The following is a 63,392-nucleotide window of genomic DNA, read 5'->3' as shown; positions in this document are numbered from 1 at the left end:
CAGGCTGTTTTTTGTGAAGCGCCATGAGACGATTTGTATTGTTATTGGCGCTATATAAATAAGACTGAATTGAAAATCATCCTCATCTGTTTCCTCCTTGAAAATGTCCAACACACCCTGTCACTCCTGTGCCTCTAGGTCTTGAGCACCAGGGTAGCAGGTCTTTAGGCGAGAGAAGTGGACAACTTTAAAGTCCTCACAGAGATTTCAACAACAACCTTGTATTTGGTAGGCATGATCTGCTGTACCACTCAATATGGCCCTTGCCATTTAGGCACTAGCTTGGCTACAAAGGACTTGGATTCCTTGGAGAGAAGATGAGCTCTGACCCAGACTCTGTCATGCTCTGAAAATTCCACTTCTCTGCGCTTTTCGTCATAGTTATGCAGGGGAGTCAGGCTGAAGCTCTCTGGGTTGCAATATGGCCTCCAGCGGACGTCTGATAAGTAGACGTAGGTAGACACCCCCGTGGACTCCTGCACTGCTGAATTAATGGCAAAACAGACCTCAGACAGGTATTTAATGGTTGTTGTTTATGCTGATTCCTGACATAAGGTGCAACCATGGTCTTTAAGTGTCAATTCACTCTCTCTGTGAGATTTGTCTGGGGATGGTATGCCGATGTCATTTTGTGTCTTACATTCCAGGTCCGAGACACAGTCTGGAAGGTGGTCGAGATGGATGCAGTCTGGTATGCCCCGTCGAGTGAAGATGTCTTTCACCAAGACACGAGTAATGGTCTCTGCGGTCGCTGTCCTCAGGGGAAATAATTCTACCCACCTTGAGTAAAAGTCCACAAATACAAGCAGGTAGACATTCTGGTTGGAGCTCCTGGGAAAGGGCCTCATTACATCCATGCCCAATATCTCCCAGGGATGGTGGACTAGAGTCTGCTGGAGTTCGCCTGCCAGCTTCCTGTTCTCAGCTTTGTATGTCTGACACACATGACAATTCTGACAATGTTCCCTGACGTCCAAGCTCAGCTTTGGCCAGTAGACCAAATGTTGTAGTCTTCTGTAGGCCTTGTGCTTTCCAAAGTCACCAGAGAGGGGATACTGGTGGAAATACTCCAAAAGTTGTTTCCGGAAGCTGGTAGGGAAGTGGCACTACACGATGAATAAGGTCCTCCATGATGTCAATGTAAGTATGGGAATTGATTGTCATTTTCCCTTTCTCCACCACCTTTTTGGTACCAAGCTTGACACTGAGGATCCTTCTGCTGTTCCCGACACATGGCTTCTGTAGAGATGGGGAGCTCCTTTAATGTACCTGAAAAAGCAGACACCATGGCCACGTATGCTGATGAGGAGGACGGATCAGTGGGGGCCCAAGAGAGAGCATCTGGCACGATGTTGTACTTTCCTTTCCTATATTCCACAGTGAAGGTGAATTCCTGAAGCTGGAGTGCCCATGTGATCAGCCGAGAACTGGGCTTGGTGGTCTTGAAAACCCACAACCCTAATGGATAAGGCATTGTGGGTTTGAGTCCCATCTGGGGTGCCATTTTTGTAACGGGCAGGTATATAGGGTAGGTGGGGTGCCAGTCAGAGTCACGTCTGACAAAAGTATAAATCTTCAGCAAAAGAAAACAGACCTTAATCCCGTACACAACAAGTTAAAAACTATTTACAACAAACCCAGCATAATTATTCACAACACAACTTTTCAGTTTGTTATATTTCTTTTCTTTTATAAACAAGCCACACATGAGGCCTGTTCCAGTGTTCCAGTCCATTTATTTCCCCATTCAGTTCATGTTTCAGCCACACTTTAGGTAAGGAAAATTCCCATCTGAGTTTTACCACGGACCCCACCCTCCCGTCAGTCGAAGTCTGATAAACAAGTCAGTTGGTTGTTAAGTGGTGGATTGTCTTATCAAGAGATGATTGTCCCGAGGTGGTGGATTTAATGCATGTCTCCAATGCAAAAGGTAAGAGCAATTTTGTGTTTGTCTACGTGAGCGTCCCTGCTTCCTCATCCATACGTTCACTTGGAATTTTCCAGCATGTTAATATGGGACGGATTTAGTTGTTCACAGGATTGGTGGCGTACTACTATTGGTTGTTGTGAATGTGTGCGAAACAGATTCATTTTAAACTGACTCAGAGTCAAAGGAGAAGCCATTAGCAGCTTTTTTTGGAGTTGGAATAAAACTTTCTGGCCCATGGTGGGATGAATTTACAGTGCAAACTGAATACATTAACTAATTTTTCCAATAAAAGTAACAGCTGATCCTCAGGTTCACACAGTTTTAATTTTAGAGTTGCAGACAGAACACAACACTGAGACCTGGAAGTGGACACAGGAAGACATTCACCATCATACCATACAGAGAAAAGAAATGCATCCTACTCAGCTGGAATCATCAGCCATCATTTATTTAGTTTAAACAACTTTTAAATGAGACCTTGAGACTGGAACAACATATGTAAACATTAAAAAATAAGGGAACATCTTTTGGAGGATATAGGGAGCACTTATGGACCTCTGACCCATCGTAGCCTGGTTACTCTTTGTTGGCTATGTTACTGAAATGTTAAAAATAATAATTGAATTAATGATAGCAATAGAAATTCAGCATGTCAACCAATCAGTTGAGGGAAAGCAGAGCAGGAATTATTTACGTGTTTTCTAAGACAATCGGAGGTGGTTATCACACAAACATCTGAATCCCTAACCCTCTAACCCTTAACTCTTAACCCTCTAACCCTTAACTCTTAAACCTTAACACTCTAACTCTTTACCCTTAACACTCTAAACCTCTAACCCTCTAACTCTTAACCCTCTAACCCCTTTAAACCTTAACCCTCTAACCCCCTTAACCCTTAACCCTCTAACACCCTTAACCCTTAACTCTTAACCCTTAACCCTCTAACTCTTAACCCTTAACCCTCTAACCCTTAACTATTAACCCTCTAACCCTTAACCCCTTAACCCTCTAACCCTCTAACCCTCTAACCCTTAACCCTCTAACCCCTTTAACCCTTAACCCTCTAACCCTTAAACCCTTAACCCTCTAACCCCCTTAACCCTTAACCCTCTAACCCTTAACCCCTTAACCCTCTAACCCTTAACCCCTTAACCCTCTAACCCTTAAACCCTTAACCCTCTAACCCTTAACCCTCTAACCCTTAACCCCTTAACCCTCTAACCCCCTTAACCCTTAACCCTCTAACCCTTAACCCCTTAACCCTCTAACCCTTAACTCTTAAACCTTAACCCTAGACCCCTTAACCCTCTAACCCTTAACCCCTTAACCCCTTAACCCTTAACTCTTAAACCTTAACCCCTTAACCCTCTAACCCTTAACCCCTTAACCCCCTAACCCTTAACACCTTAACCCCTTAACCCTTAACACTCTAACCCTTAACCCTCCAACCCTTAACCCCTTAACCCTCCAACCCTTAACACTCTACGCTCTCCAGAAGAAACAAGAAGCAGCAGGAAGACTTATCATCAGACAAAAACTGGGGATTCTGGGAAGCTGAATTTATTTTCTTCTAACAGACACTTTATATTTCACTTCCTGGTGAAACAGCGCCCCCCATACATGAAGTCTGGCTGTGCGGCCAAAGATGGTACTGCAGCTAGGGAGAAGAAGAAGTAGAAGGAGTAGGAAGGGGTAGAGGAAGAAGAAGAAGCCTCTTCCTTTCATGTGACTGTGAGGAGGAAGTAGAAGAACAAACTACTGCGAGAAGAAGAAGAAGAAGAAGAAGCTTTTCTGTGTTTGGTGGATGGAGACTCCACCACAGAAGAAGAACCAGATCATCTCTCATTGGTTTTGCTTTCCTCCATGCCCATTAGCTCCTCCCCCTCTGGGCGTGGTGTCATCCTGATGATGGCCGCCTTCTTCATGGGATTGGAGAGGGCTATTACATGGGAGAAGGGGGTGGGGCCGGAGAGGGGGAGGGAGGGGCCTGAGATAGGGAGGACAGAGACCATCACATGCTTCGTCATGTCAGTCATCCATTCATTAACCTCTCTTTCCTTCTCTCTTTTTAGCCTTTGTTCCCTCCCCCTTCCCTTCTTTTCATCCCCCTACTCTACCTCCTCTCCAGACTCCTGGTAGGCCTTCTTCAGCTTGGCGAAGGTTCCCTCCATCCCGGCTTGCTCTGTCACCTTCAGGGCAGCCTTGAACATTTCGGGGGTGTCAGGTCGGGGGGGAATGACCTCAGCTGCCCCTTTACCACCACGCTCGTCTGGCTTCTTGTCTTTGGTCAACATCGTCCTACAGACACAGAGAAGTGTCAAAGAGGGGATTAGATTATATATAATCTGATGGCTGAGTAGATTATATATAATCTAATGGACGTGTAGATTATATATAATATGATGGACGTGTAGATTATATGTAATCTGATGGACGTGTAGATTATATATAATCTGATGGCTGTGTAGATTATATATAATCTGATGGCTGTGTAGAATATATATAATCTGATGGCTGTGTAGATTATATATAATATGAGGGATTGTAGATCATATATCATCTGATGGACGTGTAGATTATATATAATCTGATGGACGTGTAGATTATATATAATCTGATGGCTGTGTAGATTATATATAATATGAGGGATTGTAGGTGTGTACTTGGCCTTCTTGCGGAGTAGTTTCTGGGACTCCGGGTAGTGAACCAGGATCTCTGCCAGGTCTTTCTTATCCAGGATGAAGAGGTTAGCGAAGCCGTGAGCCTTCACGTTGGCTGTACGCCGGTTTCCTCCGCCCCCCGCCAGCAGACTGACCAATCAGAGAGCAGCAACATTACGTTGAGGTTCAGGTTAAATGTAAATAAATATAACCATGGAGGTCTATGGTGGAGCCTCTAGTGTGCGTTAGGGGAACTACAGGATTTGCCTGACAGACACAGCAGAGGGTTCTCTGGCTCCACTTCACTATTGTAGATAATAATGTGTTCATCTGAACACATTATTATGTGTATGCTAAAGAAAACTAAATGAACACATTAATGTTCCACTGAACTGGCCTACATACACAACATGATGAACGGATGACAGGATGAAAGGTTTAGAGGATGAGAGGATGAGGGGATGAGAAGATGAGAAGATGAGAGAATGAGAGAATGAGAAGATGAGAGGATGAGAGAATGAGAAGATGGAAGGATGAGGAGATGAGAGGATGAAAGGATGGGAGGATGAATCTCTCGGACCTGATTTCTCCGAAGACAGAACCAGCTCTGATGGTGACAAACACCGTCTGCAGGTCTGGACCTCCCACTACCTGAACCTCACCCTGTTTGATGATGTACATCTCCCTCCCAATCTCCCCCTGGAACAGAGGTCATAGGGTCAGAGGTCAGAGGGTCAGAGGTCAGTAGGTCAGTAGGTCAAAGGTCATAGGTCATAGGGTCAGAGGTCAGAGAGTGGACAACAGTGAAACAACAGTAAAGAGCTAATGAATAAATGTATAAATATGAAGAGTGATACAGAGTTAATAATAGTACTGGGGTTAGTAGCGGGTGGAGGATCATTGAGACCCTCAGGTGAATCCTCACCTTTTTACAGACGAAGTCTCCAGGCAAGTATACGACAGACTTGAGTCTGGTCAACATGTCGAACACCATCTGCCTGTCACAGCCCTGTTTAGGGTTTAGGGTTTAGGGTTTAGGGTTTAGGGTTTAGGGTTTAGGGTTTAGGGTCATCCATTCACAAAAAACTTTTCATCCTTTCACAATAAACTGTCTGAGTCTGACCTGGAACAGAGCAACTTTACTGACGATAGCGTAGTTGACGTCCACAGCCATGTCCAACCTCATCTTATCAGGAAGCTGCACCAGGAGCTCCTGCTCATCTGCACAGAGACAGTACACAACCTGAACCACAACCTAAACCGCAACCTGGACCGCAACCTGGACCGCAACCTGGACCATAACCTGGACCACAACCTGAACCACAACCTGAACCACAACCTGTCGCTGGTCCTAGAAACCAAACTGCACAGACGTTCAGGTTCAGGCTTCAGATTCAGGGTTTATACAGTAGACTAGACTCCATGAGCTCTGGAGGGTTCATCTGTAGTAACTACCTGGTATAAATCCATGTTTCTTTGTGTGTGTGTGTGTGTGTGTGTGTGTGTGTGTATCTTAACATTCATGACTAAGATGTTTCATAAATGAACATGTTTCTACACTGATTGGTGAAAACACAGAATTGTTTCCTAATAAACCTCCAGCCTGGACAGGAGAGGATCTGGATTCTGTTTCCAGTTCAGAGCTCTGCTGGTTGAGAGGATTTTCCATGTACTGATCTTATGTCACACCCTAAACCTCTTATGGTTTGAAAATAAAAATACATGTTGTCAACTCAAGTGAAAATGAAGAATCTGGATCAAAAACATTAACTCTTGAATTTTTAATCCCTAAGAGACAAAAACCCACAGGAAGTAAATAAATAAAACTCAGTGATGCTTTGAATTCATGTAAGAAGAGCAGGACAGAGGAGCACAAGGGGGAGGACGTGGTAGACATGATGGACATGGAGGATGTGTCTTACCCAGCATGCCCTGGCTCTTCCAGGTGTAGTCGTACCAGGTCTTGATGCGGTTCTGGACTTCACTGGGGATGTTGTAGGAGTTCATGTATTTGACGGTGCTGTCCATACAGGCCCGGTAGTAGTTCTCCCCAGCAGTGGCAGCCCCCACCACGTCCCTCATCTAAGACCAGGACAAGGACAAAACCACACTCTCATATAAGACCGGGACAAGGTCAAAACCACAGGAAGGATCTGGGTCTAGTCTAGGTCCTGGTCTGGACTGACCTGGCCGATCATGATGGAGAAAGCAAAGACACCAACGAAGTAGTTGATGAGCTGGAAGCAGATCTCAAAGACCGTGGTTGGGTCTGGGAGACCCCCGATGGTGATGAGGGTCTTCACCGCAAAGTAGTAGCACCGGATATAACTAGATAAGGTAAAATAGAATAAAATAAAAAATAGATAAGTAAACTATTAATCTGATCTATTCCAGAGATGATGAGGATGTTAATAATAATAATAATAATAAAATCATCATCTCTGTCCCGTTGGACTGGTTTACTGATACTTATCTTTAACTTATAGACTCTTACAGTGATTTTTATATTTTATTACGCTGTGGTTTCTCCTCTGCGACATGTATTTTATTTAGTATCAGGATGTTTCTCTGAGATGACGGGGGCTCTTACGCATTGCCTTTTCCATTGTAGACCCACTTGGTGGATCCCAGACCTTCGTAGTCGGAGCCCCAGTAGAAGAGGCAGGCGTTGATGTGCAGAGAGTAGAGCAGGTAGGTGGAGGTCCGGATCACCCTGACTCACCACCAACACCACAACAACAGCAACAGGACAAACAGAATCACACTATAACGTGAGATGTCAGTCCAGCTTCTATCAAAAAACTGTTCAAAAAAGGCAACTAGACTTGTAGAGTTTAGAGAAGAAGTTTAATCTGAGCAGCTTCTCACCTCATGTTAATGAACATGATGAAATATTTAAAGACACACCTGTAGATGTAGGCTTTCTTCATCACAGCCTCCATCCTGTCGTTGAACTCAAAGAAGGCCATGTACTGAGAGAAAGAAACAAGCGTTTACTCTAAAACCTGGACCAGAGACACATGAAGGAAGCTCAGAACCCTCCTGACCTTCAGCAGACGAGGGAACCTCAGCAGAGAGTTCACTCCAGTGAAGTAGTAAAAGACATCCAGGGGAAACAGACTGATGATGTCCATCTGGGAAACCAACACAAAACCCTCTAATCAGAGAAACTCTGACAAAACACATTCTGATCTGTAACATGAGTTCACGCTGACTGGTCCTACCAGGAACTGGTGCTTACAAATGATTCCTATGATTCCTATTTGTATTGAATGTACACAAACTGGTATTGGAGGAATTCCTACGTTATCTGGGCTGCAGTCTGAATGGAAGTGGTTAAAGCTGTTGATTGATCGATGTTCTCACCTTGAACCTCTCGGTGGACATGTAATTCTCTCTCATGTCCTTTTTAGTACACTGGAAAAGACACGTTCACGTCAAAGATGAGTTAAACTCAAAAATCCAAATCCAGAAGAGTTTGGGTTCAGTGTTTCTTCTGCTCACCACAATGTCACCCCCGCGGACAAACTGCAGTCTGGGCTGGAAGACCAGTATGTCGGTGATGTAGATCAGGTCACAGCTGTAGTCAGCCAGCAGCCACAGGTGGATGTTTTCAGGGGTTTGGTAGGGGAAGGCCCAGCGGACCGGAATCAACCACACATTCCAGTTCCAGGCCGCCACCACAAAGAACAGCCAGATCACATAGATCAGGTCTGGGGAGGTCAACAGACATCGTTGTTAACTCTGTGTTCTCAAGTCAGAAAAACATGGACTAAAGTCTCTGATGATTCATGAAATGTTGACCTTTAACCCTTCATAGGGCACATATTGAAATACTTTGCAAATTCTATAGTTCAACCCTAGACTGTTATCATAGGACAGAAGAAGACTGTTTTACTTTTGTGAAATTTTGTCATATTTTCTAATTTTCCTGTGTTAAATCCAGATGAATGAATCTCCCACATATGGTTCTTGGTCCATGGAGGGTTAACCTAAAACTTGTCAGATGATTTATTTCTCTGATGAAAACCTGAGAGACCCATCAACATCAGATTCTTTTTTCCAAAAGAAATCATTCAAATTAGAGTGCGTTTTCGTTGCATAAAGACTCAAGAATAGTTTTAATGAATAGTTTGAATCTTGACTGAATCTCTGAAGGAGAGGAACAGAGAAATCGACTCAGATCTCATTAGAGCTCCTCATAGACATCAATGAGTTTATATGTGAGGCGGTTGATCAGCTGACCGGTGAAGGGGTCAATGCTGGAGGGGAAGCGGTACTCCAGGATCGCTCTCAGCCAGTCCGGCAACAGAGGAAGTTTGAAAGGTTTGGGGATTTTGACGGGATGACCCAGGAGTTCAAACTGGAACAATGTCTCCTCTTCTTCATCTTCTTCTGCTGGTTTGACTATGTCATCCTTCTTCTCCTCTCCTGGGGGCGGTGGTGGAGGAGGGGGAGGTGGAGCCTTGGTCGGGGCTGCAAAGATCAGAATTATTTTGATGGTTTTAATCTGATGACTGATTACTCGTTGGACAGTCTGATAACCATGTGAAACTGAAGTTAAAACTAGCAGATTAATGTGAACAGGTTCCTCCAGGTCCTGGTCCAGGTGAGTATTAGGTCAATATCTCTATCTCTAGTCATGTGATGATAAAAATCTAAAGTCTCCACCAGACATTCAGAGACCTGGAGGAAACGGCTTCTCAGCCAGATGAGTTTGTCTCAGCTGGTTCTTTAATTTTTGTTATGACCTGGTGAACTTAAACTGAAAGAGTAAAGTGATGAGGACAGAGACAGACGTACAGGCTGATGGACTTTCCTCCTCTGACTCATCCGGGTCCACCAGTCGGTCTTTTTGCCGTTCTGTCCGACCTTTGAAAAGCCTGACGAGCTCACTCAGACGATCCTGGATCACGACGCTGCCGACGCTGGCAGCCGACAGAGGACGCATCCTGCAGGATGACAGAGAGGTTAGGACAGAGAGGTTAGGACACAGAGGTTAGGACACAGAGTACGCGGAGAATATGGACGACGTTTGTGGCGTATCTTTGTGTCTCTCACTCATCGTCTGCCGTCAGCAGGTCTCCCTGGTTCGACCAGGTCTTCAGACCGACTCCTATCAGTTCCTCATCCTCCTCGTCTGCAGACACGTCTCCTGCAGCACTGAAGAAGAAAAGATGACACTGACATTCATGGATCTGAGATCAGGGAACATTTATTAAACATTGGAATAGATCAGCTCCAAATGCAGAATAAATAAACAATGTCTCTTATGTCTTATGTACCTGGTGTTAGGAATAGGGTTAGGGCATGGTACCTGGTATCTGGTTTTAGGACTAGGGTTAGGGCATGGTACCTGGTGTTAGGAATAGGGTTAGGGCATGGTACCTGGTATCTGGTTTTAGGACTAGGGTTAGGGCATGGTGCCTGGTACCTGGTGTTATTAGGGTTAGGGTTAGGGCATGGTGCCTGGTTTTAGGAATAGGGTTAGGGCATGGTGCCTGGTATTAGGAATAGGGTTAGGGCATCGTGCCTGGTTTTAGGAATAGGATTAGGGCATGGTACCTGGTATCTGGTTTTAGGACTAGGGTTAGGGCATGGTGCATGGTGCCTGGTTTTAGGATTAGGGTAAGGGCATGGTGCCTGGTGTCTGGTTCTAGGATTAGGGTTAGGGCATGGTTCCTGGTGCCTGGTTTTAGGAATAGGGTTAGGGCATGGTACCTGGTGTTAGGATTAGGGTTGGGGCATGGTGCCTGGTTTTAGGAATAGGGTTAGGGCATGGTACCTGGTATCTGGTTTTAGGACTAGGGTTAGGGCATGGTGCCTGGTGCCTGGTTTTAGGAATAGGGTAAGGGCATGGTGCCTGGTGCCTGGTTCTAGGATTAGGGTTAGGGCATGGTTCCTGGTGCCTGGTTTTAGGAATAGGGTTAGGGCATGGTGCCTGGTTTTAGGAATAGGGTTAGGGCATGGTGCCTGGTTTTAGGAATAGGGTTAGGGCATGGTACCTGGTATCTGGTTTTTAGGATACTGGGTTTAGGCAATTGGTGCCTGGTGCTGGTTTAGGAATAGGGTTAGGGCCATGGTTGTGCCTGGTACCTGGTTTTAGGATTAGGGTTAGGGTATGGTTCCTGGTGCCTGGTTTTAGGAATAGGGTTAGGGCATGGTACCTGGTTTTAGGATTAGGGTTAGGGCATGGTGCCTGGTACCTGGTTTTAGGATTAGGGTTAGGGCATTGTTCCTGGTGCCTGGTTTTAGGATGGTTTAGGGCATGCAGGTTACCATGGTTTAGGATTTAGGGGTTGGTTGGTTACATGGTGTCTGGTATTAGGAATAGGGTTAGGGCATGGTGCCTGGTACCTGGTCTTAGGAATAGGGTTAGGGCATGGTGCCTGGTATTAGGAATAGGGTTAGGGCATGGTGCCTGGTACCTGGTGTTAGGATTAGGGGTTAGGGCATGGTGCCTGGTGCCTGGTTTTAGGAATAGGGTTAGGGCATGGTGCCTGGTACCTGGTGTTAGGATTAGGGGTTAGGGCATAGTGCCTGGTACCTGGTCTTTGGGGCCAACTGAGACCTTGGTTCTGGGGTTGTAACAATCTGGGGGATGTTCAGGGCTGTTCTCTGCCCCATGTCCTGATCCACCTTCAGCAGCAGAGCTTCACACAAAAAGAGAAGTTTTGGAGGAGACTGAGTGTCTGTGATCTGCTGCATCTATACAGTTTGATGCTCATTAACCAAAACTAAGACGTCATCGGTTCCTTTGCCTAAACAGATCACCTGAAGATCAGCCAGTTGTCAGCTGGTGGTGAAGCAAAGCTGCAAAGCACAATGATGATGACAATGATGTGATGCTGAGGGGGATGTGGGGGATGGTAGTGGGACTTTTGCGCTTCAGAGGATTGATTGATCTACAGGAAGTGTCGGGGGGGGGGGGGGGGGGGGGGATTCTGGGGTTAATGGTGCTGAGGATGCTGGGAGTTTTTCTGAAAGATGTTTGAGCAAATGTCCAGAGCTCGCTGGGTCAGCTGGGCGAGGTCTGAAGGCGGCGCTGGCATGGACAGCATGGAAGCAGGGAGGTAATGGTCATGCATCAGGTTCCTGCAGTTCTCCAGACATGCAGCAGCGCCAGGGAATCGAAGCAGAAAGCTCTTTATTGGAGAACAAATATGGAGAACTGGGTGGAGAAACACTGATATGAGAACAAGGTCCAACCAGTAACAACTAAAACAGGACAAAGAAACAAACTCACTTCAAAAATAAGAAGAGGAATATAAAGGAAGCCAAAGATAAAATGTGAAGCAGCAAATCTGATTTTATTATTAAAGCCAAACGTTTTTCTGCTCTCACCTCCGCATCCACCTTCTTCTTCTGTAGCCGCTCTGGTCTGGGAAAAAAGAAGAAAGTAAAACTGAATTACAATACAACATTTGGAACAATGTCATTCAACTAATGGAGGAAACCTATTTGGATTATTTATCTGGGACTCATATCTGAAGAAGCCATCAAAACGAAAGTCACTTACCTCTTTAAAATATGGACAATTGCTACCAAAAAGGTCCAGATGATGGTTGTTAGACCAAACACTGACCCAAGAACTAATGAACAGAGCTTAAGTATGAGTGAGAGCAACTTGTCACTTTTTACTGTGAACCTTTGTGGGGATCTGCTCCCAGCATCATTTCATGTGTGTGCATATTGATTGAGTCTTCATTGCTACCAAAATGGCCTTGATAAGGAACTATATTACTATTACTACTGATGTTACTATCAAGGAAATATATACCAGGGAGAAATTGACTTTTCGCTTGAAGAGTTATAGGAGGGGATTTTGGACAAAAATGGCAGGAATGGACCACATTGAAGGTCAAATCTGACCCACAACGGACTTAAAATTAGAAGAAAAACGTGGAATACCTTCCCCAGTATGTGACTGTGACTTATTTTAACTTTGTGTTGTCATTGTTGTCGCTGTTTTCTGTAACTGTTACTTAAAAATGGCATAATATAAACACACTGGGAATTAACTGATGCTCTAGATTCAAAAGTTTGTAGGTCGACCAGAACAGTTTTTCTGGTGTTTGAGCTGAAGTGTTGATTCTAAGATGATGCACAGAGATTAACCAGACACTAGATTATGTAGATTAGGAATCAGACCATGATGAGCCCAGAGGAAGCTGCGTATCCTATAAAACCAGGAATTTGGAGCTCGATCAGACTTCCTGAGTGTTTTACCTGATCCCTGGAGGGCGAGGCCTCTGCATGTTGCTGAGTGACTGGACTCTCCAGGTCTCTCCTCTCTGACGCCAGCTCTACATCTGTAGAAGAAGGTTTTTCTTCATCTTCAGCCAGACAGACGTCGACCAGACACCTGGTGGAGGAGGAAAGGGGTCAGTCCACGACCAGGGGCAGGTACTGTGGGTCGGGGGAGGTGGGAGTAAATTCATGTTAAAAAGACCAAATAAATCATGAATATCTCAGGAACTACCAGGTGAATAGAATGGATTCCCATTGTCACTCAGTACCACTGTGACCGTTACGCCTGATTAATTAGTGACGAACTAAATGAGAAATTTAAAATGCACATTTATGGAACCTGCCTCCTCCCTCCTTGTGTCCTGTGACTGGGTTGTTCTCTGTTTCAGTTTGGTTTTATTTATACTTTTAAAAGGAAGAAACCAAAACCAGAACCTGGTCATATGGAGAAAACATCTGCTTCAGGCCGACCAGGTAGAAAACTCAAACACAGTTTCTCTAAATTTCAGGAACGACTAAACATGTTGTTTAAAATGATCATAAGACAGGACGTGTTCCAACAACTATACTCTGACCTGGGCTTTGAAATATGGCCTGAACAGTTTGTGAAATAATAAATCACCAGAAAATGTTTCTGAAGGTGAAACTTAAACCAGAAGCATAAAAACATATGAAGCAGCCAGACGACGACAAGCTTTGATTGTTGGTAGAAACTCATGTTGAGGGATTCCAACTAACAACAACTCAGGAACCAGTTTGGGTTTTATGGATGTTCTTATCAGATCAGTTGTTCTCTAGACATTTAGTTTATTCTGCCATGAACTAAATCCATGTCCCTGTAGAATCAAAACACCTCCAAACTGTTTTAATAGATATTGGCTAGAGAAAGAACCCTGTGTCTATCCGTGAAGTGATGGCGGCATCAGTCAGTCACTAGTGTGGTGTGGGTCTAAACAGAATCCATAGAGTCACTCAGGTCAAAGGCTGCAGCCAAACAACAACAAACACTGAACGCTGCAACAGAAATGGAACAGAAAAGTTTCCAGGAGACAAAGCTTCCAGAGAGGCTTAGGGAGTTTATGGCAGCGTTAGAGGACCAGAACATTTCTGGAAGTAGAGAACACAAGGTACCAGCTCCCCTCTTCACACTACATTAACTTAGGCTGGATCCAGTCAACTCTAGGAGAAGACAAGGACAGACTTTAGGAAGCTACAGGGGACCAACTCTAGGACATTTGAGACCAAACCAAAACATCTCCACCAGGCTTTAAAGACGACCTGTTAGGTACTTGGTTAGTAACCATCCAGGACTTTGTGCTAAAGAGCTGTGGAGAAGTCAAAGTTTAGATGAGTTGAAGGTACCAAGGCCAAGCTCTCACTGCACAGGATGTATGAAAGCAACATTTACGATGAGTTTGTGACAGAGCTCTATCCATCCGTCCTATTTAACTTTAACTTACACATCCGTTTTTTTCTTTTCCTCAACAGGGTTCTTGTTATTTTCCTCTGTTACTTTATTCTCCTCAGGATTGTCTGTGCTCTCCTCGCTGTCCTCCTGCAGGTTTAGCAACCTGAACATTAGCAGCAAACAACAAACAAGATGGAGAGTCCCCATCAGACAGATCAGCTCATCCAGTCAGAAAGTGTGCACCTTCATCACTTCCTCTTCCTGGTACATTTAGACCAAATGAAAGTGGAACAAAGGGGAGTGTTGCTCCACCATATTCTGTATCTGCATCCTTTCAGTTAGCACAGAGCTGCAGCAGCGTTAGCATCAGAGCTGAAGAAAGAAACTTACTCTGGTTCGTCCTCGTTCTCCTCCTCCAGGATGTTGGGCAGTCTGTTGACAACAAACAGCAAAGACTGGACTTGAACAGAGTTTAAGATTCAATGTCAACATGTGACTTCAGGAGATACAAAGTATTGGTCTTAAAACCTATATCCATCTTAGACTCAGGCTCCGTTCAGACCTGTTACTTAAGTGTCCAAGAGTTAAAGTCCAGGTGTGAACGCTGATCCGATCTCACATGATCTGGGACGGATCTGGCCTCGCTTCTTTGGTGTGAACACTCAATGAGTCCTGGATCACGTAAAAGACCACCTACTCCCGGTGTCTTAATTTCCTTTCTCAGCAGAGATGTTTGTTTCTCACCAGTGACCTGGTTCCTCTGAGGATGGAAGAAGCTTCTAGGGTTCAGGTCTAACCTGAGTCTTTGTCTCTACAATAAATTAGATCTTATCATGTGAGAGTCCTTTCATCTGGTTCCTAAATCTGGATCATGTCTCCAAGTCTCCAACCATGTGTCCCTGGTTCTGGTCCAGTGGTAGGTAGAGATCCATCAGAGACAGCAGCTGATACAATATTCTACTGACCACATGGTGGCGCTGCTGCTTAGTTACACACAGACTCAGATCAGATCTGGAGACAGATTTAATATTTAGTATTTTCAGCAGGTATAATGCGATTGGATCAAACAGAGAACTAGGTCCATATCCAGGTCTAAGTGGTATGATGGATCCAGGGTATTTCTGTTCAGTCATGTTTTTATTGAACTTACTGCTCGTTGGATTCTGGCAGAGTTTCTATGATGATTTTAGCCGAATGCTCCTCCTCCAGTAGTCGGACAGCCTCCTCTGCTGCCTTCCTGGCCATCTCCTCGGCCACACGGGCCTCTTCCAGGAGCTCCTGCTGCAGCCTGAGACAAGGAGGACGACACATAATTAGGGAACTGGTAAGGTTTGAGCTCAACTACTACCAACTCAATTTATCCATTCCTGATTAGTTCTCTGAATGAATGAATGAATGAATTGATTAATGAATGACCTTTATTGCCATTGTTGTCAAAATAATGAGCCTACACCCATCAGTGCTACATACAAACCCTAGAAAAAAATATGTAAAAAAGTAAAAAGTAGCTCTAAAAGTAAGTAAAACAAAGATGAACAAATACAGCAGACTCTCAACCAACATATGTTAATGTGGAATTGCGCATTGATATTTATAGAAATACACACCTGTACCTCACACACAGGAGGAAGAGGAGGAGGAGGACATTAAGGAAAAAAATAGTAGTAGTATCTCCTCCTCTTCCATGTCCTTTATGGACATTCTTCTATGTGTTGCATGTTGCATTGAACTGTGTTTATACTGATGGTGTGAATCTAAATCTGTTGTGTCACGACTATAAAGTCTAAATTTAGTGCTGTGGTTATTGTATGTGGATTAAACCTGTCCTGGAGTCTGTAAGTCCTTGTTCTAATGGCCCTGAGTCTGACCGGGTGTGAGGGCTCCTTCTAGATATCGTCTGGTCTTTTGAGGTGAATAAAAGTCGTCCTACTTGGTTTTATCATCTGCCACAACAAAAACATGTTGACCAATTTTTTGTTGTTAACAAACTGCATCCACGGTGAAGTGATGCTGGATCTGTGACTGTCTTTTGTCAGTAGCGACTTCTGAAAGTTTAACATCATCCTGATCGTTGATGTAACTAAAGATGAGTTTCACCCTAAAACACCATCACAACATGGTTTATGTTAATTAACTGGAAATTCTCTCCTCTCCACCTGCACAGATATTTAAATTCCTGTGGGACAAACAGATGAATGTTGGCGCGAGCTGCTAACCTTTCTTTCATGTGAGCTAGGACAGAGTCTTCAGCCTCCTTCTGGATGTTGTCCACCACTGGTGTCCGTTGATGTCCATCTTCTACCTGAAACCAGACACACAGAGGAGCCTCATTTTAATTTACCCACAACCCTTTAATGTCCTCTGGTTCTGTCATGGTTCCCCTTAGATTGCCACGTGGTTGCTTTGGTTCCTTTTTATTTTTCTAATTTATGTTGTACAGATGGCTCAAGATTTCCTTTTTACACTTTTATTTTTATGCTTATTTAACTTCTGTGATTCTTTACAAGAGAGTAAAGGTGACCAGGGTCAAATTCCTTGAATGTGCACACATACTTGGCTGATAAAGATGATTCTGATTCTGATCAAGTTGTTTATTTAAGACACTGCATGAACTCACCACTGAACTCATCCATCAACCCCTGGACTAGACCTGGACCAGACCTGGACCCAGAGTTTCTAGAAACACCACAGAGCTCACATGTTCTCCAAAGGTTCTAGTGAAACAGAACCAGGTCCACTCTCCATCTGGATATTAGGATCAAACCAAAGAACCCAAAGTTCCTCCACGTTGGGTTTTTACCTCGTAAAGTGAATCTGGCTCCAAAATGCTACTGATTCACTACAGGAGGCAACGTACACACAATTCAACCTTTGGACATTTTATTTCTCCTGGACGTCATCACATTCTACCATTGAGCTCATTATACGATCCAGAAGAAGATGGAGATCTCCTCCATCCGTCCTCTGGGAACCATGAAGCTGTGTTTGTTATTGGGTAATGATCAGGGTCCAGGGAGACTCACCTCATTCTCTTGGTTCTTGTCGCCGTCCTGTTCCATGTCCTCCACAACCAGATCCGTCTTCTTCTGTCCAAGCCTGACTGTACATCACATAATGGAAGAGGAGGGCTGACGATTATCTGAATCCATGTGTTTGAGTCGAGTGTAGATGAAGGTTTGAGGCTATTTTTTATTTATTTTTTTTAAAGCTGATGGGGAACTACCACCCATTTATCTCTGCAGACCTGCTGTTCTGTGCTACAATACAGGAAATCACTGAGTTTGACTCCATTAAAAACAAAGTAGAAGATTATTCCTGCTGCGTTCAGTAAGTTAGTAACTGTCGAGGAGCTCATTCATCAGACTTTCAAACAAATGACAAATATTATTAGTATGAAATAAAACTCTTGGAAATTCAACAAGATATTAGAAGAGAACTTTTCTTCTTTCGTCCAGAATCGGGAGTCGTTTTATCTACAGATTTACATGGATCAGTGAGACAGACACTCATTGGTTGGTTAGTTGACTGATTTGTTGAGTGACAGGTTGACAACTGTTCCAACAAAAACTCAACAGAAGGATTTTTTTTCCCAAAATAATGTTTTTATTTTCACAAATATTCTGCAAATTTCAAACTTTCTAGATATGTGTGAAGATGATGTGAGTTATCTGACGTTATGTTAGCAATAAAAAGCAGAGCTAGTAGAGGAGAACAGACAGAACAGGCGTCTGAGACATGTGTCATTTAGATCTGTCAGTTTGGGAGCTACTAATGTTACTGACGAAGGTAAACTGAAGCATTAGCGATGAGCGGCGGCGGCAGAAAAAGCCTCTGTCAGTGTCAGTGTGAGCAACTCTGTCCCGCTCCCCCTCTCCTTTTATTTTAAGGGGCTCTGGCCTCCTTTTCTGAAACAGAAGGAGAAGAGCAGCCCGGTTAGAGTCCGCCTCACCACTGACACCAACACCTGCCAATCAGCACCGAGACACAACAAGCTTTCAACCAGTCAACCAGTCAACTGATCAACCGATCAACCAATCAACCGGTCAACTGATCAACTGATCAACTGATCAAGCAGTCAACCAATCAACCAATCAACCAATCAAGCAGTCAACCGATCAAGCAGTCAACCAATCAACCAATCAACCAATCAACCAGTCAACCGATCAACCGATCAACCGATCAACCAATCAACGGATCAACCGATCAACCAATCAACCGATCAACCAATCAACCAGTCAACCAGTCAACCGATCAACCGATCAACCAATCAACCAATCAACCAATCAACCAGTCAACCAATCAACCAATCAACCGATCAAGCAGTCAACCAATCAACCAATCAACCAGTCAACTGATCAACCGATCAACCGATCAACCAGTCAACTGATCAACCGATCAACCGATCAACAAGTCAACTGATCAACCAATCAACCAATCAACCAGTCAACCAGTCAACCGATCAACCAATCAACCAATCAAGCAGTCAACCAGTTGACCAGTCGACCAGTCAACCAATCAACCAGTTCTGGGGCAGCAGAAACTTTTCATCTGCTGTTGGAATAAAAAATTACACTTCTGCTGAAACTAACTGAGCTGCAGTCAGTAACAGATTTACAAAACCCTGGTTGGGTTGGTCAGAGGAGAAAAGGCTGAACTTACTGGTCTGCACGTTGTCACTTCCTGCTTCCTGCATGAAGGAAACAGAGGAGAGATTCAGAGATGGTCAGGTGACCAGGAGTATCCACATGTTCACGAAGAGCGAAGGTGAAACAAGGACTGGATGCATTTCATGACGTTTCAGTCTGTAGTCTCTAACATTAATGGACCAGATCAGAGATCTGGATCAGGGAACCAGTGATTGGAGACTGGATCAGATTCCTCCAGGACAAGGTCTGGGTCCAGGACCAGCTCATTATTGGACTAAACTAAACCTAAATGCCCCACCAGTCATTTAGAGCTAAACACTTGGAGAAAACTTCTGCAAATACAACAAGTCAGATGTGTTAGACCTCCACTGATTTTTGAAGATTAGAAACTCACCGGCTTCGGTATCGGCTGAGGCAACATGCGACTGAGCTCACTGACGATCCAGCCCATCACACTAAACACAAAAACAAAATCTTTACATCATGTAAGTCTGAGTTTAAGAAGAAGAAGATGTTAAAACATGAGGCCACCTTTCAGAAAAACTATGAAGTTATTTCCAGAATAAGACACTCTTCAAATCATCAACAACCCCTCTGACTTTATTCTATGTGTTTGGTTCAGGACATCGCCCCCAGTGGTAGGAAGTTACATACTTTCAACATGATGTTAATAACAGTGTAACCCAAGGAAGGTTTATTAAATGTTAACATTCTCCTAATTTCCGTGTTGTTCTTTGCACTAAAACAAATGGAAAAAAGCCTGGAGTTGTCGTTACTTATAAATACTTAATTCAAACAAATAGTTTTAAAATTATTTGTATTGGAGAACAAGACAAACATCCAATCAAAAAGCTGCCTTCCTTCACGTTATCAGTCAATCTTGTGTGGATTGAGTGACGTTCAGGAGTCAGGGTGAAAAGTCTGGACTCTGTAGCCGAGGAGGCTCTGGGCCAAACACCACTTCACTAGTTTATCAGATTATTTTTACCTTAACTGGGTTGTGAAGGCAGCAAATTGGTTTTCAAAGCCTTTACAGTCACACACAGACACATCTGCGCATTCACTCACACAAACACACACATTCACACACTGGGAGCAACTGGAGGTTCAGTGTCTTGCTCAAGGACACTTCAGCTTATGGCACATTCCAGGGATCGAACCGCTAACCTTTTTACCCACTGAGCCACAGTCGCTCCTATTGTCTCCTACAAGCACCAGATCATCATCACATTCATGTTCTGCCCCTTCAAGTCAGAACAAATCTCCTCTACTCGCTGTATTTTGCAGCTATTTTTTTTATCACCATAAAATATTTCAAGCAAAACAACTGATGATACTTAACTTATAATACGTGACATAAATAAAGCTTGATTATCGTAATTTTTATTATTGTCTCATCTCATCTTCGCCACCACTTAATCCTCACTAGGGTCGTGGGGGTCGCTGGAGTCTATCCCAGCTGTTATTGGGTGAGAGGGGGGGTCCACCCTGGACAGGTCTCCAGTCTGTCTCAGGACTAACACACAGACAAACAACCATTCACACTCACACCCAGGGTCAATGTAGAGTCACCAATCAGCCTAAGGAGCAGGTCTCTGGAGGGGGGAGGAACCCAGAGAACCCAGAGAGAACCCACACAGACACAGGGAGAACATGCAAACTCCCCCCAGAAAGACCCGAGCTGGACTCGAACCTGGACCCTCTCACTTTATTATTATTATTATTAATAATAACAACAACGATAATAATAATAATAATAATAATAATAATAATAATAATTACAATTATATGAGGAAGAAGAACTCTGACCTGGGGGGGGCAGCAGTGTTATCCTCTCCGTCTGACTCTGTCTTCACCACGATGGGAGCATCAGCTGAAAGATTAAATGAAAACGTGTCTGATTACTCTGTTCAGCACTTGTTGCTTTTAAATGTGCTTCAGAAAAGATGGAAACAGCTGATGATCGGCTGTGTTCTCACCTGGAGCAGCAGCTTCCTGACACACCTGAGGAGAAACACAGAATGGTTAGACTGAGACCAGGTCACATGACCAGCAGGGACCTCAGGGATGCAACATTTACAGCAGGTGCATTGTGGGAAATGAAGGAAATAATATTCTGGAATTGGTTGACTTTAAGGGAAACATTCTCTACTAGAACCCTTGTCCACCCGAACCGTTTCCCGTACCTCTGTCGGTGGCTCAGCTTCAGACACTTTGTTCTTCGGATCTGGATGAGGAACGACTTTCTCCAACCCCTGAGAGATCCAAGCTATCATCCCTTTCCTATGGAACCATCACAAGGGTCAGTAGATGTGTTAATGAAGCAGCTCACTATTCGGCAGCCTGCCTGTATTGTTGTCAATGAAGCAGCTCACTATTCGGCAGCCTGCCTGTATTGTTGTCAATGAAGCAGCTCACTATTCGGCAGCCTGCCTGTATTGTTGTCAATGAAGCAGCTCACTATTCGGCACCCTGCCTGTATTGTTGTTAAAGAAGCAGCTCACTATTTGGCACCCTGCCTGTAGACTGGTTAATGAAGCAGCTCACTATTTGGCTGTACTCACTCATCTTCTGGTTTACTGTGGTGGAGAACACACCTCAGTAAATTATCCCTCTGGTTCTGATCAGGGTCAAACATCATCAATCAGAATGAGATGTATCCTGAACAGATTCAGATATTTACCTCAAAGCTGCAGGTTCCTCCTGGAAGGAAAGACAAGAAAACCTCTGGTCAGGAGCTGGTTCCAGGATCTGGTCTCAGTATGTGGTCTCAGGAAGTGGTTTTAGGATCTAGTCTCAGTAAGTAGTGTCAGTACCTTTGTGGTGGAGTTGGCTCTGTCCAGTCTGGGTGAGATGGGGGGCTGAGGGAAGGCGCCGCTGATCCAGGTGAGAACCCCGGACTGAGAGCAAGGAACTGGTCTGAAGAATATAACGATAGGCTAATATAGCGTCTAACAATCTTTAGGCTAACATAGCGGCTAATGTAGCAGCTTTACGCTAATAACTTTTAAACTCACCCATTTCCTGCTACTGCATGGACTCCCTGTTTGGATCTGTCTGGACCTGATGGATGGATGGATGGATGGATGGATGGATGGATGGATGGATGGATGGATAGATAGATAGATAGATAGATAGATAGATAGATAGATAGATAGATAGATAGATAGATAGATAGATAGATAGATAGATAGATAGATTTATTCCATGGGAAAGTATCAACAGAAACATTTAAGATGATGTTTAAAGTTTACCTTCATTTTTACTCTCCTCTTCAAACGTCACTTTCTTCTCCTGTCACAGGTTGGTACAGATATTTATTTATATTAATCCATGGACTAATACTAAAGAAATGAAACCCCACCTACGACCTCTTTGACTCCACCCACTATCTGTTTCTGACTTTCAAAGAAAACATTTTAACAAAAAAGGGGTGTGGCTTACAAGAATAGTGGGTGGGGGCACTTCAGGGGGTGGGGCAGGAACAGGAGGCGGGGTAACTTCAGGGGGTGGAGCAGGAACAGGTTCCCCATCCTTCTCTTCAGCTTTTTTGGGTGGAGGTTCAGGTGGCTGAGGAACAACTTTGACCACCCAGCTCATCAACATCCTCGATGCTTAGACACTGACTCTGTGACCTGGAACAGATAGTTTTTATAGTTTAAAGGACGTCATTCAGACCAATGAATGTCCAGCTGGATAACAACAACATAACTCCATGTTATTCATGTTAATAGACACTGTCTCACCTTCACGATTCAAGATAAAACATTCAAGATTCTTTTAAATCAGTTTCCCTGTATGTTTGCACATGTGAGAATAAACAGAATAAAAATCTAAATGAACAAAATGCAAAGGAAAATAAACACGATTAAAACAGATACAGACACTAGACTATCATCCGTATATATCCGTATGTATATACTGTATACTTCTTCCGTCTCTGTTTCCACTATATTTGTTCATAGACTATTTCTGTACATTTTTTTCTTTTATTTACTTTTTTATTTTATTTTATCTTTCTTTTTACTTGTGGATTTTTTTAAATGCTTTTTAAGTGTAACTAAGCAACTGTGATCAAGTAATTTCCTTGTCGATCATTAAACTTTAACTGAGTCTAAGTGTAAAACCAGATGGATCGGGTCCATGTTCATGACCCGGGTCTCTATAGGTAAGACTTTTATTCTCATTATTATATCTGATTAACTAGTGATAAACCTTTTTTATGCACCAGATTCTGTCTCATTCTGAGATATGTCATGTGGTTCATTGTTGATGTAGAATCATGTCAAAGAGCATGTGACCATTCCCAATAACTCGCATTACATGTACATACTACTGTTCATTCACTCTATATACTATATGCAGACGTATAGATGTATAAACTATTTTTATTCTGAAAGTCTTATTTAAGTTGTACAGTTTTTCTATTTTCTCCATACATTTTTATTTTATGCTTATTCAAGTGTTATTTTTATTTTCTTTGTGGAGCAAAGTGACCAGGGTCAGACTTGTATGTGCACACATACCTGGCCAATTAAGGTGATTCTGATTCTGGTTCTGATTCTGGTTCTGACGTCACACCCAGCATGGTGGAGTGGAGCAAGTTCGAGGGGCTGGAGGAAGTTTGAGGGCTAACCCTCCATGCGTCCAAGTGAACCTAACTTGGACCTTTAACCCTGAACCATATGAGGTAACGTGGTTCCTGGTTCCTCTCAGTGAGGTTTAGTGTCATGTGGTTTTCATTGAGCCAATCAGAGAAGACCAAGAAAACACTGTCAGGTTTAATCAGGGTCTAATGTGGTCTACAAGGTCCCCCTCTGCATACAAGGAACCAGATATGGGGAATTCATTCATCTGGATTTTCTAGTTAAAAAGTAACTAGTTAAAACGTCTTCTTTTGTCCTGCAATAAAACTCTTGGCTTGACATGTCGGATTTCCAAGTATTTCAATGAAAGCTAAAGTCTGATCTTATAGACACTGAAACACTTCACACTCCTTTAAATAACCAGCTGACGTCAGTTTTCAGAACATTGTGGGAGCACACGATAATGTCCCAGTAAAGTTGACACTATTGAAATAAGAAGGTGCTGTTTTCTGAAGCAGACACTTATAAATGTGCCTGGTAATACTGAGTTACATCTGTCCTGAGTCTACTACTGACCCTCTGCTCACTGTGCTCTGCTTAATGGAGTTTAGATCATGTCTGGCTCAGTGTCAGTCTCAATTAGAGATAACGGCTCATGACCCTAATCCCCCAGCAGGAGCTTTGGTAGATTCAGAGGATGCTGTGTCACTGGACATCCACCCGTCTCAACTGGTGTCCAGTTTGTCACTTTCACTGCCTTCTCAGGTAATTGGCCATAGAGTCAACCGTAGTGTTTGGTGGTTCAACCGGTCAGCGGGGGCGGGTGGGACAGCTTAATGGCTTAGTGGTTAAGGACCTCGCAGTTAGTTCAGTGGGAAATTAGTCAGTTAGCAAGTTGGACAGTGAATATTATTAAAGACCGACCCATGAAGACCTGCTGGTGGCTCATATTCTGCAGGTTAGGAAGCTGATCAGTTCAGGAAGGAAACCAGATACCCAGCTAGGAGAGGACTCAAACATGTAGTCAGCTCTTTGTCAGTCATTCAGTCGATCAGCTGGGCTGCAGATAACCGGCTGGTAAATCAGCTGTTACTGTGTAGAGCTAAGTCTTCCAGTCCATTAACTCCAGATTAAGATGTTTGTCTGGACTGAGTGTCAGTAACCTTGGTCTGGGTCCAATAGAATACAATAGAATAGAACAGAATAGAATACAGTGACATTCTGCTCCTCATAGTGCACAACAACATTCCTCATAAACAATAAAAAAACCTCCATGCACACACTCACATCCACTAACAACAGAAAAACGAGTCTATAGCATAAGTCAGTTATTCTGCAACCAGCAGCAGTAAAGAGCAACAAGATGATGAGATGCATGGATTCAGAAGATTATTTAACGTTAACTGCAGTGATGGATACTACACAGGCCTGATGTACTTGAAGCTGCCACACCTGGTTTGACTTTTCAGGACTTCCGGTGAAACCACGAGTCTGTAAATGGATCTAGGACATGGTTTGCAGATAACGATTCATCCTGTGTCCAAACATTTAAATTCCATTTGGTAAACCGTTTAACCCCCTCCACGCAAACAGAGGTGTCAGTTAGAAACTACCTGTAAATTACCTACACATTCAGTATTTGTTTTATATCAGCCTCAGTTAAACCATCTCCCCCGGTTCCTCTGAGCAGAGAGGAGGTCGTAAACGCACCGACAGCAGATGGAATCGGTCCAAAGAAGCTACATCCATGGATTATTGGTGCAACAAACATGTTATTATGACCTCAAAAACATCATCAATTCATGCTTTCATCCCAACTCTGCACATGACGAACGCTCTGACACCTTTAACCCTGAACCCTCTGAGACTTTTAACCCTGAACCCTCTGAGACTTTTAACCCTGAACCCTCTGAGACCTTTAACCCTGAAGCCTCTGACACTTTTAACCCTGAACCCTCTGAGACCTTTAACCCTGAACCCTCTGAGACCTTTAACCCTGAACCCTCTGACACCTTTAACCCTGAACCCTCTGAGACTTTTAACCCTGAACCCTCTGAGACTTTTAACCCTGAACCCTCTGAGACCTTTAACCCTGAAGCCTCTGACACTTTTAACCCTGAACCCTCTGAGACCTTTAACCCTGAACCCTCTGAGACCTTTAACCCTGAACCCTCTGAGACCTTTAACGTGGACCTTTAACCCGGAACCCTCTGAGACCTTTAACCCTGAACCCTCTGAGACCTTTAACGTGGACCTTTAACCCTGAACCCTCTGAGACCTTTAACCCTGAACCCTCTGACACTTTTAACCCTGAACCCTCTGAGACCTTTAACGTGGACCTTTAACCCTGAACCCTCTGAGACCTTTAACCCTGAACCCTCTGACACTTTTAACCCTGAACCCTCTGAGACCTTTAACCCTGAACCCTCTGAGACCTTTAACGTGGACCTTTAACCCTGAACGCTCTGAGACCTTTAACCCGGAACCCTCTGAGACCTTTAACCCTGAACCCTCTGAGACCTTTAACCCTGAACCCTTTTATCTTCTAATTTACTCTTTTTATCTTTGGGGTCAGTTTGACTCTAGCAATAAAATGATCACGATTAACAAATAAAAATCCCAAGCTAATGTGTCAGGTCCTTGTTGACCACGTAAATATCTCTTTAAATAAAACGACCCCCCACCTAACTTCACCCCACCCCACCACATCCCACATATGAGCAAAATGAGGACTGATATTTTATTCTTTGTTTCCTGGTGTATCAGACATGCAGCCATTAGTCTGACTTCATTTAAAAATGTTAAGTGTCCACACATTTAACACACTCACTGTCACAACATTTCACTAACACACATTTAACACACTCACTGTCACAACATTTCACTAACACACATTTAACACACTCACTGTGTTTTCATGACAAACAGAAGAAAATCCAGATCTCATCTAGTTTCACTGTTAAAAAGCAGGTGGAAACAAACTTGATGGATCTTCTTCTATGGTGATCGACCTGCTGTTAAGGAGGTGAATCCATGACACTCTGCTGATTTATTTTTTTAACAATGTTGGGGCACAACCCACCAGTTGAGAACCACTGATTAATAGATGCAGTAGACACAGACAAGACAAACTGTGCCTTGGTTTTTTTGTAATATTGTATTAATAAAGTGCATCAGTATCAGACCCTGTAGCTCAGACCAGAACACATTCATGAGTTAGACCTGAAAGTTATTAACTGTGTGTCTTTAAAGGGGCGTGTCCAGCTACGACGCACCTGAACACAGCTACAGAACGTCAGGGATCCTTCTGCAGATAAGGGTGGTGTAAGAGAGTAGGTGGTGTAGAGGTGGTGTAGGTGGTGTAGAGGTGGTGTAGGGGGTGTAGAGGTGGTTTAGGTGGTGTAAGAGAGTAGGGGGTGTAGAGGTGGTGTAGGTGGTGTAGAGGTGGTTTAGGTGGAGTAGAGGTGGTTTAGGGGGTGTAAGAGAGTAGGTGGTGTAGGGGGTGTAGAGGTGGTGTAGGTGGTGTAGAGGTGGTGTAGGGGGTGTAGTGGTGGTTTAGGTGGTGTAGAGGTGGTGTAGGGGGTGTAAGAGAGTAGGTGGTGTAGGGGTGATGTAGAGGGTGGTGTCTGTGTTCTGTCCTACCTGAGGTGTTCAGTCTCGATCCAGAAGCATCCCACGGAGCTTCAGTGAGGAGGTGGAGGAGGTGGAGGATGTGAAGGCTGTGAAGGCTGTGCTGGGATTACAGAGGAGCTCTAACAGGATTACTGAGGAAGTGAAGGGCGGAGCAGGACTCAGATTATTACAGAATATGGACGTAAGGGAAACCTCCACGCAGCAGGTGGAGCAACAACCACCACCAATGAGACAGAAAGATATGAAGAGAAATCCTGTAGCCAGGAGGGTCCAGATGGTTTTAAGGGTCCAACAATAAAAGACGCAGAGAAATACTCAGTTATTTTCATTTACATACATGTGAGAGTTCAGGTCAGGTTATCTGGGAAATAGTGGGAGGGGCCGTGTAAAGTCTGACCTCTTACTTGTGGTGTTACTGAGCTACTGAGACCAGGTTACTTCCCCGTGGATCATTAAAGTCTATTTAAGTCTAAGTCTTGTTCCCAGAGTCAGGGGACACACATGGACATGAGTTCACAGTCTCAGGGTCGGTTTCTATGCAGATAATGTTCTGGCTCCAGTTAGATTTAATAAAGTTGACTTTAATGATCCACAAGTAAAAAGAAAGATAAAATAAAATAACATTAAAATACAAAATACATCCTGGTCTCAACTTGTCCACAAGGTCTTTACAGTCACAACGGTATTCAGATTCAGAATAGATGTTAAATAGTAAGTATTACTTGAAGTTTTGTACTGAATAAACCCTCCAGCTGTTGTGACTAAAAACCTTTAAAGTCACAATGACTTGTGTTTTACCATCAAAGATCCAAACAGATCCAGTCCAGGTTTGTGGTGTCCAGGCGTCTCTGTGTCCATGTAGCTGCTGATTATTGACAGAAGACATGACTGAGGTCAGGCTGAGAACCATTTACAGGACTCTTCTAAATGTCCTTTACCTGTTATATGGTGATTGGTGATTTTTATCAGTTTATACCCTACAGGGTGTTTTACTGCCCCCTACGGGTCAAACTCTTCACTACGACCACACTATAGAGTCTTCTTTCTTTCCACCATGTTCCTGCCACTTTGACTTTACTTCCCAGTTTACGACGGCCAGACCAAGACCATAATAACAGTTAATTAAAAGTCTTTACATTAAAAGATAATTAAAAATTAGTGGTTTTAAAAATAATTATTTTGGTTGTGCTCTGCTTCTGGTGTTCAGCTTTAGTTTCTAATAACTGTGTTTTCACTGTGTAGAACTACTGAACTGACACTTGTCAGAATCGGCATCAGAAAAAAACTTTATTTATCCCAGAGCGGCAATTAGGATTAAAGATTAAAATTTAAGAGCAAGAGACAAATTACACAAAGGTTCAATTTTTCAATTTCAATTTATTTATCGTGTGTCAGTAACAACACAAATCGTCTCCAGCTTTAAAAAAAAAAAAAAAAAAAACAACAACCAGAAACCTCCAGAGCAGCCTGAAGGAAAAACAGTGAAAGGTGGTTGGGAAGAAGCAGCATGATGTGTGTAGTGTCCGGCTGCCAGTTACAGAGTGATGAGTCTGGGTAAATATGAAATCAATATTTATAAGGAGGAGAATAACGATGGGAGCGAAGGTCCAGACACAGGAACCTGAGACCAGATCCAGACGCTCAGATGATGGAACAGAGTCTGAGTTGAGTTTTTTAGGATTCGATGAGTCAGGACACTAGTCTGCTGCTTTGGGTCGGGTGGAGGACAGGAAGTCAAATAATCTTAGACACACTTTATGACAATTTGAAGTTTGTTCCTTTTTATATGACGTATGAATTGTATGTCTAGGATTGGACGACAACCTCAGAGGAAAACTTCTCAGTGACCAACAAGAACAAAACATCTGTAACATGGAAAACGCAAATAACGCATCACACTGAGACAGATCCACACTGCAAACACACAAGACAACGCCATATTCCAACATGTCGACTCTATAAACAGCTCCACAACTCACCGGATATTGACCAAGCATCAGACGACCATGAAGCAACAGGTTTCCATTTGAGAGGAGCTGTGATAGTGAAAGAGCTGCGGTACCAGTATGTACATGTAAGTCAGTCACTGGTTGTCTGTCATTATAACCTTTTTACCATTAAGCAGTGGTTCCCAAACCCCTTTACCTCTTTACCTGATGTCTGAATCCAAGTATCTGCTTAATTAGCGCCTCCCAAGCAGCTCTATATAATACTCTATCTAATCCCTAGGGGAACATGGACCCCAGGTTTGGAACCACTGCAGTAGTGGCCAGTAGTATATAGAACTTGTGGAGGAGAACATAGAACATTCCTATGTCATTATATATGACATAGGAATATATTTATATTTATATGTAATATTATTGGCCGCGGGGCCACGGTGGATAAACCAGGCCAGCGTGGGACAATATTACTATGTGTGCTGCCATTTCTGAGAAAGGTGTGGACACTCACATCCCCAGTCTTGGCCCATACAATACACAGAAGCTCCTCATCTTCTTGGACCGTCTTCATTCTGATTTGATCCCTGAGAATGAAAGAGGTCTCGTAGGGCCTCACCTACCAAAGTATGTAACTGTGTGGGACAATGTGAAGTTCCACCGTGGCCGCTCATCAGAGCCTGGTTCACTACTCAGCCAAGGATGGTCATGGTCCTACCACCTTACTCTCCTTTCCTCAGTCCTGTTGAGTTTTTCTCCACTTGGAGGTGGAGAGTGTTTGAGCATCAGGCTCAAAATCACAGGTCCTTGCTCAATCCAATGGTTTTACAATGGTCATGATATTACAGGAGATCAGTGCAGGGGATGGTTGTGACATGCACAACGTTTCTTCCCTCGTTGCATCACAAGGGAGAATAAACGCTGTGATATGGACGAGAATCTGTGGCCAGACAGACAGAAGTGTGAGGATGGACAGGAGAGGGAGCGTGATGGTCAGGAGGGTGAGGATGAGGGTGAGGATGATGGACAGGAGGGTGAGGATGAGGGTGAGGATGATGGACAGGAGAGGGAGGATGAGGGTGAGGAGGGTTTAGTTTTGAAGCATGAGTGAATGGTGTTTGTTCTCCAGCTGATGACGTCCCATCAAGCTACAGGTCTACAGGTCTAGACTGGTAGGGGGACGTCCCTGGCCCTGTTTAAACCTGGTTCTAGTTCAGTTTAAACCTGGTTCTGCGTGGGTTTGTTTGCTGGGAGTCTGAATCTAAGGCTGCTAACGTGGCCCCGGTGAGGATTAGATGCTAACGAGGTGAAGAACAGCGTCAGCCAAACAGAGGATTGGATCTCAGGATCTGATCCAGGTCTCAGAGGAGACGGTTTCTCTGCCTCCCCTGATAGATTCAAATCTATGTTTACATCCCTTCTCCCTCCAGCTGATGCTCAGACTTAATCTGAGTATTTTGTATTTAAATACAATGTTTTTTCTGTCCCATGTTCAGACCTGGATTGGTCCTGCCCTCCAGTGGCTGATCTGAGAACTGCAGCATCACAGCGTTTACTCCAGTTATTTTATAGTAATTTCCCTCTAATAAATCTGCTCTTTAGTCCGATACATTTTATAGTGTCAGCAACTATTTACCAGCTCTAGTCCTTTTAATAACCACCACCAGTCTGTACATACAGAAGGTCTTTATATTTATATTCTTCTCTATATGTTTCTCAGAGTGCTGTTAGTTTTGCATATTTGTATTATAATTCAAAATGTTCAATTTGTTATTGTTTCTTGTATATATTTTTGTCAAATTCTACTATGACAAGGACGTTTCCCGTACATATACATTCATACAACATATACATGTATATACATACAGCAGTGTTTTATGTCTTATGATTATTTTTTATAAAGAAAAATAAATAAACCAAGCATTTCAAGATGCACATAGTGTAGGTCTGTCATTCACTACCATGTATGTGCTACATTTAACTTCATCCAGCAGATGTCGCCACATTTAATGGAATCAAAATGTCTCAGTGTCACATCAGTGTCACCTGGACACGTCCTTTTATCTTACTTTAGCTTCAAGTACCCATCCATCTATTTATTTGTATTTTGCTGACACTACTGTGTAGTTTTTACACAGCATTATGTACATATATGTATATACAGTATATATATATATATATATATATACACACACACACACACACATATATGTACACATATGTGTATATATATATATATATATATATATATGTGTGTGTGTGTGTGTTTCCAAAGGTAGACTGATACTTAGCCTATTCCTATGACGTTAGCTCTGTTGTTATCCTGTTCCTATGACATTATGTGTGTACTACCTCCCCTCCTCCTCTCAGTGAATTCACTTCTTGCTGATTCTCAACTGAAACTTGGCGACCTTGTTGAGATCCATAAAACGCCTGGACTGTCCCGCTCCACCCCGACACACCTTCATTATCTCACACTGTCTGGAGAAATATTAGCAGAACTAGTTGAACAGTAATGAGTGGATCTGAGGCAACTGGGCAAAAAAAAAAAAACCTTAAACCAAACCCCATCGACAAAGTTTGATCATATAAACAGGGCATTTTTAAAAACATTGTACCCGACATAACAAAAGTATATTTGTGCAAAAACAAATGGGGGAAAGCCCCTAATACGGAAATATAAGATATTGCTCTGTTTAGATGGGACAGAAGTATCACGCAAATACTGGTCACTGTCAAAAATGTAAATTGTATGTATTTGTACCATCCTCGTGTGATACCCGGTTGATTTTTCTGCTGACTAGAGGGAATGAAAATATCATCTGGACATAAAACTCTTGCTGAGCTTCTGAACAGGAACTCAGGCACCTGGCATCTCAGCATATAGAATAAAATAACAAAGAAGAAAAATAAGAAGAGGAAAGAAAATACAAAACCACAGAACGCAGTAACTGAGCTCTTGTCCTGGTTAGAGATAAAGAAAAAGCCAAATGAAGAAATCAGTCATGTAGAAGTAGATATTCATCTTTAACTGAGAGGGTTCATGAAGGGAGCAATGTTAAAAGTGAGCGCTTCTCTGGTTTCATTTTTATAAACATTAAACATGCTGATATTTCCCAGGAGTCAAATTTCTGGGTCTTTATGGCGTCTGAAATAGTGGCTAAAAGTCGTCTCGATAAGGACGAGTCCATATGAAGCAACTTTCCTTCATTCACCTTCCTCCTCTGGACATGATCCACTGATCTTATCTAACCTGTGTGGGCTGAGGGAGGTTCTATGGTTCTGTGGATGTTTAGAGGAGACCAGTAAGTCTGGGATCTCTCCATCTTTGTAACTACAAACCAGCTCTGGCTCCACAGTCTGTCAGAAGAGTAATGTTGGAGTCAGCATCTAATCTGAAGGAACTTCCATTTTTTGTGTGTGTGAGAGATTGGATTTAGAAGATAACTGCTCAAACTCACTATTATATTTGCTCATTAATTGCTCATTTGCATCCAGTGGTTTATTGACCTGACTCATGTGTTGCAGCAATGTGTTAAACAAACTATAATGGAGTCGCACCAAGCGACCAATCAGACTCCAGCACCGCCTCCTCTGACCTTGATCTGAGGAATTCCTGCCCATGTGTTGGGGCTGATGTGTAAAAGTCGGGTCCAGGGAGTTTCAGAGAGCAGAGAGTGAGTCAGCTGGTATTTAAAGGCCACACCCCGTCCTGTTCTGGATCATAACGGAGACTCTGCTGCTGCTGATCTGCTGCCTCTCTGCTGCTCTGACGGTAAGAAAACATGAATCCAGACGGTTTGAGTCAGAGCTTCTGGTTCTTTAAACACGGCACGAATACTGGGCAGGTTCTGAAGTTAAACCCTAGAATGTTATCGTGGGACAGAAGCTCACGGTTTTACTTTTGTGATTTTTTGTCGGATGTTTACTGTTTACTGAGTTAAATCCTGATGAATGAATGTCGCATATCTGGTTCTGGTCTCATGTCTGGTTCTGGTCTCATATCTGGTTCCTGGTCTCATATCTGGGTTCTGGGCTCATATCTGGTTCCTGGTCCTTAAACTAATGTAAACATGCATTTGTCACATTAGAACATCATCAACATCATCACATTAGAAACATCAGGACACTTGTTCTTCTTCATGGTTCCTAATAAACCAGGTCAGAGGGGGGACCTTGTAGACCACATTAGACCTGATCAGACCTGAGGATGTTTCCTGGATCTTCTCTGATTGGCTCATTGAAAACCACATGACACTAAACCTCACTGAGAGGAACCAGGAACCACGTTAGCACATATGGTTCCTGGTCCACGGAGGGTTCAACATAAACACGATAGATTATTTTAACGTCTGCTGACTGGAACATATTTCATTACTTCTTGCTAAATGCTAAAATACAGACTATTGATTAAAAACCAGGCCTTTTATGAGTATTAATAAACCTGGAAGGACCTTCCCATGTAGAAGTAAATCGGTCTGATTGGACGTGAAGCTCTGAGACTCTGGGACTGTTTGTAGCTGCTGTTGCTCAGAGATGAAACCTTCACTTCCTGGAGTGTTTTGTAACAGGGTCAAAGTTGGACAGTTTTCCGGTAATGACTTAACAACACTGGAAAAGCTGGAGCTACACTCCACATTCCTGCGTCTCTGGCTCCTTATCTGCCGCCACTCCCTCAGGAACGTCCCGGTCAATAAATCAAACGCACCTCAGACTCTGGACACTATTGTTCATCTGTGTTTACAAAGTCTGAGGAGGAAACCAGTGTTTCCACTTCTGTTCTCTGCAGGGCATTCAAGACACGATCAGCCACAACATTATGACCACTGACAAGCACGCTAAGTGGGAACATCTCATCCTCAGAGTTGGTGTAAGAAGCAGGCGATGGACCAGACTTGGGTGTCGACTAAAGTCAAGTCACTGTATTTCTTTAGCACATTTAAAACAACAGAAGTTGATCCAAAGTGTTTTCCAGAAAGAGCAGATAAAAACATCTGACTCCACATGAGTAAAACCCAATGAAATGCCAAATAAAATAATAAAATACAAGTGCAATAAGAGAGTGGGTGAAATATAACAGGAGCACAATAAAAATCAGTTTAAAATGAGCCAGGATGGGAGTCCAGTCTGGGTCCTGACCCGGGATCAGTCTGATCCAGAACCACATAACTGGCTCAACAGAAACTCAAATAAATCAAAGTGAATGAAAGTGGGCTCCAGTACCTGTGGTCAGGGGCCTTGACTTACATCCTCCATGGTTATTATCATCTGGCTGCATGAACCAATCAGAGCTGCAGTTCAAACAAACAGGGAGAGGACAACACAAACAATACTTCCTTTTAACACATCCCATAATGAATTCATTCCAGTTCCTCAGAACAATAAGTTGATCAAACCATTTATAGCACAACAGAAACTAAGGAGACGCTTCAACAGGATCCTGTTTGACAAATCCTTCTTCTTTAAATGTGAGTGTTTAGCTTCATCCAAACTCAATAATGGAAATAAAAGTCAGTTCTTCTCTGTCCAACAAATCTCAGAAGAATTAAAGGAAAGAGTCTGAGGTGAAGGTGGAGCTCTGTAGCTCATCGTTCGTCGTCTTTCTTTTAAAGATGGATTAGTTTCCTATGAAACAAATGAAACAGTGTGAAGGTGTAACACCGATGCTTGAATGTTGCAGGTGAATCCATCATGGCGCTGGTGTCTGAGTTTCTGGGTCAGCTGACGCTGTCGTACGGAGGGGTGAGTGTTTCATGGTTCATGTCTGAGGTCATAACGTGTTTTCAACTCTAACCAGGAGACAAATACATTCATCCTTCATTTTAAAACATCAGCACAGTTCTCAGGCTGACTGAGAACAAACATTTAAACCCACATCCACAAAGAATCAAACTCACTTGAACTTGAACTTTGTGTGAAAGCTTCTTGTAGCTTAGTGAAGTTTTATTTCCCGTATCTGACCCGGATCCTTCCTGTTTTACTGCTGTAATAAAGCAGATAAAGGTTTGTTCTCCATCCGAAGTTCATCTCATCTATCAGACAGATGATTAACTGACGACTCCTCAAAGACTCAGCTCAATAAATCAGCTGAAACAACTGGACCTGCTGGGTTTGGCTCTGACTCATTTTAGAAACCTGGTCTCTACTGTGTCTCCACATGTGTCACCAGACAGAACTGGAGACCTGGTCTCAGTCTGTGTCAATCAGCAGCAGCGCCACCATGTGGTCAGTATAATACTGTATCAGCTGCTGCCTCTGATGGATCTCTACCTACCACTGGACCAGAACCAGGGACACATGGACGGAGACTTGGAGACATGATCCAGATTTAGGAACCAGATGAAAAGACTCATGATAAGTTCTTTATTTTAGAGACAAAGACTCAGATTAGACCTGAACCCTGGAAGCTTCTTCCATCCTCAGGTCTCCACTGTATAACTCTGAGGGCGTAGAACACATATTATTTATTTAATGTGCAATAATTCATGTTCACCTCATCTCATATACCAGCACACATTCCCTGTTTACTGGGGGACATGTTGTACACATTGTTATATATATGTTTCCTATATTTTTTACATTCTCTTACTTATTCTTCTTGCTCTTTGTTCTTAACACTGTTATTCTGGGTTGGAGCTGCTGTAAAGAAAAGTAATTTCCCCCTGGGATTACAGTGATTACAGATATTACTGAACAATGTTGGAATCAGTGGCTAATTCATTTTTGGTTTCTTGCTGCTGTTGAACTTTAAGAACGTGATGAACCGGAGGAAAAGGAGGAGGTAGAAGTAGGAAAGAGTTTCTGCTCAACCTTAGTGACAACACAGGATTGTTTCCACTAAAGGAGCTGAATAGGACGGAGCTACGTTTTAAATGTTCACCTTTGCTCTCCCAGCTTCGTTCATCTTTCTTTCTAACGTTACTTCTTTCAACAACTGGCTGTTTTGCTTCCTCAGAGTTTGTGTTCATCCTAAATGTCGAGCTCACGCATGGTTTTATTCCAGTCAGACAGAAAACAGCACATCAAGTGTTTAAATGGTGAGTTTCTTTCTCCATCCTCAGCAGGAGGAAGAGCCCAAGTTTCCCACGGTCGTGTCGGCTCGAGATTTTGACCCGTCCAAGGACGCTGCCAGAATTGAGACGGCCATCAAAACTAAAGGTGAGAATCCAGGACAGGAACCAGTCCAACCACGACACCATGACGCCAGGGAGACAGATAGTTACTGCTGCTGGAGTTTAACACACTCTGACTGTCTGGTTTGGACTAAACCACTTTCCAGAAGGGGATAAAAACTGCCCACACATTGCTAGTGTCCCATTACCACCTCCTGAGAACCTTAACCTGAACCCTAGTCCCGATACAGCAGCAGGGCCTGTAACACTGTCAGAGACATACTGACGCATAACGGGACTAGACCAAAGATACTGACATAGAACGGGACTAGACCAAAGATACTGACATAGAACGGGACTAGACCAAAGATACTGACGCATAACGGGACTAGACCAAAGATACTGACGCATAACGGGACTAGACCAAAGATACTGACGCATAACGGGACTAGACCAAAGATACTGACACAGAACGGGACTAGACCAAAAATACTGACACATAACGGGACTAGACCAAAGATACTGACGCATAACGGGACTAGACCAAAGATACTGACGCATAACGGGACTAGACCAAAGATACTGACGCATAACGGGACTAGACCAAAGATACTGACGCATAACGGGACTAGACCAAAGATACTGACGCATAACGGGACTAGACCAAAGATACTGACATAGAACGGGACTAGACCAAAGATACTGACATAGAACGGGACTAGACCAAAGATACTGACGCATAACGGGACTAGACCAAAGATACTGACATAGAACGGGACTAGACCAAAGATACTGACGCATAACGGGACTAGACCAAAGATACTGACACATAACGGGACTAGACCAAAGATACTGACACATAACGGGACTAGACCAAAGATACTGACACATAACGGGACTAGACCAAAGATACTGACATAGAACGGGACTAGACCAAAAATACTGACGCATAACGGGACTAGACCAAAGATACTGACATAGAACGGGACTAGACCAAAATACTGACGCATAACGGGACTAGACCAAAGATACTGACATAGAACGGGACTAGACCAAAGATACTGACGCATAACGGGACTAGACCAAAGATACTGACGCATAACGGGACTAGACCAAAGATACTGACGCATAACGGGACTAGACCAAAGATACTGACGCATAACGGGACTAGACCAAAAATACTGACATAGAACGGGACTAGACCAAAAATACTGACGCATAACGGGACTAGACCAAAGATACTGACGCATAACGGGACTAGACCAAAGATACTGACGCATAACGGGACTAGACCAAAGATACTGACATAGAACGGGACTAGACCAAAAATACTGACGCATAACGGGACTAGACCAAAGATACTGACATAGAACGGGACTAGACAAAAGATACTGACGCATAACGGGACTAGACCAAAGATACTGACATAGAACGGGACTAGACCAAAGATACTGACGCATAACGGGACTAGACCAAAGATACTGACACATAACGGGACTAGACCAAAGATACTGACGCATAACGGGACTAGACCAAAGATACTGACATAGAACGGGACTAGACCAAAAATACTGACGCATAACGGGACTAGACCAAAGATACTGACATAGAACGGGACTAGACCAAAGATACTGACATAGAACGGGACTAGACCAAAGATACTGACGCATAACGGGACTAGACCAAAGATACTGACACATAACGGGACTAGACCAAAGATACTGACGCATAACGGGACTAGACCAAAGATACTGACACATAACGGGACTAGACCAAAGATACTGACGCATAACGGGACTAGACCAAAGATACTGACGCATAACGGGACTAGACCAAAGATACTGACATAGAACGGGACTAGACCAAAAATACTGACGCATAACGGGACTAGACCAAAGATACTGACATAGAACGGGACTAGACCAAAAATACTGACGCATAACGGGACTAGACCAAAGATACTGACGCATAACGGGACTAGACCAAAGATACTGACGCATAACGGGACTAGACCAAAGATACTGACATAGAACGGGACTAGACCAAAAATACTGACGCATAACGGGACTAGACCAAAGATACTGACATAGAACGGGACTAGACCAAAGATACTGACGCATAACGGGACTAGACCAAAGATACTGACACATAACGGGACTAGACCAAAGATACTGACGCATAACGGGACTAGACCAAAGATACTGACATAGAACGGGACTAGACCAAAAATACTGACGCATAACGGGACTAGACCAAAGATACTGACATAGAACGGGACTAGACCAAAGATACTGACGCATAACGGGACAAGACCAAAGATACTGACGCATAACGGGACTAGACCAAAGATACTGACGCATAACGGGACTAGACCAAAGATACTGACATAGAACGGGACTAGACCAAAGATACTGACACATAACGGGACTAGACCAAAGATACTGACATAGAACGGGACTAGACCAAAAATACTGACGCATAACGGGACTAGACCAAAGATACTGACGCATAACGGGACTAGACCAAAGATACTGACGCATAACGGGACTAGACCAAAGATACTGACACATAACGGGACTAGACCAAAGATACTGACGCATAACGGGACTAGACCAAAGATACTGACGCATAGGGACTAGGGCGGCAGTAGCTCAGTTAGAACGGTCGTCCGATAACCATAAGGTTGGCTGTTCGATTCCCTATCCCACCTTGCATTGTGTGGCAGCCGTTCATGTGTAACAGGTGTGTGCGTGTGATTAGGGCACGAAGGAGGAGGAATCTTTGTTTCCTGCGACCATTTAATCCTGCAGAAGACATCAAAACATACATCAGCCTTCTGCCTTTCTTCACCTCTTCTCCCTCAACAACACAAACGGGACTGTGCGTGGGCAGAGTTTTAAAAACAACAGAAAAACGTTTATAACAAAACAGTGCCACCTGGTGGCGAGAAGAACACACAGCGTGGGGTGGAGTGACGATACAAAAATAACAAAATCCTAACCTAACAAAATAAATCACATACCTGCAGAATGAACCTCTGCACCTCTTCTCCTAAACATGCAAAACGTTCTAGTGTTTACACGAGTGGGACGCGACCTAATGCTGCATAAGCTACATAAAGACATGAAACAAATCGCGCCAAAACCATGAAACTAAAAACATGCATAAAACTTATATTAACGATCAAAACAACACAAAACTACCTGGTAACATAAAGTATGAAACAGAGAACATCATACACCGAAGATTTCAACATAAATGACTAGATAATCAAAGAAAATGATACAAAATAACCGCAGCATTTTCTCACATAACTTACCCTCAACGCCACAAACGGGCCCGTGAGGCGGAAGGGGAGGAGCTACGGGAGCCCAGGAGGTTCATTTCCACAGGGAAATTCATAAAATAATAGTAGATGAAAATAACCCATAGAGATAAAATTCATGAATACTCAAAATAATCATTAAATGATAAATAAAACTTACAGATACATATTGGAAATAATTATTAATAAAGTTCAATTTTAACTCTGTTACACATACAATCGTAAGCGCTTTGAGCATCTGGAAAAGCACAATATAAATCCAATGCATTATTATTATTATCATTAGAACACAGCTACTGACGCATAACGGGACTAGACCACAGCCGTGTGTTCAGTGTGAAATGAGTGAATCTTGTTTGTCGGTGCAGGTGTGGACGAACAGACCATCATCGACATCTTGACCAGACGCAGCTACAAGCAGCGCAGAGAAATCGCCTTCGAATACGAACGAATCAGCAAGAAGGTGAAAGATCATGATAATAAAGATTAAATACGAATTAATTGTCAAGCCTGATTTTAAGCTATTGACATTAAATCCACTTCAGTCCTAATCAAAAATACCCAATGTTTTCATTTCTGACCTTTAACCCTTTATATGCCAGTGACTGTGATGGCAGCGCTTATTTTTGTAAATAAGTTAAAAAATATATATATTTCCATTAATCTAAATGCAAACTGGCTTTTATATATACAAATACAAATCCAGAGTTACTTTACAGTTTGATGGTTGAAGAAAGGCTTCTAGGATCATCTGTATTCGTGTTTTTTGTTTCCCAGGATCTGATCAGTGCCCTGAAGGCGGCGCTGTCCGGCTCTCTGGAGGCCCTGATGTTGGGTCTGATGAAGAGCACAGCCCAGTACGACGCCTCGGAGCTCAGAGCCTCCATGAAGGTCTGTTTGTTCTCTCCTCCCTGTAGGTGGCGCCATGGCGTCGATTTAACTTTCATTTGTGGCGTTTTCACGTTCAGGGCCTGGGGACGGACGAGGAGACGCTCATCGAGATCGTCTGCTCCAGAAGCAACGAAGAACTGACGGAGATCAAGAAGGTCTACAAAGACAGTCAGTGTTTCAGGAATAAAACCTGACCCATAATGTCAGCAGAAGAAATAACAGAAGAATAAAACACTTAAAGCTGCAGTTAAATGTTAAATTTGCTCTATGGAGGCACCTGGTGCCAGCTGGAGGCCACTACAGAAACATTTATAGTTGCACATGCACTGAAAGATAAGACGAGGTTTTACTGAACTGAACTGATAAGTTTTATTTAGTGTATTACACAGAAACACATTAACAACATTAATATTAAAATCTAACACGTATAAGTTCCTGAGAATCAGTTTAATTATCTGTGATTTAAAGATGTCAACATTTAAACATTTGAACCAGTAAACGTGTGATATTTTCAGTTTATGATCTAATTATAGATTATTCTGGTATCATGTGACACCATGTCTTTACATTAATAATAAGTTAGATGTTTTAGTTCTGTTACAGCTTCTTAAAGTCAGATGATTTGAACACAAATCAAAGTTCCTCTTAAAGTCATCAAATATTAAAAAGCTAGCATCCTACTGTTAAACCCAACGCGACGGCTAGCGTGCTAGCCTTAGCATTAACATTAACATTGGCTTGGTGTCTGTGCAGTGTTTAAGAAGGACCTGGACAAAGAAGTAGCAGGAGACACGTCAGGAGACTTCGCCAAACTGCTGCTGGCCCTGGTCCAGGTACGACCAGGTCACCTTGCTCCACCGTGGACAATTCATTAACCAGCTGCCCATATTCTGCAGTTTATTATTATAATAATTATTATTATTATTATTATAATTATTATTATTATTATTATTATTATTATAGTTTGTCATCGATTGTTTGTCTCCAGACAAAGAGAGACGAGCCCTCCAACGTCATCGACTATGAGAAGATAGATGAGGATGCCAGAGTGAGTCAATCACCCATCTATCCATCCATCCATCCATCCATCCATCCATCCATCCATCCATCCATCTATCTATCTATCTATCTATCTATCTATCTATCTATCTATCTATCTATCTATCTATCTATTCATCCATCCATCCATCCATCCATCCATCCATTCATCCCTCCTTCTTCTTCTTCTCTGTAGTGTCTGTATGAAGCTGGAGTCCAGAGGAAAGGAACTGACGTGGCCACATGGATCACCATCTTTTCCCAGAGGAGCGTCCCCCACCTCCAGAGGGGTCAGTAATTACTAATTAATTCATGTCCTCCTCCATGTCCATGTCCTCTACACCCTACATGTTTCTGTCCCTACTAATCTATAGTAGGTGATTAGATCTGGACCCATGGAGGAGGAGGAGGAGGAGGAGGAGGAGGGTCTGATGTGATGACGTTAACCTGTGAATGTGTGAATGTTTGTGTCAGTGTTTGAGAGGTATAAGAGCTACAGCCCCTTCGACATGAAGGAGAGCATCAGGAAGGAGGTGAAGGGAGATCTGGAGAAGTCCTTCCTCACTCTGGGTATGTCCACCAGACACCAAGCTGTCGGGGGGGTCATTTAAAACCTCTTCTTCTGAGGACGGGGGTCCTTTAAAACCTCTTCTACTCTTCACAGTCGAGTGCTTTGAGAACAGACAGCTCTACTTCGCAAACAGACTCAACGACGCCATGAAGGTGGGTCCAGTCAAAACCAGAAACAAGTCTGTGGTCTGTCCTCTGATTGGCTGTCTGTGGTCTGTCTGTGGTCTGTCTGTGGTCTGTCTGTGGTCTGTCTGTGGTCTGTCTGTCCTCTGATTGGCTGTCTTCTGATTGGCTGTCTGTGGTCTGTCTGTGGTCTGTCTGTCCTCTGATTGGCTGTCTGTGGTCTGTCTGTGGTCTGTCTGTGGTCTGTCTGTCCTCTGATTGGCTGTCTGTGGTCTGTCTGTGGTCTGTCTGTCCTCTGATTGGCTGTCTGTGGTCTGTCTGTCCTCTGATTGGCTGTCTTCTGATTGGCTGTCTGTGGTCTGTCTGTGGTCTGTCTGTCCTCTGATTGGCTGTCTGTGGTCTGTCTGTGGTCTGATTGGCTGTCTGTGGTCTGTCTGTGGTCTGTCTGTGGTCTGTCTGTCCTCTGATTGGCTGTCTGTGGTCTTGTGTCTCAGACTAAAGGGGCCAAGGAGAAGGTGTTGACCAGAGTCATAGTTTCTCGCTGTGAAATCGACCTGATGAAGATCCGGACGGAGTTTAAGAGGCAGCACAGGAAGTCGCTGTATCAGACCATCGCTGTGAGTAACGTCGCACACTGAGCACCACACAACCAGCCTCCTATCAGACGTAGATTTTAACAGAAGACAGAACGCATGGTTCATTTAGTCCACGTACAGGACATGTCCTCATCGCAGAAGCGGGCTGTTTGTCCCTGTCCTCTGTCCCTATGATGGGTCTAGACCCATTAACAGTCCTAGGCCCGGGGTCCAGGAGTGAACGGGGACAGAAGTTCAGGCTGGAGAGTAAACAGATGTCAGATTTGTCCTCATCCACAGAGTTTCTATTTAAACCTCAGCGTCCTCTAAGACACAACACACCTGAAATTACAAAAAGAAAAAGAATTAATAAAGATATGAGAATTTTCTGTTAATAATCACGAATAATTCATCAATAGGACGTGAGGGCTAAAGCGACAGTGTTTATTCAGTCAGATCTACCTCTTTAGTTTCCTAATGTTGTGTTGATATGTTGTCGTGGTTGTGTAGGAGCACACTAAAGGAGACTACCAGAAGGCTCTGCTCAGTCTCTGTGGAGGAGACGACTGAATCCAGCTCAACTCCATTTCCCAGAAGGCCGCGGGGTTCCACCTGCCACCTGTTGCCATGACAACGCGCCTCCTCTACGTGCTATAATAAAGATAATAAAAAGGAAATTTGAAGTGTTTGTGTGTTTGAGTGATGACCAGCAGGGGGCAGCAGAGGCCTGATTTAGACCTGGACTCATTTACCAGAGATAGAGATGAGACGAGCTCTTATCGTCACTAGGAGTCTGTCCCAGATGTCATCGGACGAGGGGGGGTTAAATTATATTATATTATATTATATTATATTATATTATATTATATTATATTATAATGTTCCCAGGAAATAAACATAGAAGTTGTAAAGTGTCCTGGTTGATGAAGGGTCTCTCCAGGCTGAGACCCCCCAACCCCCCAGTCCATATCCCATCAGCCCCTCTGCTCTCATCCAGAAGACAAATCACCACGACGACCACTCCAGCATGAACCTCCTCCTCCTCCTCCTCCTCCTCCTCTGGTTTTTGTCTTGATTGACTCCACCAGTCACTAACAGGGGCCCCTGATCCGGTGGTTCTTGTTTGATGTCTTTGTGTCTTTGTTCGACCTGAGATAAATTCACCTCTGGACTTTAAGTCTATGAAACAGAACCAGAGACAAACCACCTGCTTTTAAGCAGAAATGCATTTTTATTTTAGAAAGTAAATTGAATGTTCTCTCTTTTCTATTTTCAGTTTTCCTTCATTGCTTTGACTTTATCCTTCTCCTTGTGGAGGCGCAGGAGGAGGAGGAGGAGGAGGAGGAGGAGGAGGAGGAGGCGCAGGAGGTGTTATGATTTGTGGATGTTAACAGCTCATTTAAAGGAAGAAGTCATTACTGAGAAGTTTCTTCCTGAGTGATGCAGAAAGCTGCAGGTCACTAATGTGATGAGAGGCAACAATTAAAAGCCTCCTGGCTAATTAAGCTCCACCTGCTCCTCCTCCACCTCCTCCTCCTCCTCCTCCTCCTCCTCCTCCTCCTCCTTCTTCACGGGGCCTCGGATGAAAGCACCTCCTCCGGCTAATCTACAGAGAAACTTAAAAACTACAAGATAATGAAAACCTGCACAACTCCACCCAGACCTGGAGCCCTTTATAGAACAGGATCCTAATACTACTACTACTAATACTGCTAATATTACTGCAAATACTGCTAATTTACTGCTAATACTACTACTAATACTGCTACTAATACTGCTAATATTACTGCTACTACTAATAATAATACTGCTAATATTACTGCTAATACTACTTCTACTAATACTACTACTAATACTGCTACTACTACTACTAATACTGCTAATATTACTGCAAATACTTCTAATATTACTGCTAATACTACTACTAATACTGCTACTAATACTGCTACTACTACTACTAATACTGCTAATATTACTGCAAATACTTCTAATATTACTGCTAATACTACTACTACTAATACTACTACTAATACTGCTACTACTACTACTAATACTGCTAATACTAATACTGCTACTAATACTGCTAATACTACTACTACTACTACTATTACTGCTAATACTAATACTGCTAATACTACTACTAATACTACTACTAATAATATTGCTAATATTACTGCTAATATTACTACTACTATTACTGCTAATATTACTTATAATAATACTGCTACATTACTAACATCACTGCTAATATTACATCAACCCCCAACCAGGTGCTGAAGGACATTTCCTTAAATGACTGGTGTGTGTGTGTGTTTGTGTGTGTGTGTGTGTTTGTGTGTGTGTGTGTGTGTGTGTATGTGTGTGTGTGTGTCTGTGTGTGTGTGTGTGTGTGTGTTGCCACATGTTCCAGGTGTTGTGTTAGTTCGCCCTGTGTTAACCTCAGTGTTGGATAAAAACCTTACGTGGCGTGTGTGTCGATGGGGTCGCGGCCCGTGACTCCTCTGAGACTGAGACTGAGACGTGAACGTGTGAACGTGTGAACGTGTGAACGTGGCCTGAGTGGGAGCAGCTGTTGCTGTGTGAGTGTGTGTCTGTGTGTTGGATCAGCATCTGCTCATTTCTCTGCTTGTGTTCACTCTGACTGAAGCTCTGTGTCTCCATCATCAGAGGCGTCTCAGCCGGATGCCGCTCCAGATACACATCAAACATTTATGCTAAGTGTCGCAAAACTTCCCACAAAAGACGAGAAGAGGAGGCGGAGGAGGAGGAGGAGGAGGAGGAGGAGGAGGCGGAGGAGGAGGCATGAGGAGCCCGTCAGGCTCCATTAGAGCAGACGGACGTCACCCTGCAGGAAAACCTGCGTCTGCACCATGAAAGCAACAAACATGAGCTCTGCAGGTGTATTTATATATTCCCCCAGAACTGGAGAACGAGGAGAACGAGGCGACTGGAACGCGTGCTGCCTCCTCCTCCTCCTCCTCCTCCTCCTCCTCCTGGCCTTTGATTCGTCTCGGTGTGAATAAGAGTTGAAAGTGTGTCGTTAGCGTGAGGCTGGAAGCGCCGCAGCCGAGCGATGATTCAACAAGTTCACCAGGAAATATCCTGGTTCCTTTCTTCTGCTTTCAACTTTATTCTGCAGTTTATCATTAACAAGCACAACACAACACAACACGACACGACACGACACGACACGACACGACACGACACAACACAACACAACACGACACACAACACAACACAACACAACACGACACAACACAACACGACACAACACGACAAAACACAACACAACACAACACACAACACAACACGACAAAACACAACACAACACAACACACAACACAACACAACACAACACAACACAACACACACGACACACAACACAATACAACACAACACACACACACACACACACACACACACACACACACGACACAACACAACACAACACGACACACAACACAACACAACACGACACAACACAACACAACACAACACGACACACAACACAACACGACAAAACACAACACAACACAACACACAACACAACACAACACAACACACAACACAACACAACACGACAAAACACAACACAACACAACACACAACACAACACAACACGACACGACACACAACACAATACAACACAACACACAACACACACACACACACACACACACAACACAACACACAACACACAACACAATACAACACACACACACACACACACACACACAACACAACACACACACAACACACAACACAACACAACACAACACAACACACAACACAACACATCTTCCTCCTCCTGATTGAAGAACAAATCATGGAGACTTGACACTTTTTAATTTTCCTGATGAATGTAAACGTTTCCAGAGAAAATGATGATGGCGACTCTTCATCACCTCAGAGTCTTCGTCACCTCAGAGTCTTCGTCACATCAGAGTCTTCTTCACCTTGGGACAGAGTCTTCATCACCTCAGAGTCTTCCTCACCTTAGGACAGAGTCTTCATCACCTCAGAGTCTTCCTCACCTTAGGACAGAGTCTTCATCACCTCAGTGTCTTCCTCACATTAGGACAGAGTCTTCATCATGGCGGGTCCGCGGGACACTGTTGTAGTTGGACGTAGTGTCCACAACAAAGCACATATTAGCATTAGTGCTGAGGGTGTTAGTGTTGAGCGCGGGGGGGGGGGGGGGGGGGGGGGGACATGTCCATCCGTCTTCCCGCGGGGGACAAATACAATTACAGCGGCGGTGCGGTGAGATGGAGGCAGAAAGTGGTGACCTCTGCGTCTGGGCTCCATCTAAACGCTGGGTGTCTCATTGAATTAGTCTCCCAGTGTGAAAGACAAAGCTAATGGAGCCGGGACGGAGCTGCTGCTGATTGGACCCGGTTTAATTAGAATAATAACAGAGAGACGGATAAATAACAGGATCAGTTAATAGCTGCGGCGGCTCTAAATGTGCCGAGGCCAGCGCTTCTTTCTGTTTGCTCACGGCCGCTGATTATTCATCGTGATAAATACGGAGACGGAGCCGCGCCGCCTCCGCGCTAATCTCACTTCCACAAATATTCATTTAGTCCTGACAGCACAGAACATGCGTTTTGTTTTTCACTGCTTTAATTGTTTTTTCCTCTGGAGGAAATTATTATTTGTCACTTTTAGGAAATGATCAGGAAATAAAGCGGCCGAGCCGTTGGAGCGTTTACTGTCTGGTTTTAAAATCAGAAATCTAACCTTCATTCATTTATCTGGAGGAATAAAGTCTTTAATTTAGCTTTAATGTCAGAAACTTATATCTGAATGAAATAAAAAGGTTCAGCAGCAGTTTAACGTGACTACAAACAATTCATCATTTAGTTACTGACTTTGAAGGTTTCATCTTTAAACTCTTTCACTGTCTCTTTGAATCTTTATTTTAATCAGCTGGACTAAATGAAAAGAAGGCGAAGATGATTATTAATTTATTTCACATACGGTTAAAGACAAAAGAAGCAAACGGAGAGAAAACAGAAACGATTCATAATCTTACCACGTTTATCTCAAACATGTAGTTTGAGAACAAAGCTGCTCTCATCCAGAAGAAGAGGAAACGTGCTCTCATCCCTCCATCTGATCCGAGTCTCAACCAATCACGGAGCCGAGAGCCGAGGATTGTGGGGAACGACTCCTCTCAGGTTCTGGCCCGTGGGATTAATCCGGACTCGGCTCCGCTCCTGCTCGTCCTCTTAATGATGTTGTTCCCGTTGACTGAGGAAGCCTCGATCTTGAATTGTTCCGCCTGGAGACGGCGTCTCCTGAATTAACCCCGTCCCCCGGCAGGGACGACCCGGAGGATTAAAGAAGCGCCGTCTCAGGGAAACAGAGACGCATCAGATAAAGTCAGAGCGAAGAGAAACAGGAGGAAATGAACCTGATCACAGACGCTACAGAGAAACTTTAGATCACAAAAAACAACAGGAAAAGTTTCTCCATCAAAGGGTCGAACAGCTGCACCAGCACAGCGGCTTTTACCCGGGACACATCCTCACCTTTAACCTCTGGACTCACCTGGTCTCACCTGGTCTCACCTGGTCCATCTGCTGGGCTTAATTAAAATGCGTCTCCACTGGAGATCTGGTCTCAGTCTGTGTGTGAATCAGCAGCAGCGCCACCATGTGGTCAGTAGAATAATGTATCAGCTGCTGCCTCTGATGGATCTCTACCTACCACTGGACCAGAACCAGGGACACATGGTTGGAGACTTGATCCAGGAACAAGATGGAAAAACTTAATTCCTGATTAATGAGTCAGTAGCTTTAGCATTAGCATAAAGTCAACGAGTTCCAATTAAAGTTCTAATTGGTTCTAACATGGTGCTAATTCAACCAGATCAACCAAACGTTGACACTTCCTCCACACTCACGACGCCCCGCCCACACTCACGACGCCCCGCCCACACTTCCTCCACACTCACGACGCCCCGCCCACACTCACGACGCCCCGCCCACACTTCCTCCACACTCATGATGCCCCGCCCACACTTCCTCCACACTCACGACGCCCCGCCCACACTCACGATGCCCCGCCCACACTTCCTCCAGAATTGTTTTTGTTTCGTTCTGCGTGTTCTACGTTCTGTTTTTTACTTCTTTAAGTCTCACGGTCTCTCTGGCCTCTTTAAGGAACCGGTGGCGTGTCACCTGGTGGTCTCCATTATGTCACGTCCTGTGTATATAGCGTCAAATAACAACCAAAACTTATACAAAACAATTGAACATGCAATTATATTAACTACCTAATGACAGAAACCATCGACTTACATAAGGGGGTGGAGTTTATGACCTCAGCCTCTAGCCACCAGGGGGAGCTCTGCTTAAGGTGGTCCATCTTTATAAACAGTCTAACCAGAACCAGAACTAGTTGCTTTAAGCTGGAGGTCTGTGGTGGTGGAGCCTCTACAGGACGTTGGAGGAACTGCACATGAGCGCAGCTTCACGTTCCAGGCCTGAAGGTTTATTCCTGTTGAATAAATATTTTTACTTTCACAGCTCTGTTTGTTAAAGGAGAAGAAGAAGACGCAGCTCGTGTTTCTCCAGTTCATTTTATTTCTGTTTTTGTTCTTTTGTTTAGAACCAGTTGTTGTCGAACACATTATCACCTGATAAATGTTTGAGGAGCTGGAACGTTCCTCAAATGGTTCCACCATGAAACCTCCTCCTCCTCCTCCTCTTCCTCCTCTTCCTCCTCCTGAACGTCTCAGATTAATTTTTGATCTGTCCTCTCAGTAGAAACATTCTCTGTAATTCAAAGCGATGGCTTCAAGAGTAAGAATAAAAAAGAATAATGTAGCTTCTTCTTCTTCTTCTTCGGTGGGAAGAAACTGTCAAGTGCTGCTCTTCCTCTTTCTTTTTTGATTAGTTCGGTTTCTTTTGTCCCTCTGTGGCTTTTTGTTCTTGACCCAGGAATCCTAGAGAGGCTCCTTGTTCTTCTTCTGTGGTGCTGAGCTGGAATAATAATGTTGCGCTGAGGAAGATGAATCGGTACAAGCTCGGGCCCCGGGGCCGTTTCCACCTCTCTCTTTGGGTCAATGCCGTTCCTCCAGAACTGGAGCTGCCAGCTGATTAATCCCAATTAGACCAGCTGTCACTTTCCTGCAGAGAGGAGGGAGGACGGAAATCAGACGTCACCTCCCTGAACATTTCACTGGAGAGCAGACGGAAAACACCAGGAAATAGACGTATAATGTAGACGCAGTACAGACGCAGCCCATAAAGACACAATTAATAGAGACGCAATTAATACAGACACGATTAATAAAGTAACAATTAATACAGACACAATTAATACAGACACAATTAATAAAGTCACAATTAATACAGACACAATTAATAAAGTCACAATTAATACAGACACAATTAATACAGACACAATTAATAGAGACGCAATTAATATAGACACAATTAATACAGTCACAATTAATAAAGTAACAATTAATATAGACACAATTAATACAGACACAATTAATAAAGTCACAATTAATAGAGACACAATTAATACAGACACGATTAATAAAGACACAATTAATAAAGTCACAAATAATACAGACACAATAAAGTTACAATTAATACAGAAACAATTAATTAAGACACAATTAATACAGAAACAATTAATAAAGACACAATTAATACAGACACAATTTATAATGACACAGACACAATTAATACAGACATAATTAATGAAGATACAATTGATACAGACACAATTAATAGAGATACAATTAATATAGACACGATAAATACAGATACAATTAATACAGACATAATTAATAAAGACACAATTAATACAGACATAATTAATGAAGATACAATTAATACAGACATAATTAATGAAGATACAATTGATACAGACACAATTAATAAAGTTATAATTAATGGAGACACAATAAAGAAGACATAATTAAAAGGAAATGTTGAACAAAGACTCAATACAGACATAATTCATGAAGATATAATTAACAATTTATGAAAATACAGTTAATACAGGCACAATTAAAAAAGTCATAACTGACAAAATACATAATTAATTAAAGAAAAGTAATTAAGTACACATTTTAAAAAGACATTAAATAAGGATACAATTAATAAAACACAACATGATAATAGAAATAATTAATAAAAGACACCATTAATTAAGACAACGATCAGCCAATCAGGAGGCAGCAGAGCACAATGAAGCAGATAGCTCCTTCTATCCTCCTAGCCTGTTAGCCTCCCAGCTAACAGTAGCTCCTCCTAGCCTGCCAGCTAACAGTAGCTCCCCCTAGCCCCATAGCTAACAGTAACTCTTCCTAGCCTCCCAGCTAACAGTAGACCCCCTACCCCCATAGCTAACAGTAGCTCCCCCTAGCCCCGTAGCTAACAGTAGCTCCTCCTAGCCTCCCAGCTAACAGTAGCTCCCCCAAGCCCCATAGCTAACAGTAGCTCCTACAGCCTACCAGCTAACAGTAGCTCCTATAGCCTACCAGCTAACAGTAGCTCCCCCTAGCCCCATAGCTAACAGTAGCTCCTATAGCCTACCAGCTAACAGTAGCTCCCCCTAGCCCCATAGCTAACAGTAACTCTTCCTAGCCTCCCAGCTAACAGTAGACCCCCTACCCCCATAGCTAACAGTAGCTCCCCCTAGCCCCGTAGCTAACAGTAGCTCCTCCTAGCCTCCCAGCTAACAGTAGCTCCCCCTAGCCCCATAGCTAACAGTAGCTCCTATAGCCTACCAGCTAACAGTAGCTCCTATAGCCTACCAGCTAACAGTAGCTCCCCCTAGCCCCATAGCTAACAGTAGCTCCTATAGCCTACCAGCTAACAGTAGCTCCTATAGACTACCAGCTAACAGTAGCTCTTCCTAGCCTCCTACTGTGAGGATCCTTTGTGACTGAAATGACTGACGGCTCAGAGGTTAGTGCTAAACTTCACCTCAGTCCTTGTTAGACTTCATCCTCTCGTCTTCGTTAGTACTTCATCCCCTCATTGGAGCTTCTACTGCTCGTTAGGACTTCAAGCCTTAGAATTAAAAATAATACAAAATGGATGAAAAAGTCTAAAAGATATAAAGATAAAACACATTACAGGTGAATGCAACGATGAAATGCGTGTCTTTAGATTTGGTTTGAAGGTTTCAACAGGGTTGGAACAGACCCTCAGACTGGTCCAGAGTCTAGACCACTTCACTCCCCACGTCTTTGGGTTGAAACCTTCAGAACCAGTGAGGAGATCTGAGTCTGAGGATCACATATATATAATATATATAAGGCACATATAAGTTGAGCATGTCAGATAGATAAAGTGGAGCAAGAACATTTAAGGCTTTAAAACCAACAAAATTATTTTAAAATGTTTTTTGTCAGAACAGGTGATGCTGCATCCGGCACAGACTGTAACATGGTTTTCTTGGATCCACCAGACAGAAGGTCGCTGAAATAGTCCAGTCAGCTGGAGATAAAGGCATCAATTTCATTTGCGCCTGACTTTACGGATGATCCTCTTGATAAAATGATACTTTAGGGTTAATTGGGATCAGGATCAATTTAAATATGGAGGCTGTTTGTATGTAAATGATTTTAGGTGGACAGACTATTTTTCTTTGTTGAAACACTTTTATCTTGGTTTAACTGTAAAAACTTCTGATTGTTCCACCATATTACGTCCAAGTGTCTTTAAACTTACTGGACACAGATGTTTAGGTGACTGTTAAACCTCAGCTTGACGTCTTCCTTTAGTCCTCTTTAAACCTGTCCTCTCTGGATGAAATGTGGACGTTGTTGTCCTCTCGTGTCCTCTGTCCCTCAGGTGGAAGTCTTCAGGTCTTCATAGCTCCAGTGGTTCAGGAACATGACAAGGTGGTGATTAATGAGTGTGAAGACGCTGACCTGAGGATGCTGGTGTTGTTATTAAAGTTTCTGAACGAGTGACAGAAAATGTGCAGAATGTGACAATTAAAGCAAACAATTAAAAGGAAACTCATGGCTGGAACTGAACTGTTAACAACGAATAAACGTCCACAAAGTGCCTCAGAAAGTAGCTTTAATTACGGCAGCCTCCATAAATACATCCCTAGAAACCTGAGGTAGCGCCGTGGCTGATTCATGAAGAGTCCGTCTGGATCTAATGAAGGAATTAGAGACATTTAATGTGGAGAGGAACATGTTGAGGTTCACTCAGGGGCCACGTGAGGAAGAGAAAGAGCTGCGATCAGGAGACGGAAGCATTAGGGAGGAACCAGCGGAGGTGAGTCCTACTCAGTTTGTGCCAGCATGGCGCCAATTAGCACAGAGCGGGCTAACATGTAGCGTCTGATTAAAGCATACACTGATGGTATAAATTATCTCCTGCTACAACGGATAGCTGGGCATCTATATGTAAATGTTTAATTAACCCGTGGCTGAATCGCCGCACCGGTCCAGAGTGGAGGGTATTAATCTGGTGATGGCGGCCATAACAAGACGCCTGGACTCGGCGCACATTCATCAGAGACCACGACGCGCCTCCTAAACAGCTGTTTGTTCTCCAGATGAAGTCAGCGCCACGTCCTCCTCTAAGACTCTCCACGTTAACACTAACTTCTGGAAATTCTCAGGGAGGCGTCACTTCTTCCACTCGTTAGGACTCCATCCACTCGTTAGGACTCCATCCACTCGTTAGGACTTCATCCACTAGTTAAGGATTTCTTCTACTCATTAGGACTTCATCCACTAGTTAGGACTCCATCCACTAGTTAGGATTTCTTCCACTAGTTAAGGATTTCTTCCACTCGTTAGGACTCCATCCACTCGTTAGGACTTCATCCACTCATTAGGACTTCATCCACTAGTTAGGACTCCATCCACTTGTTAGAACTTCTTCCACTAGTTAAGGATTTCTTCCACTCGTTAGGACTCCATCCACTCGTTAGGACTCCATCCACTAGTTAGGACTCCATCTACTAGTTAGGATTTCTTCCACTAGTTAAGGATTTCTTCCACTCGTTAGGACTTCATCCACTAGTTAAGGACTCCATCCACCCGTTAGGACTCCATCCACTAGTTAGGACTCCATCCACCCGTTAGGACTCCATCCACTCGTTAGAACTTCTTCCACTAGTTAAGGATTTCTTCCACTCGTTAGGACTCCATCCACTCGTTAGGACTCCATCCACTAGTTAAGGACTCCATCCACTAGTTAAGGATTTCTTCCACTAGTTAAGGATTTCTTCCACTCGTAAGGACTCCATCCACTAGTTAGGACTCCATCCACTCGTTAGGACTTCATCCACTCATTAGGACTTCATCCACTAGTTAAGGATTTCTTCCACTAGTTAAGGATTTCTTCCACTCGTAAGGACTCCATCCACTAGTTAGGACTCCATCCACTCGTTAGGACTTCATCCACTCATTAGGACTTCATCCACTAGTTAGGGACTCCATCCACCCGTTAGGACTCCATCCACTAGTTAGGACTCCATCCACCCGTTAGGACTCCATCCACTCGTTAGAACTTCTTCCACTAGTTAAGGATTTCTTCCACTCGTTAGGACTCCATCCACTAGTTAAGGACTCCATCCACTAGTTAAGGATTTCTTCCACTAGTTAAGGATTTCTTCCACTCGTAAGGACTCCATCCACTAGTTAGGACTCCATCCACTCGTTAGGACTTATCACTTTAGGACTTCATCCACTAGTTAAGGATTTCTTCCACTAGTTAAGGATTTCTTCCACTCGTAAGGACTCCATCCACTAGTTAGGACTCCATCCACTCGTTAGGACTTCATCCACTCATTAGGACTTCATCCACTAGTTAGGACTCCATCCACTTGTTAGAACTTCTTCCACTAGTTAAGGATTTCTTCCACTCGTTAGGACTCCATCCACTCGTTAGGACTCCATCCACTAGTTAAGGACTCCATCCACTAGTTAGGATTTCTTCCACTAGTTAAGGATTTCTTCCACTCGTTAGGACTTCATCCACTAGTTAAGGACTCCATCCTCTAGTTAAGGACTTCATCCACTAGTTAAGAACTTCTTCCCCTTCGTTCTCCTCCTTTCTCCTCCTCTTCCTGCTCCTCTCACCTTAAAACGTTTAGTCAGATTTATAATCAAATCCTTTCTACGTCTCCGTGTCTGGTTCCATCTGAGTTTGTTCGTAAACAACCTCAATGAGACAAAGTGCTTAAGAAGCTACTTGCTGTTAATTGATGGAGCTCAGTAGATATTTAATGTAGCATGTTATGGTACTTGGCTTTTATTACCGGACCTAATTGCTCTTTTGTCCTTTGTTTTCCTTCCAGATCAGTCAGCAGAGCAGCACTGGAGGGATCCATGTCCCCAGGATCATCACAGCACAGCTCCCTTCATTCTGCCTTTTAGTTTTAAGAGTTGCAGTTGCAGGTTTTTACGTCGTCAGATCAATAACAATGTAAACGCTACGGATCCTGACTCCAGTCCAGGAGGCGGCGCCGCAGCCGTGCCAAAAACTACAGAAGAAGAGCAAGAAGTTGATGGTGAGACTTTGATATTAAATAACTTTAGTGGCGTCTACAGCAGCATGCTAGCTGCCGACAACAACGTTTCTCCCTTTGGTTCTGGTCTAGTTTTGATGTAGAGTCTGAGATCCTGGACCAGCTCACGCTAGAAGATAATCTGATCTGAATACGCACCGCGACTAGAAAGGCCACCAACATAAAAGAGAAAACAGAAGAAGAAGAATTATTTATTGTCATTTATACAGTTTATCAGCTCTTTGATTTGGGAGCAATAATAAATAGAAACTATAGCAGCTATACACAATAAATACAATACGATAAAACCACACTGTGGCACGGAAATGAATGGAACTGGAGCAATGAGGGAAAAAATAGCAGCAGTGAAAACAGTAAAGAATTAAACAATAGAGTAGAGGTGTGTACTGAGTGTAGGTGGAGAATCAATCTATAAACGATCAGACTGATGAAGACGTTTCTCACCTCCTGGTTTGTCTTCATGTGTTTTCTTCGTTCATTCATGCACATCTCTCCTCTCGTAGTCATGAGGTGAGTGTTGACCAGATTGTGGGTGGTTTTTATTTCTCTCTGACCCGCAGCCTCCTGCTGAGCTGTTTGTCAGCCGCTGCTTTAATTAAGATTAATTGTGTGTGTGGAGAGTTTAGTGGAGACGCCGGCAGCTAAACGCTGTCACGCTGCAGCCTCGTCAAACTGCTGCAGGCGAAGCAGCTTCAGCGCGTCTCAGGATGTTTGCTCAATAAAAGTCGAACAAATGAAAAGTAAAATAACATCACACCGAGGACTGGTGCCGCCTTCAACCTCGGTAATTAACAGATGCTCATTAAAACTTAAATGTCACGTTTTAAAGTTTCCTTCCGTCTCCAGCGAACAAACTGAGACGTCCACAACAACACAGCCTCAAAGCATTGTGGGAAAATGTCCAAACTTCTCATGTGGGGGAAATATTCTTGAAAATATTGAAAAATAAAACCTAGTTTAATATAAACAGATCTTTCCTCAGTCGACTTGTTTCCACTGGGAATAAAGAGGCCAGTGGTGGAACATTTCCCATGAGTCTGTCTGTCATGGGGGGGGGGGGCTCTAAGCAGCCCCGTCTCATCTTAATCTGTTCTGCATGCTAAGCAAAGCCCCCCCCCTTCAGATTGTTATAAATGCTGTTTATGGTCGTGCTATGACAACTGTGAAGGGCACGGTGGAGGATTTATCGCAGGATTATCTCCTCAACCAATGAATAGACGGGACAGGGTTGTAAATGACCCTGCAGGGTAATAAAAGGAGGCGCCGCTCCACCGGGACAATGGGAGGAGGAGGTGATATTATTATTAATAAGAAGACGACCTGAGACAGATAGACCGCCGTTAATCCAGCCCTGTTGGTTTTTCTTTGTTGTTGGTGCTTTAGTTGTTATTGGTTTTAGAGAAAGACTCGTTTCATCTCCAGCCGGCGCCTCAGACCAGGTTCGTCTTCACCCGGGTCCCCCTGGGAGGACAGCCAGAGGTAGACATCCATTAGAGACCAGGTGAGGTGAGTTAGTTAGGATCAGATGAGACCACTAGGTGGGACCAGGTGGGACAGTAGTAGAGACCTGTAGCTGAGCTGAGGAGCAGGACGAACCCACTGAGTGGACGGAGACGGCGTCTTCTGATAAATGGGTCAAAGAGACTCTGAGACGTCTTCTGCCAAGTGTTGAACATTTTAATGAGCCAAGAACAGATCCCGTGTTTGACTTGGTGTCTTGAGCATATGGTGGCTGGAAGGCGTGGCCCCACGGTCCCCTAAAACCCCCCTTCCCTGGCCCTCCAGGCTCCCAGACCCCCCCAGACCCCTCCAGGCCCCCCCAGGCCCCAGGGTGTCAGTTTTTAAGACAGCAGGACAACCTCTTAGTTAAACTGGGTTCAAGTCTACACGAGTAAACACCAGCTCCAGGTCTGGGTCTGTTTGTAGACTCAGTCTCATAATAATCTATTTATATATTTATTTATTATTTATCAATTATAATAATCTTTGTATTTGTTCATAATAATCTCTTACTGTCTTTCCTCCAAGCCGCTATTGTTCGTCAGTCCTGTGTGACTGACGGAGGAGAGAATAAATGGTCCTTCTTAAAAGTTAAACAGCCATAAAAGGCTGCAGGAACTCTGACCTTCACCATCTAACCGAGCAGGAAAAGCCAATGATGTGTACAAGGCTCCGCTCAGATTATGATAAAATATGTCTCAGCGTCAACAAACCAGAACTGTACGTCTCCCCGTGACAGAGACGGACGCCATCTTAATAACGGCCCCAAAATGTTTTATTGGGGAAATAAAAGCGCACAGGGAGAACTCGTCTCCCCTTCACAGTGTCCCGCAATTTATGCTCCTGTGTTAATTAATGTAGAGGCTACGACGTTAGCATAGCACCTAGCCTCGGAGCTGATATGTGACCAGAGCTGTGATTGGACCTTGTTAGTGTTTAAATGGAACCAGAGCTGTGATTGGTCCTCGTTAGTGTTTAATGGAACCAGAGCTGTGATTGGTCCTCGTTAGTGTTTAATGTAACCAGAGCTGTGATTGGTCCTCGTTAGTGTTTAAATGGAACCAGAGCTGTGATTGGTCCTCGTTAGTGTTTAATGTAACCAGAGCTGTGATTGGTCCTCGTTAGTGTTTAAATGGAACCAGAGCTGTGATTGGTCCCTGTTAGTGTTTAATGGAACCAGAGTGGATTGGTCCTCGTTAGTGTTTAAATGGAACCAGAGCTGTGATTGGTCCTCGTTAGTGTTTAATGGAACCAGAGCTGTGATTGGTCCTCGTTAGTGTTTAAATGGAACCAGAGCTGTGATTGGTCCTCGTTAGTGTTTAATGGAACCAGAACTGTGATTGGTCCTCGTTAGTGTTTAAATGGAACCAGAGCTGTGATTGGTCCTCTTAGTTACAGGGTGTCTCCTCCATGTTCTAGCTGACAGTTGTGGATCTGTAGAGACTGGGTCAGGTTAACTGAGGAGGTTTGGAGACACAGACATGTGGACGACTCCTTCTTCAGTCTCCATTATAGTAAGTAGGAAGTAGAAAATAAAATTCAGCCGACTGGTAAAAAGACACAGTAGTACCAGCTATAAATTAGCTCAAGACGTAGGAACTTAGAAAAACCAGCTGCTCCTGAATGTACTGAATATACATACTACTACTGGTATTATACTGAATATACATACTACTACTGGTATTATACTGAATATACACACTACTACTGGTATTATACTGAATATACATACTACTACTGGTATTATACTGAATATACATACTACTACTGGTATTATACTGAATATACACACTACTACTGGTATTATACTGAATATACACACTACTACTGGTATTATACTGAATATACATACTACTACTGGTATTATACTGAATATACATACTACTACTGGTATTATACTGAATATACACACTACTACTGGTATTATACTGAATGTTAATGTACAGTAGTTTCTTTAAGGTGAAGGGTTCCAGTGCCGGGTGGTCTGGAGTAATCCTGCTGTGGGTCGAATCGAGCTGGAGCAGGGGCTGGTTACCAGGTAGGACAGACAGCAGGTCATTGGTTCAGGTGTTGGTGGAGAGGAGGTGACTGATTGGCTGGTTCCTGTGTTTCCTGCCGGGTTTCATGGCACAGAGTTTAGTTTACCAGTGTTACTCGTCGGTTCCGGTCCCTGTTTTTGCCGGTGTCCATGTGTCGTCATGGTGACGTCGGTTCTGCTGCAGGTCTCTGTTGAAGCTCATTCTGCCGTATTAATCGTCCTGTAGTGTCTCTCAGTGCGTTTACATGCAGAGTTTAATGGAGCTTTGCTCTAAACTCTACTTTCTGACTACAGTCCTTGTCCCAGTTTACATGCAGCAGAGAAAATCTAATAACTGTTCTCCTCCTCCACACTAGGGGGTGATACGTGTCTTTTCAGCGGGTTAATACCACGTTAATACGGCCCGATTTCTGGTTGATCTATTACGTGATATAATAAACTAGAGTCGTTCATGTGTCAGACATTTAAACAACAACCAGATGGATAATAGAACATTTTTAATCTTATACGTAATGTTCGTGCTACTTCTGGTGCAGGTAAGATCCGCGCTGTCCCTCAGACGCCTCCGTTTCTCTTCTTCTTCTTCTTCTTCTTCTTCTTCTGTGATGCTTCTTGGACGTGTTTGTTCCGGGGTCACGCGCCAGCGCAGCGGTGGTGGAGCATGCGCACACGCATCATCCGATGAAAACTCCGAAGTTCTCCTGTTAGAGTCCGATTAAGGCAATAATTCGGGTTCTTCACGTGCATGTAAACGCAGACTTCCAGGAAAGATTTGGTCTCCATCTGTGTTGGGATAGAAGAACCACTGCACTCTGCTACACTCCCGGTCCACTTCATTAGGTACATGAGTGAAAGGTCCTGCTCTAAATCCTGGCGTCCTGAGGGTTCTGGTGTTCAGCATTCGGTTTAGTGAAGGATTGTTTCATTAGAATGTGTTCACTACTGTACCTAATTTACTGGCTGCTGAGTGGATGTCATTTAATGTAAGAGACAGATTTTCTTTATGAAGGGCGCATTCATGTGTATTTTATAGGTTGATGTTTTTTTTTCAAACAGAACGTGAACATATACGAAGCTGTCCAGTTCATTAGGTACACTAGCGAATGCATTCCAATCTAAATAATGTTTATTATTAATTCATCACCAGAAACGACTTCATCTGCAGCTTCTCTGATGAAACTAGTTCATCAGCTTTATATTAGAAACATGTGCAACTTAAAACCTTAAACCTTAAGACAGAAGATGTCTTTTAATCCCTCGTATGGGAGATTTACTTCTCACAGAAGCATGGAAATAGAAGAGAATAAAGAAAAATAGAGCTACAAAGACATTCTGTATGTACATGGTGGCCTTTCAAAATGCTAAAATAATAAAATGTATTAAATGTATTAAAACCACACGAACTCTTGTAGAAATCATCCAAAGTGTCGAGACTTAAAAAAACTGAGAGCAACGGAATAAAAGATGAAATGAATTAACAAAAAAAATCAGTTTTAAACACATTTCTACAAATAAATTGTTAAAAGAATATCTGACATATTCTTTGTATTTGTGAGCAGATAATATTGAGTTGATTTAGAAACAAAAAGGTGTCGATTCATCTGATGATTGTTGTGTGTGGCCAGGCAGAGCATTTCTCATCAGCATCGTTTACAAGGTATTTTATTTTATTTTATTTTATTTTATTCTATTTTGTTTTATTTTATTCTATTTTATTTTTATTTTATTTTATTTTATTCTATTTGCACCAGCTCACATCTCACATTATGATTGTTGATTCTTGATTTGACGTCGAGCAGCAGGAAGTCTGCTTTCTGATTTGTAGTTCCACACGTGTGGTCCTAAGAACATACTACAAATATGGTGGGGGCTGGGGGGGCACTGTCTAAAAACCCTCGACAGCTTTTACACTCATGCTTGAAATTAGTTTGGAAGTCCTGGAGGGTGAAAAGACCTGTGGCTGCAAACGGCCTCGTCCTCCAGAGAAGCCACGGAGAAGAATTAGTGGGACACAGAGGACGTGGACGTGTGTGGTCCCTTCAGAGGACGGCGGCGTGGAGGGGAGCTGTCAGCCGGCTGGACGAGGAGGACGAGGAGGACGAGGAGGAGGCGCAGGCTTTCTTCAGCTCTGACGCTCTCTTTCAGACTCAGGGCAGCCGTGAAATAAAAGCTGAGGAGGCTGAAAGAAAGAAAGAGACGGCTCCGCTAGTTTATTTTGTCCAAACAAAACGGGAGCTCCACTCGTGGAAGAAAGTGATTGAACGGATCTTTGTGTCGGGATGAATGGCTGAGAGCAAATACGGCTGGAAGTGTACTGTTAGTTTTACAGATTTTAACTGTGAGACTGAAAATAAAAGGTTTAGTGCAGACAAAGAGACCAGTGAGATCATTTCCCTACAATTAATATTTACTCTCTGAACCCTGAACAGACCAGTTCCTCCTTTAAAAGCTTCATCAAAACATTCAGCATTTCTTTGGAGTCAGTTTCCCTAAATGTTCACGGCGTCGAGAAAAATAAAAAAATGAAAATGTTTCTCTCTCACTGAACATGAATATACAGATTAAAAATACAGAGGAAAAGATAAAAACAGATACAGGACAGACAGTCTGAGAGAATTATCATTATTATTATTAATAATGTTATTATCATCAATATTTTTATTAATATTCATCATTTAGCCCAGTTTAACTATTAACATCTGAGCCTTCAAAGTGCTACATATTTATTCTAACCAGCTGACCTGTAGTCCGTCAACCTGTAGTCTGTCCATCAACCTGTAGTCCAATCTAGTAGTCTAATCTAATCTAGATCTAATCTAATTTAAATCTAATCCAATCTAATCTAATCTAATCTAATCTAATCTAATCTAATCCAATCCAATCCAATCTAGATCTAATCTAATCTAGATCTAATCTAATCCAGATCTAATCTAATCTGATCTGATCTGATCTAGTCTAGTCTAGTCTAGTCTAATCTAATCTAATCCAGATCTAATCTAATCTAATCTAATCTAGATCTAATCTAATCTAATCTAATCTAGATCTAATCGAATCTAGATCTAGATCCAATCTAATCTAGTCTAATCTAGATCCAATCTAATCTAGTCTAGATCTAGTCTAGATCTAATCTAATCTAATCTAATCTAATCTAATCTAATCTAATCTAATCTAATCTAATCTAATCTAATCTAATCCAATCTAATCTAATCTAATCTAATCTAATCTAAACTAATCTAGTGTAGATCTAATCTAATCTAATCTAATCTAATCTAATCTAATCTAATCTAGACATTAGTGCTGGTACAGGTTTTGCTGTGTAACACGTGTGTTTAGCATGAAATCTTTTTATTTATTTATTTATTATTTAACAAGTCAACTTTTATAGTGTTTGGTTGAGTTGGATTTAGGAATAAATTCTTTAACAGCTTTGTGCTTTCATCTCTCTTTCACCCGGTTGCTGCTTCACATTCCTTCCCTCCCAGAGCCGACACTTTGTCATGCAAATGTCCTCTCATAAAACCTCATTCAGGAGCCTGATGTCAGGTTTACACGGCGCAGCAGGTTCTCCTGCAGGAAACCAACATGTTAACAGGTTTATACTTAAACTGAATTACACTCAATGTTTGACAGGGACTAAAAATAATCCTGAACGTTAACAGGGAACATGTATCCCGCCCCAGTCAGAGCACAAAACTACAAATATCCTCAGCACCTTTACTGTATCACATATTCAGAATACTAAATATGCTCTCATTTAGTTTAAATTCAGTTTCAGCTTCCTGAACGTCACAAGAGTCTGACAAAGAAACATCAAATATATTTACTAAAGGATATTTGTTGGTTGTTAAGCGATGAATAAAATAAAGAATCACAATAATTCTCCAATAATTTCACTGTGTTACTTTAAAAACAACTACAACACTTTTCTGTCCAGTCACTCACTCATTATACATATACATATACATATACTATACAATACTATTCATATAGTATAGTATACTATACTATACTATACTATACTATACTATACTACACTACACTATACTATACTATACATATACTAAACTATACTATACAATAATTATATAGCTTTAATTATAATATATATATACAATATACATCTATATAATTATAGCTGTATATTGTAGATGTATATCACAGCTATATACTATTGTATAAATATTATCTTTTAAGCTAGTAAAATAAAAATCTATTTTATTTTTTCTGCTGCATAATTGATGTGCCTTTGTTCTTTTCTACTATTTTGTGTTGAACCATGATGATGCTGCCTCCGTCCTACTTCACCTTTCCCGTGAGAAGATAATTATAGTGTCAACATGTCAACAGGGAACCTCGGCTTCACTCCATCACTCTGCACAATGTGAGCAATAAACACATCAATAAAGCACAAAATGACTCCAGTGATTCATCTACAACTATTTAAACAGGTTTGCTTCAATTACACGGTGAAAAAGACTCATTAAAAATCTACAAATACACAATCTGAATGCAAACGCAGACAACCAAGAGAGTCTCCTGAGTGCATTAAGAGGAATCAGTTCTCAATTAGCACTTGAGAGAAGCACAATGGGCTGAGTCCTCTCTCCTTTCTGTGGTGGCGCTGCCTTTCAGC

The 63,392-nt window shown here is 43.0% G+C and overlaps 2 protein-coding genes across 3 annotated transcripts; one reads left to right on the top strand and one right to left on the bottom strand.

The window, feature by feature from the left end:
- Positions 1–3,349: 3,349 nt before the first annotated feature.
- LOC125005553 (cyclic nucleotide-gated cation channel beta-3-like) lies at positions 3,350–28,128 on the bottom strand. The gene is made up of 37 exons (XM_047580985.1): positions 27,912–28,128; positions 27,123–27,244; positions 22,339–22,529; positions 22,149–22,188; positions 21,912–21,957; positions 21,711–21,813; positions 21,578–21,597; positions 21,459–21,473; positions 21,081–21,177; positions 20,874–20,898; positions 20,704–20,767; positions 19,289–19,349; positions 18,908–18,935; positions 17,272–17,348; positions 16,465–16,550; positions 15,399–15,536; positions 14,639–14,680; positions 14,301–14,411; positions 12,820–12,955; positions 11,935–11,971; positions 11,138–11,243; positions 9,652–9,753; positions 9,394–9,542; positions 8,836–9,066; positions 8,095–8,303; positions 7,957–8,007; positions 7,638–7,724; positions 7,498–7,562; positions 7,181–7,303; positions 6,777–6,918; positions 6,513–6,672; positions 5,714–5,811; positions 5,516–5,599; positions 5,171–5,289; positions 4,594–4,740; positions 4,048–4,228; positions 3,350–3,917 (listed from the first exon to the last, which is right to left on the bottom strand). The coding sequence occupies exons 3-37, from the start codon at positions 22,498–22,500 to the stop codon at positions 3,873–3,875; spliced, it is 3,387 nt and encodes a 1,128-aa protein (XP_047436941.1). The 5' UTR covers positions 22,501–22,529; positions 27,123–27,244; positions 27,912–28,128; the 3' UTR covers positions 3,350–3,872.
- Positions 28,129–32,687: 4,559 nt separating this feature from the next.
- LOC125005570 (annexin A2-like) lies at positions 32,688–43,364 on the top strand. 2 transcript variants are annotated; one of them, XM_047581018.1, is made up of 13 exons: positions 32,688–32,828; positions 34,734–34,795; positions 36,118–36,211; positions 39,859–39,953; positions 40,268–40,381; positions 40,459–40,549; positions 41,135–41,214; positions 41,370–41,429; positions 41,616–41,709; positions 41,894–41,989; positions 42,084–42,142; positions 42,607–42,729; positions 43,198–43,364. In XM_047581018.1, exons 2-13 carry the CDS (start codon positions 34,745–34,747, stop codon positions 43,255–43,257), a joined length of 1,017 nt encoding a protein of 338 aa, XP_047436974.1. In that variant the 5' UTR covers positions 32,688–32,828; positions 34,734–34,744; the 3' UTR covers positions 43,258–43,364. The 2 variants fall into 2 exon arrangements, with proteins under 2 accessions (XP_047436974.1, XP_047436973.1); XM_047581017.1 differs by having other exon boundaries at positions 32,690–32,828; positions 36,115–36,211.
- The last annotated feature ends 20,028 nt before the right edge of the window (positions 43,365–63,392 follow it).

The sequence above is a fragment of the Mugil cephalus genome, chromosome 3, assembly GCF_022458985.1.
Source record: "Mugil cephalus isolate CIBA_MC_2020 chromosome 3, CIBA_Mcephalus_1.1, whole genome shotgun sequence".
Lineage (NCBI taxonomy): Eukaryota > Metazoa > Chordata > Actinopteri > Mugiliformes > Mugilidae > Mugil > Mugil cephalus.
This window is presented reverse-complemented; position numbering and strand designations above follow the sequence as displayed.

Bases quoted from the DNA above. Each gene is read 5' to 3' on its own strand.
- LOC125005553 (XM_047580985.1), bottom strand. From the start codon at position 22,500: ATGTTGATGAGCTGGGTGGTCAAAGTTGTTCCTCAGCCACCTGAACCT. The intron at 8,304-8,835 runs GTCAGCTGATCA...TGACCTCCCCAG, and splicing joins CAGCATTGACCCCTTCACCG to ACCTGATCTATGTGATCTGG. The intron at 3,918-4,047 runs GTAGAGTAGGGG...TCCCTATCTCAG, and splicing joins ACCAGGAGTCTGGAGAGGAG to GCCCCTCCCTCCCCCTCTCC.
- LOC125005570 (XM_047581017.1), top strand. From the start codon at position 34,745: ATGGCGCTGGTGTCTGAGTTTCTGGGTCAGCTGACGCTGTCGTACGGA. The intron at 41,215-41,369 runs GTACGACCAGGT...GTTTGTCTCCAG, and splicing joins TGCTGCTGGCCCTGGTCCAG to ACAAAGAGAGACGAGCCCTC. The intron at 42,143-42,606 runs GTGGGTCCAGTC...CTTGTGTCTCAG, and splicing joins GACTCAACGACGCCATGAAG to ACTAAAGGGGCCAAGGAGAA.